This window comes from Nelumbo lutea, chromosome 6, assembly GCF_056320005.1.
Source record: "Nelumbo lutea isolate HS-2025 chromosome 6, American lotus-T2T, whole genome shotgun sequence".
Taxonomy (NCBI): Eukaryota; Viridiplantae; Streptophyta; class Magnoliopsida; order Proteales; family Nelumbonaceae; genus Nelumbo; species Nelumbo lutea.
Genome location: NC_142689.1, coordinates 23,444,096 through 23,496,659, shown reverse-complemented (window position 1 = coordinate 23,496,659; position 52,564 = coordinate 23,444,096). Strand labels below are relative to the sequence as shown.

Genomic DNA, 52,564 nt, shown 5'->3' with positions numbered 1-52,564 from the left:
ATGGCCTTGTGCAGTCAGACTCAACCATGATTTCCTGGTAGTCGCGACCCCCTCCCCATACAATGCCATAATAGGGCGGCCGATCACGCATATCCTACGGGCAGCAGTCTCCACCTACTATTTGGCCATGAAGTTCCCTACGGACTTCGGTGTAGGGGTAGCGCGGGGCGACCGGCTCGAGTCCCGCAAGTGTTATGTTGCCGCCCTGAAGGGAAAAACCAAGGCGGCCGACGACCTCGAACTGGAGCGGCCTGCGGAGAAAGGTGAGGAACGAGCTTCGCCCATAGAGGAAATTGTCGCAATCCCGACTTCAGCTACGGACCCAGCTCGCACACTTCGCATCAGAGCTTCCATCGAGGATCCCGTACGAACCGAACTGGTGAGTTTTTTACTTCAAAATTTAGATATTTTTGCCTGGTCTGCGGCCGACATGCCCGGCATTAGCCCTGGACTGATAACTCACAAACTTAATACTTACCCTGTAGTCAGACCCATTAGACAGAAGAAACGCAACTTAGCCCTAGAACGCTGGAGTGCGGTCGACGAGGAGGTCGAGAAGCTCCTCGCAGCAAACTTCATAAGGGAACTCCATTACCCGAGCTGGGTGGCCAACCCGGTGTTGGTAAAAAAGGCAAGCGGAAAGTGGCACATGTGCATCGGCTATACCGACCTGAACCCCGTGAAGTAGCAGTCAGTGTGGCATCTCTCCTGGTGAGGCGAAGCGCGAACTGGGATGAGGAGCCCTGGATCCTTCACGTGAATGGTTCCTCGAACCGGCAAGGCAGCGGAGCTGGAATAGTCTTGTGTGGCCCGGGCGGCACAAAATTAGAATACGCACTACGCTTTGAGTTCGCGGCATCCAACAACGAGGCAGAGTACGAAGCACTGATCGCTGGGCTGGACCTAGCGCGAAAGGTAAAGGCAAAACACTTGGTCATCTGCAGCGATTCTAAGCTCGTGGTCAACCAAGTTACCGGCGAGTACGAAGCACGCGAGCTCTCCATAATCGCATATTTAGCCAAAGTAAAAGAAGCCCTGCTCAACTTCCAGACACACATCATCAGGCAAATCCCGAGGTCAGAGAACATTGAAGCCGATGCCCTGTCCCGGTTAGCCAGTACAAGTCACAACAATATGAGAACTGTGTACATAGACGACTTACCTCGGCCTAGTATTCTCGGGGGGACAGAGGAGGTCGCTCCCGTCTTGGAGGCAGAGCCGAGCTGGATCGACCCACTCGCGAGCTTCTTGATAGACGGAACCCTCCCTGCAGAACGCAATGCGGCCAAGAGGGTGCAGCGCCAGGCAGCCAAATACGTCATAATAGACGAACGGTTATACCGACGGTCGTACACGCTCCCCTACTTGCGTTGCCTGCGACCTGCCGAAGCCGAGTTCGTACTCCGCGACACTAATGAAGGCCTGTGCGGCGGACACTTGGGGGGCAGAGCACTCGCCCAAAAAGCACTTCGACAAGGATACTACTGGCCAACGATGAAGGCAGAAACTGTCGAGCTCGTCAGAAAATGCAACAGGTGTCAGAAGCACGCCAATATCCACCATCAACTTGCCTCCGACCTCAAATACCTCGCCAGCCCGTAGCCCTTTGCACAATGGGGCATCAACCTCCTGGGGCCATTCCCACCAGCAACAAGTGGAAGAAAATTCCTAGTTGTTGTAGTAGATTACTTTACGAAGTGGATAGAAGCCGAACCTCTGGCAGCTGTTACGGCTCGAAACATACAGAACTTCTTTTGGAAGAACATAGTATGTCGGTTCGGGTTACTTCGGGTACTAATCTCCGACAACGGCAAGCAGTTCGAGGATATCAAGTTCCATGAGTGGTGCCAGAACATGGGGATTCGGCAAAGCTTCACGTCAGTCGCGCACCCGTAGGCAAACGATCAGACGGAAGTAATGAACAGAGCCATCCTGCGCGGACTGAAAGCACGTCTGGATCGAGCTAAGGGATTGTGGGCCGAAGAGCTACCAAGTGTCTTATGGGCTCACCGAACTACCAAAAAAACCGCCACGGAAGAAACCCCCTTCAACCTCACCTACGGCACTGAAGCAGTGATCCCGACAGAAATCGAAATACCAACATTGCGATCAGAAACATACGACGATCGGACGAACGGAGATGAGTTACGTACCAACCTTGACCTACTGGACGAGGTAAGGGACCTCGCGCACATCCGAACAGTGGCATACCAGTAGCAAGTAGCTCGCTACTACAATAGCAGAGTAAAGCAACGAAGCTTTCGAGTCGGCGACCTAGTCCTTCGTAAGATTATGGTGCCCGAACCCAGTGTGGGCAAGCTTGGACCTAATTGGGAAGGGCCCTATAAAGTAAAAAGAGCACTCGGGGGGGGCATACGAACTCAAAACCTTGGAAGGCAAATGAGTACCTCGAGCATGGAACATCGTGAACTTAAGGCGATACTACCTATAAACCACCAGAGCCACTTCTTCGCCATCGGAAGGCACTTCAACAACACCCGAAGGCCCTACCTCTCCTTTAGAATTCGGCTCGCCATCGGCAGCATTGGCCATCTCCTAAGTTATACGCGAAGTAGATATGGCACTTACATCGAGGTCAGGGTACTTATTCCGGATCATCCACCGGCTCAACTTGAACCCCCTCCTGTATGAATCCACCATCAGATCGTCAAAACGCGGAGAGGCAATGTAGTCTTCAACTGCCTTCTTCTTGGCGTCTTCAATGCCTTGGGAAAAAATCTGTGTTCTCTCCCCGATGTCCTCTTAAAGATATTCGACTTGATGCTGCAAATCCAACTTCAAGTCCGCCATATGCTTGACAACTACCCCCATGGCCTCGGCGTCACGCTGAGACCTTGCCTGCCTGGCCATCGCGACGCGAGCAGCCTCTCCAGCAGCGTAAGCAACTGCCTCAGCAGCCCGGGTATTTGCCTCTGCAGCACGGAAAGCTTCTTCAGCAGCATGAGCGGCAGCCTCAGCAGCTCACGCCTGTCCCAAGTTGCTCTCCACTTGGGCCGCCAAGGCATGAATTGAAGAATTCACCTACCAAAAGAAACAAGTGAGCAAATAACGGCAGAAGCAACCGAATAAAAAAGGAAAACGAAATCTAACTTACCACCATGGCATGTGTTACGGCGCGGCAAGCGACCAGATTCAAGGGAAGATCGGTCCACGCTGCGACCTCCTAAGGGAAAGTAGCGTCCCTACTCTTCTGAAGAGCGTAGTTCGGCGTCAACACGCTCCTAAACTCCCCTTGAGCTCCCGAGCCTGAGGGCCCAGCCCGAGTATGAGCAGACCCAGAGTGAGCAGGAGCACTTGAGTATGTAGGAGCGCCCGTATGAGTGGTCTCAGCGTAAGGTGCCCCGGCAGTTTCGTGCACCGGTGGAGTCACTTCGGGCTCCCTGGGCAGATCCTCCGGCGTATGGTCTAGAACTTGGGGCTCCTCATCCAGGTGCAGCTCGGTACGAGCTCGCTTGGCAACCCGCTTCCTCCTCTTCATACCTTGGAACAAACGCCCCCACGAGTTCTCTCCGTGTCCATGACACCTGCAGAAACAAGTTCAACATCAGAAAAAACGAAAATAACAGAGCAAGCAAGAAAACCGCATAGCTAGAAACCTACCCGAACTCAGGCCGGCTGCAATAATCTTGGCCTCCGCTAAGTAGTGGTGGCACTTTAAACCTTGCCGTGCCCATTGCCGGAGGCCCTTCACCATCTCTTTATCAAGAGTCACGCCTAAATCGGGAGCGGCCTCACCCCACCCGGTCTGAAAGGGACATCCTAGTGCACTTCGCACGCCGAAGTAGTCCCACTTCCACGTCGGGACCTTATTAGGAAGATCATGTAGAAGCTTAAAACCCTGGCGAGGAGAAAGGTAATACGCCCGTCTCCCCCCAGGAAGAGAACCCGCCTGTCTCTTGAGCATCAAGATAGAGGAGAATATCTCTAAGTCCAAGGGGAAGTTCTGCTCGCAAAAAAGGGAAATTGTCCCCACCAGGTTCCGAATAGAGTTCGGATGAAGCTGGCCAATGGTAACATCGAAGTGGTTTATGACTTCGACGAGAAGGGGATGGAAAGGAAGTCGCAACCCCGTAGCGAGCTGCTCTCGAAAAATCACGATCTCATCAGGACCGTGTTCCCAAGGAAAGCTACCCGAAGGAATAAAATATGTGTACCCCCCAGGAAGATTGTAAGACAAAAGTATGGATTGAAGCCCCTCAGGCGTCATGGTCGAAGGACCAAACCTGTCTAGCATCCGACCTCGGCGGGAGGTAGACGCCAAACTGCCCGAAGCGACTCGGCCTACTGGTTCATAGTCCTCAAGCTCCACCTCAGGGTCACTGAGGCAGTCGGGGGACACGGCTCGGTTGGTGGAACCTACGTCGGCCCTATTCGAAGAATCGTCTGAGCTATCAAAGCTAGACATTGGGGAAAAGATGGATTCAGGAAAGTACTCACCAGAAAGTTAGAAGAACAAGCCAAAGAACCGTGAAGACTGTATAACCAGCCTTGACGCGAGCTGGAAAAGACTTGGACGCGAGCTGAAAGGTTGGACGCGAACTCAGTAGACAAACCGCAGAAGTGACAAATCGACCGGGGTCCCCCACTATTTATAGCTACAGTAACCAAGAATCGACCGTGCATACCGAAGATGATCCGACGGCCCACGTTCTTACTGACCGCACAACCCTTAAGGTCGAGACGTGATTGGCGCACGTCTTTCCGAAAAAAGTGAAACGTCAGCGCACGCCTTTTTGAAACCGACGTCGCTTCGACACGTGTCTTTCCGAAACTGACGCACCACACGTCTCCCTGACAGTCGCCCGCACACGTACAGCAGTGGCGCGCCTTTTTGAAATGACCCGCTGTCACGTCCCAGCGGCGCGAATTGGTTTGAAATTAAAAACGCGCGCTATCACAACCACCAGCGTTCTTGAGTAAGCACGTTTCCAGCCTTCTCGGAAACTGAAAGAACCCTAGCAAAAGCAACTCGCGCAGTGAAGGTTCGAAGGACGGGACAAATCCACCTGCTACCTCACGAAACTCCCCGCACCATGGCAGGACCCCCGGCACAAGGAGTGGGGGGCAATTGATGAAGGAAGATTTGGCCTGACCTCTCTATTACGTGACACGTGGCAGAAACAACAGCTCGACAAAAGGGGCCAAGCCTAGGCAGGAACAAGGGGACACGAGCGGACTGAACTCCCTACCGGGGGCCCGAACTCACCCTTTGTAACAGCTCGGGATACACTTCGCCGAACTGACCCTTTGTAACAGCTCGGGATACACTTCGCCGAACTGACCCACTTTGTAACAGCTCGGGATACACTTCACCGAACTGACCCACTTTGTAACAGCTCGGGATACACTTCACCGAACTGACCTGCCCTATAGATACTTCCGAGCTCAAGACCGCCTCGCTTAGCACTTCGCATCACCTGGCACCAAAACCAAACAAGTCGTACCATGCCTGACACTAAGGAAGTTCGTGCCCAAGGGCGCCGCGCCCGACTGACTTGGGATCTGACGTTTGGCGGCAGCACTCTAAACGGCCACCTGCCACCGCCACTGACACCACCATCTCCAGTTAGATAGACGGTTAGGCAGTGACGGTTCTGTCTCAGCAGAAAGGACGACGGCCGAATTGACAAGCACAAGGGTAATCATACCTGACCTGACAAGGGCCTCGGGACGAGTGCACGAAGTGATTATAAGAGCCCCCTGCCCCCCGACAACAGAGGTATACAAACTTTGCGCTATCTGGTATTACCTTGCTTTTGAAGGATTCTAACTTGAGCTTCGGAGCCTCTACACCGGGTTCCCCCCGGAGCTTCCCCATCTCCTCCGTTTCAGGTTCCCTGCTACCCCGTTCGGAAGCAAGGCCACGGACAGCAACCCAACTCATTCAACCTAGTGCGTTCAATCTGTCATTGACCTAATTGGTTGAACCATTCAAACCGATACTAACCATGATTTTGGGTCCAGCCCTACTAAAACCTAGAGTTTTTGTCAAAAAAAAATTGTTGATTAGGTCAAAAACTGTCTAATCCGACCAGTCGAATCATTGACCTATTCATCCTGGTGATCGGGTCATGGGTTGTACACTAAATATGTATGCAACTTCTAAAGGTCATAACTTTGTGCTTCGATGTCCAATTGGAGTGATATTTTTTTTTTTTGTTTTTTTGGATTTTGGGTAACTTTCCAGGATCTATGCATCCTAAGGAGTTATATGTGCCTTGCCTCCACTATTTTTGTGGAAAAAAACTTTTTAGCCTCAAATTGTAATTTTCAATATTTGTTCAATAAAAATTTATAAATTGGATTAAAAAATATAAATTAAATATAAAATAATGCATATATTACATGTAGATTACAATGTATGTATGTATGTATGTATGTATGTATGTATGTATGTATGTATTGTATGTATGTATACTTAAATATATAAAATGTTGTTGTGACACAGTTGACCTGTTTGACCATGATGGTTGAATTGGTGGCCCATAATCCAAAGGCAAAAACAATTTGGGCCCCTGGGTCGATTTTAAAACATTGGCTCAACCCATTAACTTTTGTGAAGGTGGCATCTTACCCATGACAAACCAAAACTAAATCAAAGTAAAACCCTTGAAATGAATTTCCAAAAGAAGATTGATCAACCATCAAAGTTAGGGTTTTCAAGATCAAGAAATAAATCAAGTGAACAAAGAAAGAGGGGAGGGAGGGAGGCAAGTATCGAACCTTGCTCAACAAAAACTTTAAGAAACCTATCAAAATGATGCATTTGAGGAAACATAAAAATTCTTTTACAATCCATTTTGTTTGTGCAACTGGAATGGGAAAATAAGAATATTCTTCAAAGATTCTTATTTTCTAGGTTTGTTTTGGGCAAAAGGGTGAGATGCAACGAGAACACACGTCTCAATTTTTGGGACACAGGGTCTCACCAAAAAATTGCAACCCCACTAAAAGGAAGCTAAGTAAGAAAATTTCATCAAGGGAGGCAACTGAGCATAATCTTCTTCTCAGACGCCATTCAATGGTTTACTCACCAGCATCATCTCCGGTTTGCATTGCTAGAAAACAACTTCCGGCTTCCGACGTTTGCCTCTTCCAGAAAATGGCTTCCGGCTTTTGGCGTCTGCCTCTTCTAGAAAATGACTTCCGACTTTTGGCGTCTACCTCTTCCAGAAAATGACTTCCGGTTTCCAGCGTCTGCCTCTTCCAGAAAATGACTTCTAGCTTTCGATGTCTGCCTCTTCTAGAAAATGGCTTCCAACTTTCAACGTCTACCTCTTCCAGAAAATGACTTTTGGTGTCTGCCTCTTCTAGAAAACAACTTCTAGCTTCCAACGTCCAACGGTTTTCATTGCCAAAAAACATCTTTTGGTGTCTGCCTCTTCCAGATCTTGCATCATTCTTCCACTGCCACTGCCGCTACCACCACAAGCACTGCTAGGTACTGGGTTGAGAAAAAATTGGTCTTTCTTCCACCACCATTCTTCCACTAATAACTTTCATTTCTTGTCCCTTGAACAAATTGGTCTCAACAACCAAACACAGGTGACAAGTTTGAGAAAAAAATTCCCTTCTCATCCCATCTCATCCTTTTTTAGCAACCAAACGGACCATTAGTGACACTTAGACATTTGGAGAAAATTTCTCTTTTAGATCGGGTGGATTTGCCAAATCCAATATTCTATCTCTCAAGGTCCTTTCTTCACCAGCACAATTGGATTCGTTGTTAAAAGAATCATTCTATTTTTGTGGCTATTTCAAATGAGTGGATTTGTTCATGCATTGATGATACCCTGCTTTGAGCATGATTAACCATTGAGGCCAACATCTTCTAATTTACAACGTCCCTATTTCTATTGGTTGCGTTTGGAAACGATGCAAATGGAGTGTAAATCACGGTTCAAGGTAAATTTGCACTCTGGTTCACTTTTATCTGTGTTTGGCAACATTGTATTTACGCATTGACAAATGATAGAAAACACATTTTCCAATGCATATTTACATCGGTAATGAGATGTTAAAATACATCAATAAAAAAAAAGTAAATTTGCATTCAAGTGAGCTTTTGATAAAAAAAGCATATGCTTTATTTGAATTCGTGTTTACATCCATTACAGCTCAAAGTCTATTTGATAAGAAGGTAAATTTGTCAGTGCAAAACTAACCCAAGTTTGCAATTTATATGGACCGTTTTACACTCTTCATATTTACATTCACACTTATTTGCATCATTTCCAAACACACCCGTTGTGTTTTTGGAAGAGAGAGGGAAAGATATAGAAAAGGAAAATGATAAAAACTAAATGTCAACAATAACATTAGTTTGCTAACATATATCCGGTGGCTAACCATGACCCAACCCTCCCAACCCTTTAAATGGACCAGCAAACAAATGGTTTCCAACCCAATAATAAATGGGTGGGTTTAAATGGAGTAGAAAATTGCCACCCCCCAGTTACCCTTAGGCTGTGTTTGGTTTGAAGGAAAAAGTAGGGAAAGGAAAGGAAATGTAAGGTAACCTTTACAAACCTTGTATGAGTTTCCTTACTTTTCGCTACCTTTTCATTCAAACCAAACACAGCTTTAATTATTTTCTATTTTTTTGCAGCCACTAGGCTCACCACTAGCCCACTATGGCCTTTGTTGCCATTGGCCACTGGCACCACCAACTCATCATCTTCTTTTTCAGCCACCTCTTACTCCTCTCTCTCATCTTATATTATGCAGGGAAAATTCCCTAGTGGCACTTTGGGCCTAGTGTCACTTTGGTTCCCAAACTTTAAAATACAACAATTTAGTAAGGCACCAATCTAGTACCTACCATTAAAAGGCCGTCAGTTATATGTATCATATGACATCATGTGCAAATGGACAAGGGGATGCCACACCTGATCTCATGAAACTAGGGCTGCAAGTTGGGTCGGGTTAAGTCGGGTTGAGGCCAATCCTAGTCCAACCCTAAGTTCTAAACCCTAACCCAACCTGACCTTCAACTCGACCAACCCAACCCTAACCCTAACCCCAACTAAAATCCTTCAACTTTAACCCTAACTAAATTCCTTCAATCCTATCCCAACCTGAAGTCAATTTCGGGTTAGGCCCAACCCAACCTTCTTCCCATCCCTTAAAACCTCATAGAATTTCTTGATTTTAGATCTTAACTCAGCTTTCACTACATATATTAATCCTATGTTTCATTAGTATTTGTTTGTTGATTTTTTTTTTTTTTTTGTTCTTTTGGTACAAAATTTAGAAAAAACAAGAGGGATTGGCTATGAATGATTTATCTTTATTGTTAAGGGAGAGATTGATTGAGAGATGAATGTGCTTGAAGAAGAGAGAAGGGTATAAGTAAGGAGGAACAACAGAGCGAAAAGAAACGTTAAATCCAGGTAGAAACATTATTTTGGAATGAGAGAACCAGAGAAAGTTTGTAAACTTAGAGCTGCTACAAAATAAGCAAAATCAGTTAACTTCACAACTTATACATGTATATCTCAAGCTTGCAACAATTACATTACACCCAGAAGAAAGTTGAGACCAGAGAACATTCTTTTTCTCTTCTTTTTTCAATATTAAAACAAAAAAAAAATGATTGAAATCCATAAGAAAAATACAGAAAATTGGATAAAGTAATTCCATTCTTTTTTTTTTTTTTATTGGGATTACAGAAGAGGAATTCTGCGTAGGGCCGTGAAATTCACAGCCACGTTGTCCTTTTAAGATCTTTCGGAAATGAGAGATACTACTTTGTTATCCGTCTTGGCAAGGAGCGCTTCTTTCCTCCCTTATCCTTAGGATGGAAAGTTTTTGCTTCCGCAATGGCGTCGAGTACTGGTTGCCATGGTATCCTGAGCAGTTGATACTGAAACATCGTTGAAAACGATATGGTACTAGCTCCACTTCACCCAGCCAACGACGGGACAAGAACTCGATTAATCGCTGATGGGAACTTATTGCCAACGTCTTTGACCTCTTCCTTGGTTAGCGGTTTGACACTTAAATCTTCCGAAGGTGGGAAGGAGGCGAACAAATCCCTGAGGCAGTGCTTAAGCAATGCCTTCTTTTCCATCTCGGGTGGACGGTGGACGATTTGCTTTTGTTTTCGAATCAGCCGGCAAATTGAACTGGGAAGTAAGAAAATTTGACGGTTGGTTTTGATTTTAAACGATAGTTCATAAAAAAAAGTAGATGATATCTAAAGGGCATTTCTGTATTTTTAAATTCCACTTAACTGTTAGGTTAATGGTAGATCGGGGTGCTTATCGAACAATGGGGCATTTTTTGAAACCCAATTGGTACTATCGGTTTTTGGAAAACCAGTAACTGGAACTGAACTGAAATCAGTTGGTTAATCGGTTGATTGGTTTGGTTCGTTGGTTTTTTTGTTTTTTAATTTTTATAATATATATTATAAAAATATATAATATTATATTTTAAATAATAAATAATATATTTATATATAATGCATATTTATTAATTTATAATATATATATATATGATATAATATACATAAATATATATAAAAAATATAGAAATATGTGTATACCGATTGGTTCTATTAACTGCTAATTTTTTATATTGGTTAACCAAAATCGAACCGATTTTAAAAACTCTGAACTGAACAATTCAATTATTCAATTTTTCTATTTAGTTTCAGTCAATTTGATTTTCGATTTTTTTTTGCTCACCCCTAATGGTAGATAGTAGATTGACATGTTTTAAAAATTCGGGTATGAAATTATCGTGTTTTAAAATTGGGGAACCAAAGTGGCACAAGGCCCAAAATGGAATATTTTCTCACGTACGCTATAAGATAACCCAATATTCCAATCAAATGGCTTTTATGCATTGTGATGGATTGACTCATTCGACTTGAACCATTGACCACCACTTATGAGTTTAAGTTGATATGACGTTTTGTACTAATTAATCTTTGTTCAGCCAATGTTATTAAAGCCACACAATACTTTTTATTTTTATTTTTATTTTTTGAATTATTACATTACACAAACACCAAAGTAATTTGGGTCAATATCATGAAGGCTACGTACCTAAAAAATAAAGAAAAGACTTCATAATCTCAAATCTCCCCCATAGTGGTTCTTGGGCTGGCAAAGCCTCTTGGCAACAAAAGATATTGTTAGAGTTGGGGCTTGTTGGGCTGTTAATATGGGTTTAGAAGTCAAAGTTTGAGTTGGCTTCCCAAGATTTCAGGCTTTTGAATATTTAGACATCATCCAGAGAATCCAAATTTGTCTTGGACCTAATGATAAATGGAAGAGAGAGTGGAATGAGGAACAAATTAGAAGATCTTGATTACCAAATAAAATTAGAAGATATTTAGTAAGGATGTTGCAGAAAACATTTTGAGAATACCACTGGCTAAAGGTTAATGGAGGGACAAAATTTACTCGACACTCACTGAAAATAGAAAGTTTAGTGTTAAGTCTTCTTATTGGGTGGCAAAGAGCCTTCTGGATTCTTTGGAGCTAAGGGAGGCTGAACCTCATACTGTAATGGACCAGGAAAGGCAAAAACCTTGGAAAGAAAATTGGAAATTAAATGTGACCCCAAAATAAAGAAAAAAATCTGGAGATGTAATCAGAATGCTATTGCAGTCAATTCAAACCTGGTTAAAAAATGAATTGCAACTTTTGATCTCTATCCTATTTGTAAAAAAGAGGAGGAAACAGTGATATGTTATCCTTTTACTGCGACCATGCCAAGGCTACCCGGTTTGGTTCAGCCGGTGGGTTGAAATGTGTCAAAACCAGTTGTCTCATAACCCAAATCGCCTCACTGTATCTATCTTCATTTTTTGGGCTATTTGGATAACTATAAATAAATTTGCTCTTGATAATATTGACCCAAATCTTAATTTGGAAATTGCCTTCTGTTTTTAGAATGATGAAGGAGAAGAGGTTGACTTCCCCTCAAGGATTGCAATTTTCTTTGCCAGCCCTTGAAATTAAAGCTCAGGCTGTTTTTTAGACCCCTTCCTCCCTAGATTGGATTAAGTTCAATGTGGACGGGAGATTTTTGGCTTCTGGAGCTGGTGGTTTTGGAATGGTGGATCGAGACTTCACCGGAAAGGTTGTAACAACTGCTTTTGTTAACCTTAAAGCCCTCTCGCCTATCCAAGCTAAAGCTAAGCTATGGTGGTGCTGAAATTTTTGGACCTAGTTCGGTCTCTCCAAACCAATGTTTTCGAACCACTGTTGATTTGGATGGTTGGACCGTTTGGCCCAGAACCGTCCAGACAATCGGTTCTATTTTACCCTAAACCTGGAATCTTATAAAAAACTGTTGAAAAAGTCAATAAACTGTTGACCTATAGACCCGTTCACCCATTCAGCGGTTTTTGACTTTTTTTATTTTTTTAATTATTTTTAATTTTGCTGTTAGAATGAACTGTCCGTTCGAATCAGACAGTCGGACCATCGACCTGAAAACCAGTGACCAAAATGATTCTATTTCCGAATCATTTTTTTTAAACGTTGCTCCAAACCTCTCATATGTCTGTGATTATGGAAAGTGACTACCTCAATCTAGTTATTACTTTGGAGTCTAGTTAATGCTGAAGGGGCTAGAGATGCTGTCTTTTGTGCTAGGACATCTTGCAGATAATTCAAGCTCAGTTTGTGCTGTTCAATTTTGTAAATAGAAAGGCAAACAGAGGTGCCCATGAGATAGCAAAAATAAAGGCTTACATGGTCTAGAACTTTTATTATGAACTGTCCTATATGGATTCAGGATTGTGCGACCAAGGATCTAGCGGATCATATCCTTAATACTATCTTTGTTTGGTTTGATCTCATCACATTATAATTAATACCTTTTTACGAGAAAAAAAAAAGGTAATTTGGGGGTGGGCACACAGTGAAAGAACCATCCACTCAGGATTTGTTGCTCGTCATCACAGTATGCACAACTAGTTATTTACCTAGGTGTGCAAGTGAGTGAGCCAATTTGAGTTAACTTTTGCTACCACAGTCCACATGCACATCTCAATGTGCACTAGGAACATCTCCCATAGTTGTCAATAGGAGATATTCGTAATATATGTTTGGAATGTATTATGGGACACATGTGAATTTAATATAATATTATCATAGCCAAGGTCTAAAATAGAAAATCATGGCGTTAGATGTACTACAATGGCCCCACCAAGGAATCACTTCATCTAATTCAAGGTGGGTCATGACAATAAATCAAAGGCTTTGATTTGGTTGTTCCAAGGCTGGGCTACGATACTATTGTAGCAAATGTGGGTTGATTGATTAATCCTATTCCTATTCACGAGCTATTCAAATTCACTAAATACTCAAATTCTAAATAATTAAGTTCAAAATTCATAATACTTGAGTCAAGTAGCTTACATTCCTCATTAAGTATATAATAAAATCTTATTTTTAATATATTTTTATTTACAATATAAGAAAATATTATTTTTTGATATTTATTTTCCATGACAAAAATATCATTTTATAATGAAAATTTCAATATATTTTTATTTACAATGTTTATAATATTAATTTATTTATAACTTAGTAGATACTCAAATATGTCATCGAACATCGACTTGAGTAAAGTTTGAATAGGAAAGCTTGAAACTCAATTGAGCTAAAATTGAATTTTAGGCTATGTTTGGTTGAAATGCAAGCACTAGTACAAATACATAGAAGTGCAAATGTAAAAAATGTAAATTTTTGTTCAATTTTGTTTTGGATTTTACTCAAGTCTGCTTCGTGTCTTGATTTACTTCATTTGTACAGCAATTAAACAAAATAAGCTAAAATTTGAAACGAAAATAGGTCAGAATTTACACTCAAATTTCATAGGCTCATGAAGAATTTGTAGTTCAATGGATTTGATCGTGCCTCTACTTGGCAGCAATACCACAAGTAGGGGTGCCCACGAGCCGAGCTCTTCAGGAGTTACTCAAGCTTGGCTCGACTTGGTTTCAACTGAGCTTCAAGCCGAGTTCGAGCCCAATTTAGAGGATCAATTAATAAACAAGTCGAGCTCGAATATATATATATATAATAAACATGTACGTGCATTTGCACGTGACAGTATCTCCAAGATAAAACTATTTACAATTCATGGGTAGTTTCCTAATTGTTATATGTGGGCAATTTTTTGAGTGAGAGTAAAGGACATATATGTCCTTTTTTTATGCCCGTTGTATGTTGCTTAGATAAGGGGTAAAAATATCCAATAAGAAGTATAGAAAATGGGGCTATTCGCTCTTTTATGAGTTTTTAAATTGAGTTGAGCTCAAGCTCAAGGTTCTAACTTGTAATACATTAGTGAACCGAGCTCAAGGCTCATACTATTCAGCTTAGCTCAAATCCACCCCTAGGTCCACAAGGGGCAAGGTGCCAACTAACTGGTTAATAAGGTCTCCTATTGATTGTAGCATAGACTTGGGAAGTTGGGTTCAAATCCTGTCTGCTCCGGGGTGGGGGATGGGCTACCCCCATTGTGTAGGCCCTTGATTATTGTGGAACCTAGTTCAACCCACCGATTTGGATGGGTCAATTTAGCTATCTTGAACCAATCAACGACTTCATTGTCAAAGATCTTTTGAATAAAAAAGGGGTAATAGCATATAAGGGCAACTTTTGGGGTTTAATATCAATAAGAGTAATATATTTAAAAAAATTCAAAAATAGGTTAACTTTTTAAAAATAATATCAATAAAGGGCAAAACATTGTTCATCATATTCTTATTGCCATTTGTTCACTAGAGCTGCCGTCCACCACCGCCTCTGCCCACCTCCACCTTCGCCTCTGACAATGTTGCCAAAGATGGGTGGAGACAGAGGTGGCGGGCAGAGGAATGACCACCAGCACCACTGCCGCCACCTCTGCCTTTGGGCACCTCCGGTAATGTTGCCAAAGGTGAGTGGTAGCAAACGACGATGGCGAGCAGTGGTGAATGACGGTTTCTGATGAACAAATGGCAAGGAGAAGAAGATGAAGGGTTTTGCCCTTCCTTGATATTATTTTTAAAAAGTTAACCTATTTTTGAAATCTTTTTTAAACATATTGATATCAAATCCCAAAAGTTGCTCTGCTATGCTAAAAACCCAATAAAAAACCCTATTGGGTCGTTTGCAACTATGTGAATCATAAATAATCCTATCTCCCTCCTTCCCGCGGAACCCAGTTCAGCCCACCGGTTTGGATGGGTCAACCTAGCTATCCCGAACCGGTCAACGACTTCATTATCAAAGATTTCTTCAGGAGATGATCAACAAAATCAGTGGATGAGATTGTGAAATAGAGGATTATCATACTACCGGTAACATGACATCGCTATCTGTCAGTGTTGCCAGTGTAAAAGCGTGTGTGAAACTTGGTGGGTTTCCTTATGAATACCGTGGTGTTTGAGACTCAAGCAAGACTTATATATAGTCGAACATCTCGGATGCGTTTATGAGGTGCTCCGGTGAAAGAAAGAAGAAGACTCTGAAACGCATTAGGGTTTCTTCCGCCCATCATCCCAAACACTTTGAATCTCGCTCACCTCGTCGGACCAAGATCAAAGTCGAGGTACATATCTTAATGAACAGGGCTCGCCGTCAAGAAACGAGGATTTTTTATCCAGGTTTGCTACTCCTCATCTCTCGGTCTGTGCAATTTCGAGTTTCTAGGGCATCTTCCGCCATTAAATAAAAGGACTTGGAGAAGCTCTCATTACTTCGCGTGATGATCGGATCTATATATTCTGCTGCCTTGCTTTATTATCTACGGGAGATGTTTGTTTTCCCCTCCTTAGAGTCCCGGAACGGCTTATCGGTCTGTCTTCCGCGAGTTTGTAGGGATTGTTCTTCGTCAACCTGTTTTTGGAGTGTAGGCGGAGAAAATATTAAGTTTTCTTTTGGATGGAAGGGGTGGAGGTTTCTGAGTTTTGATTGAAGGTCACTATCCGGAGCAATATCTAGCCGGAGTGGAGTATTTAAACTAGGTTGTTGCCTTTTATCCTGAACTAGGTTTTCTTTTTTCTTTATCTCTTTTTGCATTTGGTAGTTATGGATGTCGACTCAGCGGGAAGAGATGGAAATAAGCGAGTGTTTAATCGACTGGGAGCTGCTGCAACTGATAAATCGCAGAAAGTCTGTTACCACTGGAGGGCGGGGAGGTGTAATAGATATCCTTGCCCGTTCCTGCACAGAGAGTTGCCACCACCGAACGGTGATGGAACGCCAGCAAAGCGTTCTCAGGGTTTCGTCGATGATAGGAGTTTTTCTGGTCCTCCTTCCATTCGTAGAGCTCCTAACCATACTCAGATGTCGTCAACGTGGGGCCGGTCTCAAGGGGGATCTGGGGGAGTTAGGGTTCCTCACAAAACACAAGACAGGGTTTGTCACTATTGGATGACAGGGAAGTGCAGCTACGGTGATAAGTGCAGGTATCTGCATTCTTGGTCTTTCGGCGACTGCTTCTCGTTGTTGACGCAGCTGGAAGGACACCAGAAGGTGATTTTATTCACGATTGCTGCTTCTCATCCAGACAGTTGCATATGGGCAATTCTCTTTTGTGTTTCTCTCAGTTTGTTGGTTGGTGGAACTCATGGAACAGGTTGTTACGGGGATAGCGCTTCCTTCAGGGTCTGACAAGCTATATTCAGGGAGCAAAGACGAATCTGTACGCGTTTGGGACTGTCAGACGGGGCAGGTTGTGATCTTGTAACTTTCTGGTTTTTTATTGCTCTTTTATGGATCCATTCTTGCTTTTGTGTTTCGATACAATGTAGTATAACCCGTTTAGATCCCATGGTTTATCCTTGTTTTGTTACAGTGTGCTGGAGTTGTAAACTTAGGAGGTGAAATTGGATGCATGATTAGTGAAGGGCCATGGGTTTTTGTTGGAATTCCAAATGGTGTCAAGGTTAACTTGATTGGCTGGAGCTAACTTTCTTGTTATGTTTTATCTTTTATATTTTTGTCTATATGCATTTAGCTTGTATATATTACTAATATATTTTTTTGTTGTTGGCCTAGAGTAGTTTGTGAAGGACGCTTTACTTAACTGAGTCTAAAATGGTGATATTGCAGGCATGGAACACCCAAACTGCGACTGATTTGAGTCTCGATGGCCCTGTTGGACAAGTTTATGCTCTGGCTGTGGGTAATGAGATGCTTTTTGCTGGGATACAGGTAATTCTTTGGAATACAACTGGAATTTCATTTTCTAAATTTCAAATTAACATGCATATTCTATTCTTCAGTTCCATTCCCTAATTTTCGTATGGTGTACATGGTTGAAGATGTACATTTATCATTATCGTAATTCTGTACATTTACCATTGAAAAAGAAAAGGGAACCTGGGTTTTCCTGCAAGATTCCAGGACACAGAGACACGTAATCATGTTTTAATATGCACTCCTAAATTAACCTGTAGATTCCAATGTTCAAATTAATACATACCATTGTACCTAAGTTCCAAACTGGCGTGTGCCTTCTATTCACCACTTTCATTTCCTAATTTCCAAATTAACTTGTACCCTCTATTGTCAAATGGAAACCTTATATTTTCATATATGATATTAGGATTTGGAAACATACATACTTGACTGCACACCTGAGTTAGTATACCAAGAGGTGGTTCTTTGTCCCCATATGGATCTGAATAAGTTCCTTTTGTTTGATGATGCAGGATAGCAATATACTGGCATGGAAATTTAGTGCTGCAACCAACTCCTTCCAACCAGCTGCATCCCTTCAGGGTCACACTCTTGCTGTTGTTTCATTGGTTGTTGGAGCTAATAGGCTCTACTCTGGATCTATGGACCATACAATAAGGGTAAGTTGGTTTCATTCATTGCAACTTCCATCTATATGTGGTTATTAAGAGATTTTTTTTGTTTGGACATTCAACTTGATGATTTTAAGTGAGCATTTTTTCCTCTTATGTAATATGATGGGAAGGAAGCATCTCTTAATTTGTACCTGTTTTGTTTATTTCAAGAAAGATATCTATCAATTCGATTTCTTCCTTATTCTACCGATACTTTTCTTTTCTGATCAGGATGTATGGATCCATGGATCTATGTGTGTGCCCATGTAGATCCTATTCATGAATTAACAAAAACGTTCTCAAACTCTATTTTCCTCAGTTATCTTTTTCATTTGGAACTTAATTTGATATAGGGGCATTCTGTTAAGTTTACCTCACCTCTTATTATCTCTGGCAAATATCAAGGGTGTTCTCAAAACTTATGGGGGAACCGTAGCCCCCACTGCTTGTTTTCAAGGATATGTGATGATGATCCAGATGGTAGTAATGAAGAATATGTCAAGTTTGAGTGCACACTTTATGTGCTAATTGTGGATGCGGTCTTCATTTTCTTGTTTTTTGTTCCTACGCCTCTATACTATTATGCTTATATATTTTGTGGCAACCCTTCTTCACCAGCCTTGCACTCTTTGTATTTTAGTAAAGATTTTTTTTTTTTACATTATAAAAATGCATTACCAATGGTTTTAAGCATAGCTGTAAGTTGGGCTGATAAAATAAGCCTAGCTGAAGTTGGAGAAAACCCAGCCTGTCATCAAGCATCCTAGATTTGAGAGATTTTGTCCAAGTTATATTTGATTATTTGGCAAGGTTCAAAGTATTGATAGTATCTTGGGGTAACCTTCCCTTTTTAAGAGGAGTTGTTAGATTTAGTGTTTTTTATATGATAAAAAGTCATTTAATAAGATGGTAAGATGGCTGCCAAAAGATAAGGCAGAAATAAACAGTTATGGTCAAATACAAACTCTTGATTATTTTGTGTATCAAGAGAATCAATACTCTGAGCAATGTGGTTGAGTGATGCACTATTTGTCGTTTGCTTATAATATCATGCACATGTTGTTGCCTTCATCATATTAGTTGAGATATTTATCAATATTTCTATTTGGGAAGTTAGGAGTTTGTTCTTAGTTGATTCTGATTATCTTTATCTCATTATTTGTGTTTACTTTTTATAAACATGCTTCATATTTCTTTATCTTTTCTTTAAACTGTTTTATTTTCTTTCAGGTGTGGGACCTTGATACTTTACAGTGTCTTCAGACACTGACAGATCACACTTCAGTTGTAATGTCTGTTCTTTGCTGGGATCGGTTTTTATTGTCATGTTCTTTGGATAAGACAATAAAGGTTTGCTTATTTTCTTGTTTTCCATGATTGTGCAGATTTCTCTATGTTATACTTCACATTTTTTATTCCTATTATCCAATTCACTTATAATTTTAATTCTTTGTTGTGCAGGTGTGGGTGGCTACTGAAAGTGGTGGCTTGGAGGTGACATACACACATAATGAAGAACATGTAAGATATTTTATGAGATTTTCTTTTATCTTGCATCTATGTCATGTTTCATGGTAATAAGAAATCTTTCATTAAATAGGAAAAATGTCACAATCTGAGCTGTGCATCTTTGTCATTGCATTTCTATCATGTTAATAAGTAGGTTTTATCAGGGAAAGATGAATTGATAAAAGTTTCCTGTAGATCTTAGTACACGGGTCTCACATTATAATCTTGTCGTAATTTCATAACTTGGGATTGTTAGTACAACATACGGTCTCTGATTTGTCTTTTTAATGGTTATGGTAAGATAATTATGAGACTTTCTTTTGTGAATTGAGGCATTGCTATTTCATTGGACTTCAATTGCTTGATTAAATACACGCTCTATTAATTTTTTTTTTTGGAATTTAAGATGTAAGGACCTGGTTTCTCGTTCTATTACTATCTTCCTTTATAGAGTTGGTTTCCCATATGGTTGCTAATGTAAAACATGTGGGATAATCTAATGAGTATTTCTGTATTATGTAATGTGACATAATATCCTGATTTTTTAGACTTCTTAGATGTTCGATCTCTAATAAAATGTACTAATTTGGTCCAAAGTTTCAAAAGTATATTTTTTCTCTTTCTATACTGCATGTATGGTAATATTTAAAAGAAGGCTTAAGCTGTAATTGGTTCTCGATCAACATTTTCTTTTTGTAGTTATCAATGGAAGAATATTATATAGCTTTATTTGTCTGTTTTCAAGCTCCCATTGTGCTATTTGTTTGTTTTCAAGAGAATAATACTAGATTTCCTATGGGAACATGGGGAAGGCATCTGGTTAAATGGGAAATGGTGAGCAAAAGCAAAAGGTAGGGAGGCTTGGGAATAGGTGGGGTGTAGAACTGTAGGCTCGTAAGCATGCCTGGGCAGTTGGATAATGGATGGGATGCTGATCTTATCTACTAGAGCTACTTGGACCGCACTTTGGAAGGCCATTCATTCTATCCTTCCTCTTTTCCTTCCTTGCATAAGGTACAATGTATATTTTGGTAATAATATCAAGTCTTGGGAGCATAAGTGGATAGGGCGATTCCCCCTTAGATGACCAATTTTCTTCTTATGCTCTTTCTATATTTAGAAAGGAAAATGTGGTTAAATTTTATTCCCTCTCTCCTGCTAGTAATTGGTTTTACTGGGATTTAGGATTCAGAAGAGAGGCTTGAGAGACCCTGTATTTTCTTGTGCTTCCAAAATTTACTTCAAATCCTTGAAGATGCGTATTTTGGATCCTTTCAAGTTTTATAGTCAGATTTGGCATCCCTCCCCCTCAGGCTCTTTTACTTGTACCTCTTTCTTACAAATTACTTCAAATCCAACCTTTCTCTTACTTTGCAACCATTAAATTTTAAAGAGGTATGGTGTTGGCTAGACCTGTTCATGGGTCGGGTAGCCTGACGGCCCGGCCTGGCCTGGCCGGGCTTGGTCATATAATTAGGCCCGCGAGCCTGACCTTGGGCCTAACACAGTAAGCCCGATTGTGTTTCGGGCCGGGCTTGGGATTTTGTCAAAAAAGTCCGGTCCGATTCGGTATAAATTAATACATGTGATTTGCTACAAAAAAGAAGGAACAATTACTACTTATCTCCTCATTGGATTAGCTTTTGCAATGCTCATGGTGAACATTGTCCTTACGTGCTAATCCTTTGTCCATTTGTGATAGGCATTTGGAATTGGTTTTTCTCTTTTTGGGTGCAGGTGGACTTTTTTTTATAGGAAACAGTAACTTCCGTTAAAGATTAAAAGAGTACATCTGTCACCACCCGATGGATGGTGAGAGTTTAAGATGCATGATTTTTCATTTAATCAACTCCTGGATGCTTACTGCCAAAATGGTTATGGGCTTGAACTTTGGAGATCTTCAAAGAAACTGGCTGGAAATTCTGCTCACCTCTACTGCTTTCGCCCTCCTTTGTAGACAGGAGAGAGCAGTTTCTTCCTATAGTTTGATGGCATCTTTAGAAACTCATTAGATACCCCTTTTGCTGCAAGAATCAGTAGCATCCTAAGGAACTTGAATGTTGATACTTAATGGGTTTATGGTGGCCCAACCAATGCAGCAGATGCATTGGGAGCAGAGACTCTTTTTGAGGGTCTAAGAATTGCCAACAGACTCCTTGTAAGTTCCTTAGCAGTTGGAAGCTGACTTGGGCCTAAGGCAGGTGGAAAGTCCTTAGAAACTTGCTCATCTTCTGTTTGAAGTTCATGAACTAGCCTCTTTGCTGATCTGATCCTTCAGATGGATTCCATGCGATCTCTATCATACTGCTGATGGATTAGCTAAACTAGATTTGGAAGGGATTTTTTGTATGGTGCTGACGCTATGCTCTCTTAATTGCAGGGGCCTTGTCTTTTTGTTTTAGTAGGCCCTCTTGTGCATCTATTATGTTAAGCCCTTTCCCCCCTTTCAATGCAAGTTATCTTTTCTCAGAAATAGATACCTTGGGGCATACTTCATTTTTTAATCAGTACCTAGGGAGTTTGGCATACTCATGACATGTGAATCATGCCTATGGTTCACATGAGGTCAAACTATTGTTTAAACCATTTTCCACCGTACCTTCGAAAAATAAGACTTGGTTTTCAGCCAAAAGCTAATTGGAAATTGATGTTTGTTTAAGATTCTATTCTCACCGCTTCATTATATTAATTGAGGGGGCTAGTACCTTTATTTTATAAAATACCATTTGTTTTTTTCCTCCTTGGTAAACTTCTATGCTTTTAATTTCCCATCCTGCAACTTTCTTTCTTGAAGAGGATAATGAAAAATACAAAATAATGGCGGCTGATAAGTGGTCTCCTTTTAAGCAGTTAAGTGAAAACCAACAGTTGTATATTGAGAGGCCTTTCTCGGAGGAGATCAAATCTGCTATTTCTTTGATGGCGGTTGATAAGTCGCCTGGTCTGGATGGCCTTACAAATTTGTTCTACATCAAATGCTGGGATACTGTTAAGCAAGACATTATGAAGGTCTTTCAGGCTTTTCACAATAATGCCTCTCTGCAAAGAAGTTTGAATGCTACTTTCATCACGCTAATCCCAAAAATTGATGGGGCAGTGAATGTCAAAGATTTCAGTCTTATTAGCCTTCTCCACAGTTTTTAAAAGATTCTGTCCAAAGTTCTTGTTGAGAGAATGAAAGGAGTGTTAGGAAATGCCATCTCTAACAATCAAAGTGCTTTTGTCCTTGGGAAGTAGATGCTTGATTTGGTTCTCATTGCTAATGATTTAATCCACTCAAGATGAAGAGAGGGTGTTCCAGGTTTAATTTGCAAATTAGACATTGAGAAAGCTTACGATCATGTTAATTGGAGGTGCATTGATTTAGTTCTACATCATTTGAACTTTGGGTAGAAATGGAGAAAATTGGGTTAAAGTTTGCACATCCTCTCCCAAGTTCTCAGTTTTGATTAATGGCCAATCAGCAGGTTTCTTCGAAAGCTCTAGGGGGTTGAGGCAGGGGGATCCTTTGTCTCCTTTGTTGTTTACCTGTGTAATGGAAATTCTCACCCTTTTTTGTAAGAGGGCAGCTGAAGATGGCAGTTGGGAAGGCTTTGCATTTGTCAGGGGGGGAGAAAAAGTCAATCTTCTTCAATTTGCTGATGATACCTTGTGCTTTACGGATGCTTCCCCATCCTAGTTGGATCTCATGCTTCGTATTCTAATTTGGTTTGAAGTGGTCTCAGGGCTTAAGGTGAACTTGAACAAAAGATCTATCATTCCAGTGGGGCATGTCTGTACTTTAGTGGAGTGTGCTGATGTTTTGGCCTGTAAGATTGATTTCCTTCCTGTGAAGTATTTGGGTCTCCCTTTGGGGGCTAATTTGCTCTCTCCCTCGATTTGGGATCCGTCATTGAGAGAATGGAGAGAAAACTTTCCTCTTGGAAGGCGAAACACCTCTCTTTTGGAGGGAGGGTAACCTTGATCAAAAGTACTCCCTCAAATCTGCCAACCTATTTCTTATCCGATGCAGGTGGTCTTGGAATAAGGAAAATGAAGAGTTTCAATACTGCTCTCTTGTGCAAGTGGATTTGGAGATTCTTGACTGAGAGAAATGCTTGGTGGAGATCTCTTATTGCTGAAAAGTATGGGACCAAATGGGGAGATTGGAGAACTAGAGACCCCCCTCCAAATTGGACTAATTCCTTGTGGAAAGGTATTATGAGGTGTTTTCCTATTTTCGGGGAAGGGATTTCTGTGACTGCCGGTAAAGGTGATAGAACAAAATTCTGGAAAGAAAATTGGTTTTTAGAAGGCTCCTTAGCTGGATCTTTCCCTCACATTTTCAGATGTGCAGTCAATCATGAGGCTACTGTGGCTGAGTACTCCTTGAGGGAGAATTCAGTTTCTTGGCTCCCTCTCCTAAGGAGAAATTTGGTTGATTGGGAGCTGGAAGATCTCTTGGAGCTGTTGACGATTCTTTGTAATCAGAAGATTGGTGTTCTTGAGGAGGATAAATGGTGCTGGAAATGGAAGAACGATGGAGTTTTTTCTGTGAAGTCCATGGCTGATAGATTATGTAGTGCTGGGCATTCTGATTTCCCAGTTGCTTAGATCTGGAATCCTATGAGCCCCTCAAAGTCCAACTTCCTGGTGCGGATGATGGCCCTTGACAAATATCTCTCAAGAGCAAATCTATTGAGAAGAGGCATTCCAATTTTGGATCCAAATTGTGTTCTTTGTGGGACTGCCACAGAAACTACAGAGCAGTTATGTCTTCATTGTCCGTTCTCCTTTCAGATATGGATGTGTTTTCTTCAAGCTTTGGGTGCTAAGTGGGTCATGCTGAGATCAGTTAAGGAGCACCTCTGTAGCTGGAAGTTGAAGGGTATGAATAAGAGAGGAAAGATCATGTGGAAGACAATCTCAGCTGCTGTTTATGGTCCATTTGGACTGAGAGGAATAATAGAATTTTCTGTAATAGGTCTAAGGGTCTTGATGTTGTAATTCAGAGGGCTGTGGGTAAGCTGATCTCTTGGATTTCCATATCTGGGGAATTCAAGGATCTTAGCCTACCAGTATTGTTTCAGCCTTGTTTTTGGTGGAATCTGTAATCCCAGACACTTTTCAGACTGCCTTATTGGGTCTGAATTGCTGTTTGGTTTTGTTTTGTGTTTGAATAAATTTTACTTTACCCCTTCCAAAAAAAAAATGAAAAAATACATAATAATCACAGAGTAGGAAGTAAGGCAACCCTCACACCATGTAAATTGAGATGCCATTGATGGCAACTGAAATCATCTACAAGAAGAGACTGCTTACTTCTCAGAACTTCCTCAATTGGTTGATTTTACCAGGAAAAATTCAACTCCGTTTTCTCATCAGATAGTCTTGCATAATTTCCAAGTGGGAGATTTCATAATAAAGGCCTCTGTTTACTCAAGTCTTTCAGCAATTGAAATGTTCTTTAATGGAATTTGAGAAGCACCAGGAAACTCCAAGAGTTCTTTTGACCGGGTTTGAGCAGCAAAGCTGCAATGAAGTGATAATCCAATGACATTCCTATTTCTAATTGGGCCTTCCATGGCGAGGCATGTTTCCTTGGTAGAAGTTGAAGCAAAAAGGAGACTTTAGAGGGGTCTGCAGATTTCCAGATGCCCTTTGTCAATAAAATTGATAACTGGATTTTGGTTCAGGTGAAGGAGTTAGCTGCGAAGGTGCTATATTGATCCTTCTATTTTGTTGTGAAGAAAGTCAAAAATTTTTGCAAGCAAGAGCATGATCAGTTATCATGGTGCATTGTGATGCTGCTTGTTTTCCCAAATATGTTGGAGGGCTAGGTTTAACTGGGGGATGTGGCTTTGCTGTGGAAATGGTTCTGGAGGTTCTAGTGGAAAGAGAGGGGATTAGTGATCCTTAATTTCCATGTAGTTTGGTCACAGGGTTGGTGGTTAATCCCAGTTTTGCTCCCTTGCCTTCTGGTTGCTCGCTCTGGAAGGGTGTTGGAAGCTGCTTTGAATCTTTTTCTTCTGGTCCTGGATTCAAGCTTGAGGATGGTAGTAAACTCAGGGTTTGGTCTGATGCCTGTTGATCCGTTGTCTCTTCAAACCGTGGTTAATGTAGTTGGGCTCCTATATTCAAGGAATGTGCAGGATTGGGAGTTGGAGGAGGTGGAGAGAGTATTACCTCTGCTCGGGGAGTATACCCACATAGTCTGGGTCACCAGATGGCAGATTTTGGAAATTGGATAAGTTGGTTGTATTCTCTGTGAGATCATGCACTCATCAGCTGGTTGCTGGTGAAGTTCCAAATTTCCCATTTAGTTTTTCTATTGGTTCGTGGTGTCCCGTCTAAAGTGGCCTTTCATCATCAGACTGTGGTTCTTAACAAATTTTTTACAAAGGAGTTATTAAGAGATGGGTGAGTATTATATCATAAGTGAGGCCTGTGTCTTCTGTATCCGGTTTTTGCAGTCTGTTAATCCTCTTGCACTGGTGAACCATCTAGACCATCTTGTCCTTCTTTCTGAATTATTTTAACTAGGTGTTGGGTCTGTCTGACCTGATGGCTAGTCTTCTTCAAGCTGGCATATTGGGAGCTTAAGCAGAGGAGGGAGGAAGATCTGGAGTAAATTTGCAGTATTTATTTTGTGGAAGGTATCAAAGGAAAGAAATAGGAGAATTTTTGAAGAAAAAACTGCTGCTGATAAGATGGTATCTTGAGAAGTATTGGCTCTCCATGTTCAGATGGCTATTTACTAACAAGTCTTTCTGCAACATTGCTTTTTATGATCTATTCTCAGTTTAGTTGTTCTTTAGTTGGGGTCAGGATGGACTTGAGAGATTGGTTTTTGGGAGGTTTTCTCCCTATGATATTTTGGTGTTTTGTATAGTTAGTGCTGACTGCTGAGTTTATCCCTTTGTAAACCTGTATATATATATATATTTTTTTTTTCTTCTCTCTCTCTTCTAGAAAAAGAGTTAGGTTATTGGTTGTTTTTTTTTAATCTTTTCTCTTTTGAAGCTCATTTTATGCCATACTTGAGCAAGGTGGATGGGGCATTTTCACTTGAGAGTTCAGATGTTCCTTTCATATCCAGGTTAATCCAAACTTCACCAAGTTGATTGGTGGTGCAATGATTCTCAAGGATTTTGTAGGGTTTACGGAGTTCTACAAACTTCAGAAGATAGTGGAGCATCTGATTGGGTGAATTAAAGGTCATTACCCAATTTGGGCCCCAACTATCTAGGATCTTGGGAGGGGTAGACTGGAGACAGATTTAAGAAATGGTCCCTCTTTTTCCACCGAAAAAAAAGTCGTTATTTTTTTTGCGCATAGTAGCTGTGCGACTTGAAACCTGCGTTTGCATGCTTGTCAGCCAAAAAATTTCCTTTACATCCATCAATGGTCCCTTCGTAGAAGTGTGCATTGAAATTGTAAGCAGTGGCCAAGTTTTCACCCCCAAAAGTAAATGCAACTAAGCTTTTTGGAAGGGTATTATCATTGTAAGAGAGCTTTTGGGGATGTAATCCATCGTTATTTTGGATATATAGCTGACGCCTTTAAAATTCACATATTGTTTTATAGTTTCTTCCTGTTTTTTCTTAAAATTTGGTTCATTGGACTACCCCTTTAGCCCAATGAACCAAATGTGAAGAGTAAGTATGGTTATTATATTATAGGTATGCTGTTAGATTGTGAAATATCATTTACTTACAAGAGTGAAACGAAGAATGATCTCTTTTATTGAGCCATTTGCCTATTACTTTTGGTGGTTATTTTTGGTCTTTGTACAGTCTACACGTGATGACCACTACTTCTGGATCCAGTAATGGTGCTTGCATTTGTTTTTCATTTTTTTACTGCTTGAAGGTTTATATGTTTATAAAAATATGATTATTGATTATGTGTTTCGTTCCTCATAGGGCGTACTTGCTCTCTGTGGTATTCATGATGCACAAGCCAAACCTGTGTTGTTGTGTTCATGCAACGACAACACTGTCCACCTCTATGACCTGCCATCGTAAGTTTTTACTCGTCTCTTTTATTTTATTTTCTTTCTTGTGTTTGAATGCACTTAGACAGGAGAGAAGGGGATACGGGTATCTACATCTCATTTAATCAAGGGACTGTTTATTATATGGTATAGGTTCAGTGAGAGGGGGAAGATATTTTCCAAGGAGGAGGTACGTGCAATTCAAATAGGTCCTGGCGGGTTATTTTTCACTGGTGACGGAACTGGTGAACTCAGAGTGTGGAAATGGTCGACAGAAGCAGCATCAACAACCCCTTGATTTCAATGGATAACAACATTTTTTTTTTGGTTTTTTGTACAACAATCCTCCGTAGGGCGTAATGTTTGCCAAAAGTTTTTTTCGTTGGCCCTTTTGCCTTATTATTGTTCCATCTCAATAATGTATAAGTTAAACGACAATTTGAGGAGAGCGTTAAATTTTTGGGTAATATCAAGTACCCTTGGCCTTGGAATTTTATTGTATGAATACGAAAACTTGAACCAGAAGTCGACAATCTCAATCCCATAGCGTTAAAATTTTGCTAATATAGTTATTCTATTGGAAAATCTATGATGCGGAAAAGATATGGTATGGGAAGAGTTTTTGATCAGTAAAACTTGATTGGTTACCACGTTTAAGATTCCAGTTGACTGGTCAGAAATTTTTTAGATATCATATATTTTCCATATCATAGTCGAACCCTTCTTTGTTTTATTCCTATGAATTAATGTAATTTTTAAAAAGCAACTTGATATTAAATTCATGGGGAGATTTGAGTGTTTGCATATAGGGGTTGCAGCGAGCTGAGCTTTTCACGAGTTGTTTGAGCTCAATTTGGCTTGACTTCAGTCGAGTTCGAGTCTAATTCAATGGCTCAATTATTGAATGAGTCGAGTTCGAGCACTACTAGAGCTTCGCTTGTGAGGCTTAGATAGATAGTGTGTTATATAATAAAAATATTATAACTATTAGTTTTTTAAATATAAAATATTTTTTTATATATAATTTTTATTTTTATAAAATATAAAACGAGCCAAGCTGAGCCGAGCTTGAGCTTATGAATTTTTTACTCGAGTCTGGTATTATTTGGCTTGGCTCAAATCCACCCCTATTTGCATTTAGTAAATCTAGACTCAAAACTGATGATTGATTTTTGTTTCCTTTTACGGTCTCACAAGTGACTTATGGTCAAACAAAGTTTATTGGTATGTTTAAAAATGGATAAGTATGATCTATGATGCACTTTTAGTATATATGAATATACTAGAAAGATATACATACTATATAGATGTACTATGGAAATTTAGAAGAAATCTAACAAATGTTGTAATATCCGAGAGATTTTACAAATTACTACATGCATAACACCAACAATATGCTATTATTTACTTTAATTAAATTACTAGCAGGAACCCTTGTGATGCATGTGATTTGTTAAATGGTAAACAATAGAAACATGAAATAGTATATAATTATTTTATATAATAATTAATAATCATTTATATTTTATATATTGTTTTTAATATTTTTTTTACATTACAAAAATAACAATAATTAATTTTTGATAGGGTTGTTTATCAAATTTAGGATGACAAATTTTCTCCATTTCCTAATCCCCGTGGGGATTTGCGCAGGATGGGGATGATCCCCCCCCCTGGGAACAAATTTGGGGAAATTTTCATCCCATTGGCAAGGATGGGGAGAGCACTCCTTGCCCTATGGGAACCCTGATCCCTGCCCCATGGGATCCTCGCTAATATATATGCATATATATGCATATGTTTATGTATATATGTACACATACATCTATATATTAATATTTTTAAAAATATGATTGAATATGTTTGAAACTTTTCTAATAGGATTGTAAATTTTAATTATGTTATTTTTTAAAATAAAAAATAAAAACACAATGGTTGACATTATAAAGAATCACGAAGAGTGGGGATCCTTGTGAAGACAGGGATGGGAATAACTTTGTCCTTGTTAGCGGGATGTGGATAGGGATTTTCGTGGGGATGGGGATGGGGAGAGACTCCTTGTCCTTGCCCCACCCCGTTGTCATTCCTAGTCAAACTAATGAAAATGACCAACTCAATTTCTAGTATTTCCACTTGACTTTGGTTCAACAATTTCTCAACCCAACTAGGTTGGATCAGTTTCGCTTTGGCCATTTACAAACTGATTAAAATCGAACGACCTGGTCATAAATATATTTTAATATTTTATATTTTAAATACATTTTTTAATATGAGAAAATAAAAAAATTCCAATATTTTGTAGGCTAAAATATTTTATATCATAAGTTTAAATTTTAAATTTATTTTTTTATTAATTCCATTGTATTTTTTTAAAATTTAAACTTAATTTTTTAAGTTTAAATCTTTTGGACCGATCGACCAAACCGAAAATTAACCCAAACTGATATAACATGAGTGACTGACTCCCTAACCTGACCAGGCCGATTTGGTTGGCCAAACAACCTACAACTGAACTGAACTAACATGTGAATAATAGTTTAATCTCCAATAATTATTAAAAATTTATAGAAAAAATACATAATAAATTAAAATAAAAATCTAAATGATAGTAGTTTAAACTCCAATAATTATTGAAAATTTTCTATTAAATAACAAAACAAAAATAGATCTATACATAATTATTGAAAATAAATTTAGCACAAAAATAAAAAATAATTACTAAAATACATCAAATATTAATTTTAGTATATATAGATTAAGTTTTTAAAGTTACTATTCGTAAACAATAACTTTTTTGAAAGTTATTTTCTAGAACTATTAATTGGTATAAATGAAATTACTTGTTGAATTTAATTATCATTGTTTAAATTTTAAAATATTAATTACTTGTTGAATTTAATAATCCATAAAATTATAGTACTATTAATACATAATTTTTTTTATTTTAACTATTTAAAATCTAGTTATGTTAAATATTTCATTATTTAAAATATTTAGTGATTTAACTAAATACTTAAAATCTTAATCTATTTATTATAATTGAAGGTTATTCAATAACTATTTAAAATATATTATTATATGACTTAAACTATTAATTTTAATATTTTGTTATTTAAGAAATTTAGTTATTGAAATATTTAAATAATATTTCATTTTTAATGTTAGATTTTTATTATTTGAATAACATTTAGATTGAATAATCAAGAAACTCATAATTTATATTTTTTGTAAATAATTTCGTGATGAATTTTGTAAAAAAATATATAATTATTAATAATATGAATATTATTAAATAGGTTATAATTATTTTTGTCTTTTCAGTAAATATTTTAAAGTTATTATATATATTTTTAAAATATTTGAATAATTCTTAAATTTTTTTAATTCAACTTTCTTTAGATAAATGTAGATAAAAGTGGGGGAGAAGATAAATAAGAATTATAAATAATTTAGGAGAAAATCTCTATAATAAGGCAATGTTTGGAAAAATGAATTTAAAGGATGGTGACTCATTTCAAAACACGCTACACTCAAACTTGCATTCATTTGAGGTATAGCGAGTTTTCGAACACAATATACTGTGGACTGAAATGGCCTATCTTTCAAAATATCATCAACAGATTTATCTGGTGATTCCTTGGACACCATGGTGTGGAATGGTGTGAAGTTAAATTTTATAATAAAAGAATGATTATGTGTTTCATCATAATCATAACCTATGTAACTTCTATTTGACTTTTCTCTCTCATTTCTTTCTTTGCATCGAATGCTATTTATATTTTACTAATTTTCATAATTTTAAAAATATTTTAAAACTAAAATTTAATTTCAAAAGTACTATTTTTATTAATCTTTAATATCATTAAAAGTTATATTACTTTCTTAATGATATTTTTTAATTTTATCAATGTTAGTTATATTTGTGTAGTTTAATTTTTTATTCATTTTTATTAGCTATTGTTAGACAGATTTGTTTTATCTTTAACTATTTTTTGTTAATCTATCTATAAAACTAGGACTTTTAATAATTTTTATATTTATTAATAAATTTGTGTTAATGTTTTATTTTAATTTATTTTTATTGATAAATATGTATTGATGTATTGTCCCTTATTATTAATTTGTATTATTTTACTATTTGTCTTATTTATAAAACATAATAATTTTTTTATACTTGATCAATGATATAAATCATTTTATATATTGTATGTGGTATACATAGAATCAAAACACAAGGTGTGGATTCAATTGAACCACACCTTGGAGAATACCTCTATTGGTGTGGTGTGGTTCAATCCACATAGTTCATCCATGCTATAGAACAACTCGAGCATGTGGTGTGGTGTGGTGTGGATTCATCCATGGCACAGTGGTGTGGTGTAGATGAATTCACACCACATAATATCTTGTCTATATTACAGTGCACCCCCTAAATTAGAGATAACTTAGGAGAAAGCTGGAGAGGTTGTTTAGGAGAAATTTTAGGATATTAGATTGTTTAGGTAATTGGAACGGAGAGAGAGAGATAGAGAAAATGATTAAGAAGATTTTTTTTAGAGTTTCTAATTGGCAGTTTAAAAAATGACATGGATTACAAAAATTAAAAAATTCAAAAAAAAAAGAAAATTTCTATATTTCATTGTTTTAATTTCTCTCTCTCTCTCTCTATATATATATATGGAGAGAGAGAGAGATTATTAATATTTATAAAACTATAAAGTAAACCAAAAATATATATTAGATTCAAGAGCATATGTAAGATCTAAGACAGCAAATCATATGATACTGAAAATTTTGTCACTAATCAATTGGTATTGACGTCTTGTATAAGTGGAGTTTTGTACTTCCAAACTAAGCCTTAGCCTCTTAGAGATGGGCGGATGACCTAGTAATTTGAATGGTCACTGAGTGAACGGGGTCAAACCCATTTATTCGTAGGCTCTCGGTCATGTTATTAGACCTTACATGTACCCTGCTCTGTCCCCACCTGCGGATATGGGTGAGTGTTAGACAAGAGACACAGCCCTGGCGCATGCGAAGTGGATGGGTTCGAGACAAAATCATGCATACGAAGTTGGACAATCTATCACAAGTGAATACATGAATACATGGGATTCACACTTCATGCATACGAAACACTAGGGTGTTCATTCGTAAGAACCTAAGATCTCCATGTGCATATTAATGAATCAAACGATGAAAAGAGAAAAAAAAAAACAAGAAAGTAAATTGAAAAGAAAAAAAAAAATCAACATATATAGTTGCAATTAACCTTACAGCCACTGGTCAAAGCTTCAAATTAAAATTAGTATTCAGATCAGACGCCATATGGTTAATCGCCTTTAAAAAACCATCTAATTACTACTGATTGTGTTGATGTTTTAAATACACAATACTGTGTAGTCTTAACCCCCTACGGGGTGTTCTTTTTTTTGGATTTTGAGATGAGGGAAAGTTGGTCAATGGGATTTTGGTTTTCATTGACCAAGAATCCCATATTCTTTTTTCAGTTTTATGTGGGGATCAAGAAAATTTTATTTTCTTGAATAAGTAATTTTTCTAGCTATGGGGAAAGTTGCTAACACTTGAATGGGACAAAAATGTCCTATTTAATAATGAATTTTTATGGCTAAAATGATCATTACCTTATTTGCCTAGAAAATAAAAAGAACATGGGTAAATGCACTTACCCGAATAAATGTTTCCCAGAAAAAACTTACCCAGATAATTGCATTTGCCCGAACAAAGAACTTATCGAAAAGAGGCCTTAATCTTACCACAGTAACTAGTAATGAAGTAAAATTAGGATAAAGTTATTTAACATGGGATAAATGGTTGCTTTCTTTCTTTCTTTGGAATTCTCTCTTGCCTCTGGTAACCCATTAATTGGCTCAGTGGTTGAAATTTTCCGATGAGTCATTTCCCGGTGCATATATATAATAGTATTTGGATGGACCCATGTTTGGATTGATGGAGAATATGTTCCCCATCACTGTCCCTAAGATTAGAAAATGAAAGGAATATGTTCTTTCTGAATTCTGATAAGGTGGGTTGGAAATTAAGCCAATACTACTATTAACTTATTATATAACCAATATTGTGACAGCAGTACCCATTTGTGCTCTGCATTTTTTGTTGCTTGTTTATTAAGCAAAGGAAAGGAGTTAAGTGATGAGTTGCTACAAGATTTATTGAGAACAGTTTGAAGGGTCTTGATTGAATTTGAATGTATTAGTGTCATGGCATTACATGATTACATGATGATCTATACTCCCAACCATCTGAAGATATCTTTCTAAAGAAACATCAAGAGCCCAAAGCTAAAGAAGAGAATATAAATAAAAGGTTGAGCGGTGTTTATCTGTTGATGTTACTAGAAGGATGTAACATGTTGAATAAGAAATGAAAGAAGAAGGAGAAAACAAAAAACAATAGGGTGTCAACTTCACTGCTATTGCTAGTCCAAACTCCAACTGAAGAGAAACAATTTGCATTCTGAAGTTTGAACTTAATTTGAAGCACTAGAGCCCATTTCAACATGTAAAGAGATAGCCTGGTTTTTCCATATATGATTGAAGATATTAATTTAAATAATAGAATTATTTATTATGAAACAAATTAAAAATATTCAAGAAATCACAATGGTAAATGCAAATTAATACAGAGATGTAATTGAGCAAGAATGAGGCGAAATAAGTGACTACAGCAATTGTGTAAATTTATAGTCAAGATGGAAAAAAATACCCTTATTGGTTTGTAGATTAAGGCAATATAATCTCTTACCGCTAGTCCAAGAAAAATACCATCCCTCATATAAGCTTTAGGAATATGAATTTCCTAAACAATGTCGGGTCCATTAATTGATCGGTGGCTCAATCGATAAATTCTCAGTTTGCAAGAAATACAAATACAAATATATATAATACAAATACATACAAAATACAAGCTTTTCCGCTCCCGGGACCAACGCTGGAAACCGTTTTGAACTGTCAAATGCATTAAATTTTGAGGAAACACTTGGATTGGTTACAACGTAGAAGCAGTTTGCACCATCGTCATTCATTCATTCTTTCTTTCTTTCTTTCCGTCTTCCATTTCGAGGCTTCACAGTCGTGCATCATTTCGAGGCTTTGAAGCTTCCTATATAACTACTATATAACTACGTAGTTTCCACGCTCCACTCTGCATTCTTCAAAGAGTGAAGGGAGAGAAATGGGTGAAGGGGGGATGTCTGATCATGGTGGTCGAGAGGGAGAGGGAGAAGAGAACATGGCCGCTTGGCTTATTGGTGTCAACAACCTCAAGATTCAACCTTTCATACTTCCTCCTCTTGGTAGGTTCTGTTTTCTACATTATATATATATATATATATATATACCAAACTTTCTGGATAAAGATCATTGAGACTCAGATTATGCTTCTGCTCACCAGTGATTCGTGGGGTTGGTGATTTTTAGCTTGGAAAAATCTCTGTTCTTAATTTCTTATGTTTATTGAGATTCACCTCTTGGACTTCTTTCTTTGGCTTACATTTTTCTTTTTATTCTTTGGTTTATTTGATAATTTTGTTGCTTGATTAATGTTTCCTGAAAAAAATCTCAGGTCCCCATGATGTTAGGGTTCGCATGAAAGCTGTCGGTATCTGTGGAAGTGATGTTCACTACCTCAAGGTCAAATTCTGATCACTTTTCATCTCTCTTTTAATTCTTTGAATTACTTTACTGAGTAACCTCGAACTCTGTATATGTTTTGTTCTACTACAATTTTCTTCTTTCAATAAATACTGTTAGATTCCCTGCTGTTTCTGTTGCTGAGTAATTGCTCTGTTCTTTTTTTCAGACCATGAGCTGTGCTCATTTTGTTGTTAAAGAGCCTATGGTGATTGGGCACGAGTGTGCTGGGGTCATAGAAGAAGTTGGGAGTGAAGTTAAATCTTTGGTTGTGGGTGACCGTGTAGCTCTAGAGCCAGGGATCAACTGTTGGCGTTGTGATTTCTGCAAAAGTGGCCGCTACAATTTGTGTCCTGATATGAAGTTCTTTGCAACACCTCCAGTCCATGGATCTCTTGCCAACCAGGTTCTTGAATCTCAAACCAATTCCCATATTATTTGAAGCAATTTATTGCTTTCAACCAAAACATCATAGTAAGTTGTATGATTCATACTGTCAATATTCTACCAATATTAGAAATGTTACTTTGCTTAGTATAGTTTTAGGGGCTGAGAAAATTTACTTTAAATAACTAATTTAGTACTAAAAAAGCCATTATCCAATCTTGGTCCCAGCTATCTGTGGTCTTGAGAGAGGTGGACTCGATAGAGACTTAACCTTTGGCATTTTTCTTTTCACAAAGTATCTGCTCTCAGACTTGAATCTGCATTCTCATGTTTATCAGCCTATGACTTGAAAATCAGGGTGGGATGCTCCCATTTCGACCAAATCTTTGACCTTTCGAAATCTTGAATTGTGTCCTAGCTGTTCATATTGACATCTTAGGCATGCAGAATGAAGCCTTAGTTACCTTAATTGAAATAGATCATAGTATCAGTTTCCTTGTAGTTAGCTATAACATTGGCAATGATATAATTTATAAAGGCGTTCCTTTGTAACTGAACCCATATAGTTGGGACAAGGCTTAGATGATGGTGATGACGATGATGATGTTTCCTTTGTTGTAACAGGTGGTCCATCCTGCAGATCTATGTTTCAAGCTCCCTGACAATGTGAGCTTGGAGGAGGGGGCCATGTGTGAGCCCCTTAGTGTCGGTGTTCATGCTTGCCGTCGTGCTGAAGTTGGCCCTGAGACAAAGGTATTGATCATGGGAGCAGGTCCCATAGGCCTGGTTACAATGTTAGCAGCTCGAGCTTTTGGAGCCCCCAAAATTGTTATTGTGGATGTGGACGATCATCGCTTATCTGTTGCAAAGAATCTTGGTGCTGATGACATAGTAAAAGTTTCCACAAATATTCAGGTTTTTACATCTCTCCTTTTTGTTGTTCCTATTAGCTTTGATAATGTGATCCTCTTGCATTCTATCTTGGTAATGCTGTGATAAAACAAAGGTCCTATTCTTCTACTGTTTGTTCCCAAATTGTTCATTAGATTTGAGATTAGGGTTGGCCATCAAACCATGGAATTACCTTTTAGAGAAGCTTAGATTGTCAATTGAAGCCACAATATTCCAAACCTTCCAAAGAAATATAGATTCTTTGCCCCCCTGTATCAGGTTACTTCCTGATATTTCTAGTTAAGGCCTCCATCTATACCATGTAAACTTTACTGGATACTCTTTTGAAGGCCTCAACTGTCCTGAACAATTTCAAATTTCAGCGTGCACATAACTAAAGCATAAATGATAGATCATCCTAAAACAGTATTCACTTTATTATATAATTCATAAACTTGTCATCCTAAAATGGTATCTGAAGTATGTCTTACTTATAACTTCCACTTCCTATGATTAGATTTGTTTCTAGATATAGCTTACCCAGCACCTTGATTTGGGAAGGTTTCTTTTATCTGCATTCATTAAACTTGTTATTGTTTCTCAAAATAATGTGTGAATTTGGATGTGTACTACTATCGAAAATGCTTCCTGGTGTAGTGGAAGTACTGTAGTGCTACTCCACAGTGGCAGATACAAGTCACTGGAACAAAATATGGTTCTAGTTTCCATTGCTTTTCTAGTAGCAGGGTATGACTGTAAAGGCAATCCAGAACTGTCCAGCGTTGTCATGGTTGATTGCTATCTCCTATTAAAGAAAGAAAGGAAAAAATGGTCACACTTTTTTGGTTTACAAACTAGTTAGGTTAGGCAACCTTTTACCATATTTTGAGATGAACTTTCCAATTATTCTTTTCAGTTGAGACCATAGATCAATTGTTTGATGAACATACTATAGCAGCACAGCCATGAGATAAATTTTTCAGTAATTAACCATGAGGTCACATGTTCTGTCTTCCAAGTTGATTTTTCTTTAATTCTTGAAAGTTAAATTATGTGGGTGTGTACAACCTGATTTCTCTATAAATGGCTTATCCTGTGGTTTATTGTATATCTAGTTTTAAATTAGCTATTTTACAGGATATCACTGAAGAAGTGATTCAAATACACAAGGCTATGGGAAGTGAAGTGGATGCGACTTTTGACTGTGCAGGCTTTAACAAAACCATGTCAACAGCTCTTAATGCTACTCGTTCAGGTGGTAAGGTTTGCCTTGTGGGAATGGGCCATAATGAGATGACTGTCCCTCTCACTCCAGCTGCTGCTAGGTATTATCTATTGCTCCACTTTCTTTTTGTTTAATTCTTCTCTTGATATATCAAATCTCTGAGAAGCATCCTTAGGGTATTAGGAACCCTATGGCTGGAATCCAATATTGTGGATGTTTCTGTTTGCTTTTGATGATTTCAGTACTTAGTCTAGTCCTTTCTTTCATGTCAGAGAGGTTGACATCATTGGCATCTTCCGTTATAAGAACACCTGGCCTCTTTGCCTTGAGTTTCTGAGAAGTGGAAAAATTGATGTGAAGCCCCTTATAACCCACAGGTTTGGTTTCTCCCAGAAGGAGGTAGAAGAGGCCTTTGAAACCAGCGCCCGTGGAGGTAATGCCATTAAAGTGATGTTTAACCTATAAATGCAGCATCATGTCAAATGGTATTCTTGTGTTAGTCTAATTGTATCTGTTGCGTGTTGGAAGCTCTTTTATGTCAATAAAAAGCAGGAAACAACCAAAAAATAAATTAATAAATGAGAAGCAGGGATCCATAGTTTACCTATAATCTTTGCAAGATATTTTCTTTTGCACATAACTTTCTCAGACATATTAACTGGTTTGCATGTCCATATATATATGTGATTTGTCTGCAATTCTCAGTCCTGGCAGTATGTATTGCCTCTACAATGCATTTTGCTAGAAGAGAAATGCCATCCATACAGGTTTATGGGTCATACATGCCACCATCACCGCCCATAAAGAATGTACCGGTCACATTGTTCCATGTGGATGTTGATGGTTGCGCCTTGAATGGCAAATGAAGATTCTAATTTCTAAAGCTTGTCATGGAGATGCATACCGCCTGAAATATTGCATTCACTCCCTCTCCATAGATCACAATATGCAGAGTTTAGTTTTCTTTTATCTGGAATATGAGTTTCCATTGCCACCCCAGTGTTCCAATTGTACCAAGTGTTATTGGGCAACTACAAGGGTGTTCTCCAATGTGAATTGTTTTTATTGTTGCCAAATCCATAAACAAAACAGAACCAGCTGGTTTGAAAACAACTTGGTTCTTAAAACAAAAAAACACAGAAAACATGTTGGTGGTTTTATCACTTTTATGTGTGTTTTTTGTTTCCACAGCTGAAGCAAAATACGTGTTCTTGAATTTCTGGTTGAAGAACATGTTTTCATCTGGTTATTAAATATCAATGTTCCATAAATCTTATAATTTCTACATTACAAAATTTGTTTTTTGTTTTAAAAAACATTATTTTGATTTTTGATGGTTACAATACATGTATTGTTTTTTGAAACAAACAATTGTTCTTTCGCTGATGTGGAAATTCCCAATAAACATGAAAACAAAAACTCAAAAAGCATTCAAGTTGGAAAACACCCCCTACATCTATAATATTGTTAATTACAAATATAAAGGCAAGAAAATCTATATTGTCCACCAGACCACCACACAGTGATGATGCACCATGAGTCCATGACCAACTCGACCTATACATGTAAATGTGCCAAAATGAGGTTCGTCAAAAGCTCCGACTGGTGTGTGCATTGGTGCAGTCATAAAAGTAAAATTTGATTGTAATTTACATCTTTACTTTTTATTTGCACCCTTTAACTCAGTCAGGTTTCACTTTAGCCCTAAACCATTATTTTCCAAAAAGCCGTTGAATTGGTTAGCAATCCACTGGTTAATGGACAATGATATTTTGAGTTAATTTTTTATTTTAATTAATTTTTAATTTTTTAAAACATCATAGGCTGATCCATTTGAACCAAACGATTGAACCAAAGAATCAGAAAGTGGTGAAAGCAATTTCAGTTCTAGATCGATTTTTAAAACATTAAAGTCAATTGTTTCTATTATCGTTAATTATCCCTACGAACCTTTTATTAGAAGAGCTCACTGGCATTGACACTAACCAAAGACCGTAAAAATCATCCAACACAGGTCTATCCATGTATCTAAATGCTTTTCATTCCCTTTTAATTTATCGATAGAAACATCTGATGCAATATATTAATGCATAACATATGATATGTAACGGTTTTTGAACCCATAGAAACGTCAAATATTGAAACTCTAAAAATTAGGCGGCTGTTTGGCATTGTTGCCGTTTTCTGGAGCAATGGTGCCACATCAGTACCACGTAAGAAAAAATGATGCTCCAGGAAACAACCGTTTATTTGAAACTGTTTTTTTTTTTATATAGAAAATAGTGCTCCAGGCCACGCATTGGAAATCGGGAAGGCATGGCTTGGAGCAACGTCAAATTTGGCATTTTCCGGAGTTACAATTCGTTGCCGCCAACAAGGCAGTGATGTGGCATTGGATAATGGGTAGAAGTGCAGAAAACGGTTCTGGAGCATTAGTACCAAACAGAAAAAGTTGTTGCTCCAGGAAACGTCCCACCTAGCAGCAACGATTCCAAACAAAAAAAAAATGTAACATTTTCTGAGAAAATGGTGCTTCCAACTCATACATCAGCAACATAGAAAACAGTGCTGCAACTGCAGCATCGATGCCAAACATATACTATGTTTGTTTAATGGGTTTAAGCATTAATATCCATCTTGATTTATGTATTTGTGAATTCCAAAGTTTTTAAAACCGACATGGAGGTCAAACTGTTTTTGCCTCTGGGTTGTGGGTCACCAGTTCGAACAGTTCACACTGTGCCACGTTAGTACACACAGATATATATATATATATATATATATATATATATATATATATATATATATATATATATATATATATATATATATATTGTATGTATGTGTGTGTGTCTGTGTTTATAAATATATGTTTTAGCAATAAATAATGTATAAGTATGTTTTAGATATGTTATATGTATTATTTTATATTTAATTTATTTTTTTAAATTTTTTATATATAAAAATATTAGAAATTTCAATTTGATGCCAAAAGGGTTTTTTTTTCGCAAAAATAGCGGGACAAGGCACCTTTGGACGCATAGATCTCAAAAAATTACCCAAAAACAACAAAAAAATCATGCCAATTGAACATCGGAGTGCAAAGTTATGGCCTCTGAAAGTTTTACATGCATTGAGTGTGCAACCAACGACCCAGTCTTCGGGTCAAATGGGTCAATGGTTGAACCGGATAGGTCAAACGATTCTTGATCAAGTCAACGGTTTTTGACCATTTGATGGGTCTTGACTAAACCGGACCCATAATCCTGGCCCGGTGACAGTTCAACCGGCCAGGTCAATGATGGGTTGAAAACATTGGTGAATTCTGCAACGATAGAGGCCCGTTTGGGGAGGGACATATCAAATATCAACAGCGGAGAATGTCTGCAACGATATTTTCCAAAGCCATTTAATACATCTATACTATATTTTATAGCGTGGATACGATTATATGGCTATCCATATGATTTTTAAGAATTTCTCAAAACAAATTTGTAAAATATACTTCACCGGTGATATTAAGTCATTGCTTGGTATAATGGTAAAATATCAAACTAACAAGCATGACAATATGAGTTCATTGAGAAAAGAAAAGCGAAGGTTAGGTCGAAATCCAATTCCAGTTGATTCCTAAGACCACAAATAATTGAAACCAACAATATATAGCATTAAAGAAAATGGAATGGTGAAACGGGATTCATGTAACCAATCCCATAAAGCTGGGATAAGGCTGATGATGATTTGAATGTGGTCCAATTTGAATCTATTTGATAAGATTGGGATGTTACTGCTCAAATATCGACCTAGGTGTATATCCCATTGGTTGCACTACAAATCTGATTAGATACAAATTTTGCTCCCAATTCAATTTTGCATTTAGAGATGTCAATGGGTCAGGTTAAATGGTAAATCTGGCTTGATCCGATCTTATAGGGTCAGGCATATTTGGCTTTAGGATTGGGTTTAGGATTTAGTTGACCCGGCTTGCCAGGTTATGATTAGGGGAAAGGTGACACCTTAAAATCTATAAAACAATTTCGTAACTTATATTAATGTTAATGGATTTGTCTTCAAAATGTGTTTAAAAAGTCAAATTGAAATGCTACGGGTTGGGTTGGGTTGGTAGCCTATAGGGTCAGGTCGGGTTCAGAAATTATTCCTTTTAAAGCTAGGTCGGGTCAGGTTTGGATTGGCAACTAGAGGGTCGGGTTAGAGTTGAGGTAAACCCGTGCACTTGTGAATATGATTTGCAGTCCTACCTGATACAAAATTTATACTTTTTGTCTCATTTACACACTTGCATTGTAAAATTTGCATCTCAAAAACTAATACAAAATTTGCACCACCTTCCCACTTCAATCCTCTCTCGTATAAAGTGAGAACCACATCATCGTACTCCCTACCTCCATTCTCTTGCATATGAGTGGGGCTACACCATTTACTACCTATTTTACTTTTACAAACAAAATCAAACAAGACAAAGTTTAAGTCAAATCTTCCTACACAAAAAAAAAAGTTTAAGTCAAGTCTAAAACAAAAGTAAACCAGAATTTAACTCAGCATATTTGCACTCATTTACACCAGTGCAAATTCCATTTGTACATCAACCAAACGCAGCCATTCATATTGATCCCATATCCCATCTATTTGCAGCCCAGAAAGTCCGCACATGATGGAAATTGAAAACCCAAGCAGGTTGCAATTTTTCAAAGCAGGCTGAGTCCACTTTGGGGCAGGCATTAAAGCCCATCAAATCAGACCAGGCCGTCTGCGACCCAGATTATATGATCTAAAAAGTCTGGGTCCGAGCTCGAAGGTCGGCCAGTGGAACGATAATGTGGATCGGTAAATTACAACAACACTTGGAAGCCCCACTACAGCGTAGTCTCGTGTCTGCTGCTGCTGCTTTTCTCATAGGGTTGGCCGGTGGGGACTTAACATGCTCGTCGACGTCCTCAGAATTTGGATGAGCATACAATTGGGCCTGGGCTTTTGTCATTAGAGAGCACGTGTTTCCCCTTTTTAGTGATTTGGGCCCTTACATGACGGTGGGCCCAATAACGTGAGTGATAGTGGGGGTGGGGGTGGGGGTTGAGAGTTGAGACTAACCGGAAGGGAATTGAACAGAAACCAACCTCGTGATAAGTAAAGTGAAGATTTAATAGGCCCTATATTTGGGCTTGGACCCATTAAAGACGTGGCCCACCACCACGAATGAGTCGGGTGGGATAGGTCATTAGGGGAGCATTAACCCATTAAAACATGATATTTATTGCTTTTGTAAAGGTGAAAGCGTCACTGCATCGCATAGGAAGAGAATTTAAAGTAAGAAGCTGACTTGCCAAATTTGACATTATCCATCAAGTATAAACAGTTTGTCTCCACGCACTAACATGTCTTCCATTGATAATGGTCAGGTTCAGCGCACTTGAGGATGGATGGATGTGGATCACATGATGCAACGTGTCCACGGCTTCCACAAACTTCTGCAGCTTGACTATTCAGAACATTGGACGATTGAAAATTGGTTCAATCAATTCACAGTATGTTGGACCAAATGAATGGTCAATCTTGATCGTGCATGCGAATTCTGGATTGGGATGAGTCGCAATGCAAAAGCGTAAAAGCAATTTTTTCTTTTATTTTATGGAAAAAGCAACTCTTAAATGCCGGGGGGGGGGGTGATTATGAGAAATAACCATCTGGCAGGGATGTCAATAGGATCGGAATCCGATTTGGTCCAATATGAATTCATTATAGATAGATCAGGTCCAATTCAATCTGATGGACGCTTTTGACCGATTCTGGTTCAATGTTTAGACCATCCAATATGTTCAATTTTGTTTTTATTTAAATTAATTAATTAACACCTGTATTCTTATCTTCTATCAATGAAGGATCGAATATCGGTTTAATCCAACCCAATTCAATATAAATCCAGTATAGATTAGGTCCAATCTAATATGTCTTATTGATCCATCCAATCCAACTAATTCGATTTTAATTTAGACAGCATAGAACCTAAAATCAGTTCATTGAGACCCTAGCTTCTATAGGTATGAGGATTAGCTCGCGAGAGGGCTTTTTTCATGGGGGAGGATGTGATAGGAGAGGTAGATGGAGCTGAAGTCCCCTCATGAAAGACCTGTCTTTGCAATAGTGTTCTTCTGTTTGCCCCAGTTGGAGGATTGGATCTCATCAGAGAATTTTCCAAAGGCTTCTGTTTATTAAAGACCTGTCTTTGCAATAGTGTTCTTCTGTTTGCCCCAGTTATGCCACATTGCCACATCAGCACAATTTGACTAGTTGTTTAACCAATTGGTTATATGTGGCAAACAGTTTTTGCATGATACCGACAGGCTTTGACCAATCAAAGTATCAAATCCACCCCTCTCCCATGAATTTTGATAAAAACTCATGATTCGTTACCATTTTCATGGTTCTGGTTGATTGGTTATAAGTTTTCAGTAGAATTCGTTATCGGGAAGACATGATATCAGAAAAAACTTGCATCTAATCAAGTGGTATCATAAAAGAGATGATCAATTAGATGATGTTCATCACAATTCATAAAGGTGTTTTGATTGGGCAAAGCTCTCCCCGTACCATATCTCTCTAATATCATAGATTTTCCCTTTATAAAGCTTTCATGGCATCATGGTCTAACTCAAAAACAAAAAAAATATATATATATAAGTAGACTGCACCCTATCTCAAAAATCTGAAATTATAACCTCTCATAATCTATTAGTAGTTCCCCCTCCCTTATAAACCACATTCTACCCATAAATTTAGTATTGATCCATGTTCAGAATTCATTTTACGTGTATGGTGGGGCTATGAATTGTTGGAATAGACTGAACAATAAAAAGCCCAAAAAAAATCATTCTAATTGAATTATTTTAGATTTAAATAAAAAAATCTACCATACCGAAAAAACATTATATTCACGTTCAATCTTAAACCATGAATTTTGATAAAAACCGCCTCATTGATTACCACCATGACGATGGTATTTGATTCGTTATAAGTTTTTCCGGTATAATGCCATTCGGGCATCATAAATTTGGGAAGTTGAGCGGAGCCTTATCATTTATTATTTGATGTTTATGGCCGTTCAAAAAGGAAAACGGATGAAACAGTTTTAGAAACAATGGATATGGGCTTCCATGTTCGAACCCGGGCCCACAGTCCCCGTACGAGCACCGGCGAACGCCCAAGGTGATTGAATTAACGACGAGACCGGATCTACTGCTCCAAACACTTTGCGTCACACTAGCGCCTCATGCATATCCTATTATGTATTAAGAACATCTATGGTCGTTAATGAATATTCACAGAAAATGTTCCAAATGCATGCCTGTGAGGCGCCCATTCGTGAGGAGCAGATTCCATCACGTTGACGACCACATGACATGGCATGACACTTCTCCTGTTTGATTCGCACTTTCGGTTAATTGGGTTTTGACGGTTTCTGGGTTCATCAATAACTCCTCTCACTTTCGAGTTTCGAGTTTCAACTTTCCAAGTCTGAGACGCACCACCACCATCAAACCATACCATACGCCTAGGCAATTCGCATCCCAACTTAACGACTACTGTATAATCCCAAATTCCCAACCTCAGAACTTGTTTATTAAATCAAAATCACTAAGATATACCTAACTATTTACGTTGTTTAATGGACCGACAACGATTAATACACCTTCTCAAATCGACATCATGAGTCGGGTTCTACTTATTAAAATACGGGAATTGGTCAAAAATCATTCAATCAATGACTGGGTCACTGGTTGTAAAATTTTAAAGTTAAAAATTAAATAAAAATAATGCATATATTATATATAGAGTATAATTACATTATTTATTAATAGAGAAAATTTTTGAATAGTACCTTGTACATTGGGTCTAGTGCTACTTGGTCCCCAAATTTTAAAATGCGATAATTCAGTATTTGGACTTTTAAAATGTGATAATTCAGTATTTATCGTTAATTATTCGTTAACCAACATTTAAGTGGCATTTGAAAAAGACACAAAAGCCTTTCAAGTGTCATCTAGTTTTCTTTATCAATTATCCAAACATTGACAAAAAATTAACAGTCCCAAATCATTGTCTATTCTATTCAATAAAGTTGGGGTCACCAGAATGCCCACACAAACGTGACCCCAACTTTTTTGAATGGAACAGGCAAGGATTTGAGACTGTTAAATTTTTGTCAATGTTTAGATGGTTGATAAAGAAAACTAGATGACACTTGAAAGGCATTTTTATCTTTTTCAAATGTCACTTAACGGCAGATTAACATTTAATTGACGGTAGGTACTAAATGGTCACATTTTAAAAGTTTGAGTACTGAATTATCGCATTTTAAAATTTGAAGACCAAAACAATACTAGACCCAAAGTACAGGGTACTAATCAGAAATTTTCCCTTATTAATAAAATACATATTTAAACCTATGTGTGCATATGTGTCATATTTTTTGATGTATCACAGTCTAACCCTTGACTGGCAATTGATTTTAAAACATCGCTTAAAAGCCTTTCACTCTTAGCCTCTCAAAGTGATTCCCAAGTCCCAAATTAATCAAGATTAATAAGCTTTCCATGTTTGCTGAAAAACCTAGAAAGCCAAGATATGAGCTGAGATATTGACTTTCCATTGAAGTTACTTTTGATAGTTTCTTGGAAGTGGCTTGTCAATCAAGCTCAATCAAGAAAGAAACCCTCTCAATGAATGCCCTCTAAGCTACAAATTTGCCGTGATGCATAAGCCAAATTATCACATTAATTGGTAGGGGTGTTTACGGTTTGGTTAATCAAATCTTGGGCATATTTTGCAAATCGAACTGATGGTATCAGTATGCCGGTTTCAATTTTTTACTGGTTCTTCAGTTTTTCAGTTTTTTATATTTATAATATATATTATATAAATATATGTACAATATTATGTTATAAATAATAAATGATATATAATATATTATAAATGTTTTAAAATTTATAATATAAGTATATATATATATATATATATATATATATATATATATATAATGAATATATATTAAAGTATAATATATAGAAAATATGTGACATTAAAAATATATATAAAATATACATATAAATATATATACCAGTCGGTTCGGTTAACCGTCTGTTTTTTATAGGTTAATCGAAAACTGGACCGGTCCTTTGGCTTTTCAAAAAATCCAAACCAAAACAAACCGATTGGTTCGGTTTTTTGGTTTTTCATGGACACCCCAATTGGGGGGTTTGTAACTTGGTCAATCACAACTTAGCCATGTGGAGTGTGGATTCTCTTAGAGCACGTCTAATTCATGAATCACGAGAATAAGGGTCTCGAATTAGAATAGGAATGGGCATTCTGATTCTAACTTTTTGATTGAGTGGAATTAGAATCTCATTTTCTCTTACTAGAATTGCTTTCCCCCATTTGAGGGAATGGCCATTCCCTCTCCTCCCTTGTGAAGAAATCCCATTCCAGCTTAATCCAATTCTGATTTTAATTCCCGTCTGAAACAAAACAGATTATAGGAATAAACCATTCCAATTCCAATTTCAAGAGATTTTGATTCTGATTCCATTTACAATCCAAATGGACCCTTAATTTGGCTATAACATGGCCAAGCTCTAAAACAACAGTAAGGAAAAGGGTTGAACTACCTTCAGTCTCTTATGAAGCTTACTCTTGTACCTCAAACACCCATAATGCATCAGATAGAAGAGCTGGTTGATTTCATCATCTTGGAAAGAGAATATATGGACCTCAGCCATATTCACCATTGCTGCTTCTCTCATGGGATCAAATTCGGACCTTCCAAACAAAATTGGTAGCTCTTTAGAGCTAAAATAGATAAGAATTCAGTTTTTGGAATTCCAAAGGATTTGAGGAGGTAGTATCACTAATTAAGTCTCCATTTTGGAAAGTGAAGAAAAAAAAAAAAAGGAATTGAGGGAGAAATGAAAATGTTTTAGGGTTTGACTTATACTTTGTCTTAATTTTATTTTCTTTTTTAACTTGCTTTGTTATTTGGTGTACTTGTAAAATTTTGGGCTGATAAGTATATGACCCGTGACATATACATCTATGACCAAGTATATGTTATTATGGACTCCAAAAGTTTGCATATACATCTATTATAACCCGTGACACTATGACCAGGTATAATATATGATGATGGCGGATTTGGCCCTCTAATGATATTGTGACACATGGCACCTCGGAACAAATAGGTGACACCCGGAATCACTTAGGCAACAACTTGTCTTAGCCAAGTTGATGGTGTCCAACCTGGCGGCTTGGCACGGGCACCAACCTAGCGGCCTGGCCCAAGTGCTGACCTGGCAACCTGCGAGACATACTCGTCGAAAAATTCGGCATGCATATCCCAATACTCCTACAATCCTTGGAAGTTGGCCCACATACCAAACGATCTGGAGGGTAGTCAACGTGCATGGCAGTTGCCTCAGGGAATCTCGGACCACTTAGACGACTTCTCGGAAATCTCAGATGCAGTGCGTGAAGCTCACGCCAAACTATGCCTATATAAAGACACCAACCTCAATGGCATAGGGGGGCAAGTAAGCATATTCTAGCTCTCATACATTGTGATTTTTAGCTCATAGTCTACTATGAGAGTACTGACTTAAGCATTAGAGCGACCTCGCCGGGTTAGCCACCCCGGGTCCTCTAACATTGATTCCTTGCAGGTCTCTAAAAAACTAAGAAACTCAACAATCAATCCAGCTCACCACTAGGCAGCTTGGCCCTCTGGTCAGCTCGGCAACTAATAGGTAGCTAGGTCCTCTAGTAAGCTCGGCAACTAATAGGCAGCTCGACACTCTGGTCAGATTGACAACTAATATGCAACTCGGCCCTCTGGTCAGCTCGACAACTAATAGGCAACTCGGCCCTCTGGTCAGCTAGGCACACTGGTCAACTCGTCACCTAACCTGCCTAGCTCGGCTAAGTTAGTTGGTCACCTAACCTACCTAGCTCAGCCCAATCAGTTTGACACCTAACCTACCCAACTTGGCCCAGTTAATTCGGCACCTAATCTGCCCCCAGCTCAGCCTGGTCAGCTCGACATATAGGTCCTCATCCAGCAAAAGTTCACTTTGGCCTTTGAATCATCGGCTACTTGGAAGAAGACCAAATGACGAGGTACTTAACACAAAAAATTGATACATCACCAAAAATTGATCCATCAATATATATTTGTATACAATATATAGATAATATTATACATTATAAATAGATAATATAAATAATATATATTCTGGCCAGTTTGCTTAACGACATTTTTTTTTGTTCCATTTCTCGATTTTGGTTGGCATTTTTCAGTTTTTCATGAACATTTTTTACTTTATCAAACCATAACCCTATTTGGTTGGGCTCATTTAAATACAATAGTGTGTACTCTTTTTTTACCTTGGTTATGTGAAAGTCTTTAAAAAAAAACAAACACCATTTGGACGTTTCATGTTTAAGGGAGGCATTTTGTCATATGTAACATTTGGTGGTGCTTAAGTGTATAAAACAATAATAAACAATTGTAATATTAAACTTTGCCCGTTTGTGCTCAAATTATTTTTTTTCTTAGGCTGTGTTTGGTTGCAGTGCAAATTTATTTGCACTAGTATAAATGGATGGGAGTGCAAATATAAAAAATGCAAATTCTTGTTTAATTTTGTTTTGAATTTTGCTTTATTCTGTTTCATTTGTACTACAACCAAACAAAGTAAGCTAGAATTAGAAATAAAAATAGGTCAGAATTTACACTCAAATCATTTGCACTACCATAGTTTTGCATTAATGCAACCATATATTTTGAAAAGAGTAAGATTCTGTTTGGAGAAAAGTACAAATACAAATATATACAATATAAATGCATGTAAAATAATATAAAATATAAGGTTTTACACTTATATATTTGCCTTTGTGCTCCTTCCAAACTGAGCCTTTTAACATAATGCCTTCACAACACCACCCAAGTTCATTTTCCCTCTACCCCTCCTGATGCCCCATATGCTGAATGATCTAAATCATCAAATCAAGCTAAAAAGAAAAGCATTTGAGATTTCTACTACATCAATCAAGATCAGTAAGTCATATTGTGATAGAATTTACACCTGGTAGATAGCCTATCCTACTATGCTCCTACCGTGTCAGCTGCCTAGTTGATCTAATCAGCCATCCAAGGACCCCGGCTATTTGGTATTATATTTTTATAGAAATTGACCCTATGGCTCTTATAAATAAAAAGCTTAACAGTATTTATTAGGAAACAATTCATGTTGGTCAGGGGCGGAGCTAGTAAATTGTTATAAGGGGGCCAAAACATAGATGGAGTATGGATGGGCCCACAAGGAGGGCCAATTATTGAGAGAGTGGGGGAGGGGAAAATTTATATGAAAAGCTGTATTATATGGAGATTTTCTGAACCATAGGGGGGCCATGGCTCCCCTAGCCCCTCTGGCTCCACCCCTGTATTATAGTGGAGACATGGAGTTGATTTATCAATTCCACTTTATCATCTTGCCACATCAGTTGATCCAACAAGTCACTTTGAGAAAATTGCATTTTTGTAACATAATTCCTTAGTTGTGTTCGATTTGAAGAAAAAAGGTAGGGAAAGGAAGGGAAAAGTAGGAAAACCTAGGTTAGGTTAATTTGAAGAAAAAGGAACATAACCTTTCCCTTTGGCTGTGTTTGGTTTGAAGGAAAAAAGTAGGGAAAGGAAGGAAAATGTAGGGGAACCTTTACAAACCTTATATAGGTTTCCCTATGTTTCTCTTCCTTTCCCTACCTTTTTCTTCAAACCAAACATAGCCTTACTTTCCCTACTTAGGTGGTGTTCAGCGGTAGTATGTATATATCATAGCAGGACCACGATAAGATATGGTGTTTTGCTATGTGTAGATGGTCCTCATCCACAAAATAGTGTGGACAAGGACGAGTCACACTCTAATTTATCGTTCACAGTATTTTCTTGTGGATGGTCCAAACTATGGTGTAAACAATTTGTGGGAAGGTTTCGATGTAACACACATGTGTTACATTGGTCCAATCACTCTCATTTTATTTAATCTTTTAATATTTTTAAAATTTTAAATTTTTAATGTTTTATTAATAAAATAATAATTTTAATGTTAATTCTAGCACAAGTCCGATGATTCTCCTTCTCAACTCTTTTTACATTATTTAAATATTATTTTTTAATAACTTTATCAATAAAATAATATTTAAAATATTAATTCTTTATTTTTTAATATTTAAAATGATATTTTTAATTATTTAAAAAATCAATTGCTTTCTACATATTGATGCTTTTTTTTCAAATTATTAACTATAAAATGCAAAAATTTGACATTTATGATTGACTATGTAGATCTCCCTAAAAATATATATGAGATACATGGAATCAGAAAGTATGTTGTGGACCTATCCACACCACATCTATAGAACACTATTGTGGGTGTGGACTGGTCCGGTCCACACAATCTATCCATGGTTCATAAGAGTTGTGGACTATGGTGTGTTGTGGATTGGTCCATGCCACATGGTGTGGTATGGACCAATTCACACCCACCAATTTCTCATCCACACTACAGAACACCCCCTTAATTATTGTATTTAAGACAACTCTCCAAGCCGAGCTTTGGTTTCCAAAATGATTTATGACATGACAATTACATATCCATGTCAATAATACACAAACACCTATACACCTACACAAATACATCATGTTAGTGAACAAGATTGGATTGGATTCAAATTAGGGTATGTCCAAATTTGATTTGACATTGTTAATTGCTGATTCAATCTGATTGGATCTATTAGACATGGATATGAATTCGAATCTGATCGGGAAGGCAGATATTCAGAATTGATTTGATCCGATTTGTTTTCTTTAAAAAATAATAAATTATTAAAAGAAAGTCAAATATATCAATTTAAATAAAGAAAAACAAAAAATACAAGTATTTTTTAATCATTTTCATCATATGTGCATATTTTTTATAAAAAATAAATAATATAACAAATTTATAAATATACAATATAAATAATATATTTATAAATAAATAATATATATTACATATTGATATAAATAAATATATAGCATATATATCAGATAAGATCTTTTCAGATCAGATAAGGGTGATTCAAATTTGATATGATTTATGATCGGATCATATTATCTGATCCAAAGATCCAAACTAGGGTCATCCGAGATTCACTTGCACACCTATCCATCCCCCTTAGGCAATTACTACAATTCTAATCTAACTTGATCTAGGTCATGTTTGGAATCAATGTTGTTTCATGAGAGATGTTCTTTGAGAAAATGGTGAAGCATTGGTATGTTGTTTTCTTAGAAAACATTTCTTTTCTTTTTGGTTTGGGACCATTGCTGGTTAGTGCTATATAAGAATTTTTCAATGCCACATCAGCATATTGTTGCTAACAACAGTAAAAGAAAAAACAAGAAAACACCAAAAAAAGACATTCTCTCAGACCAAACCTTTTTCGATTTCCAAGGTATGATCTAAGAAAGTTTTTTTTGGAAAAATGCATAACCAAACAATAGGCATGGTCTTAAAAAAAAGACTTCAAACGTGGCGTTTTTTAACACTAGCCTAATAAAAACTTTCTTCCTCGAACATGTGCCTATCAAACTATCACTCTCATAAAAAAATGAGTTAGTTAACTTCATTCTTATAAAAAAAGTGCTAACTTTAAACAAATGGCTACCTATAAAAATTATAGAAAAGTACAGCTTTGCCCAATGCAGATTTCTTATTTACACTACAGGGCTATAAACATTCAAATGGACCGATACCCATATTCTATGCACCCACGCCCACCCGTAAATTGGCATCAATTCTGAGCTGGCACCTACCCAGACCGTACATTGAACCTACAAATTCTAACACTAGGGTACCGGTCATTCTCCCTAAAAATTATCCACTCCAAAGAATATGGTATTCATATTAATCTTTGTAATTCAATTTCTTAATTCAAATAGAAGAGTCGGTGTAATGACTTTTAAT

The 52,564-nt window shown here is 37.9% G+C and overlaps 2 protein-coding genes across 6 annotated transcripts; both read left to right on the top strand.

The window, feature by feature from the left end:
* The first annotated feature begins 15,381 nt into the window (after window positions 1–15,381).
* Window positions 15,382–27,856, top strand: LOC148847946 (zinc finger CCCH domain-containing protein 48-like). Of its 4 annotated transcripts, XM_088949279.1 has the most exons (9): window positions 15,382–16,511; window positions 16,615–16,710; window positions 16,834–16,923; window positions 17,091–17,192; window positions 17,693–17,839; window positions 19,064–19,183; window positions 19,295–19,354; window positions 27,247–27,344; window positions 27,471–27,856. In XM_088949279.1, the coding sequence occupies exons 1-9, from the start codon at window positions 16,065–16,067 to the stop codon at window positions 27,613–27,615; spliced, it is 1,305 nt and encodes a 434-aa protein (XP_088805405.1). In that variant the 5' UTR covers window positions 15,382–16,064; the 3' UTR covers window positions 27,616–27,856. The 4 variants fall into 4 exon arrangements, with proteins under 4 accessions (XP_088805405.1, XP_088805407.1, XP_088805404.1 ...); XM_088949281.1 differs by lacking the exon at window positions 16,834–16,923 and having other exon boundaries at window positions 15,404–16,511; XM_088949278.1 differs by lacking the exons at window positions 27,247–27,344; window positions 27,471–27,856 and adding an exon at window positions 22,193–24,649 and having other exon boundaries at window positions 15,407–16,511.
* A 5,827-nt stretch (window positions 27,857–33,683) lies between these two features.
* Window positions 33,684–38,653, top strand: LOC148847945 (sorbitol dehydrogenase). Of its 2 annotated transcripts, XM_088949522.1 has the most exons (7): window positions 33,684–34,650; window positions 34,920–34,987; window positions 35,157–35,393; window positions 35,999–36,289; window positions 37,403–37,590; window positions 37,763–37,923; window positions 38,196–38,653. In XM_088949522.1, the coding sequence occupies exons 1-7, from the start codon at window positions 34,530–34,532 to the stop codon at window positions 38,354–38,356; spliced, it is 1,227 nt and encodes a 408-aa protein (XP_088805648.1). In that variant the 5' UTR covers window positions 33,684–34,529; the 3' UTR covers window positions 38,357–38,653. The 2 variants fall into 2 exon arrangements, with proteins under 2 accessions (XP_088805648.1, XP_088805649.1); XM_088949523.1 differs by lacking the exon at window positions 38,196–38,653 and having other exon boundaries at window positions 37,763–38,100.
* The last annotated feature ends 13,911 nt before the right edge of the window (window positions 38,654–52,564 follow it).

What these genes read in the sequence shown, in the direction of transcription:
- LOC148847946 (XM_088949278.1), top strand. Translation starts at nt 16,065, where the DNA reads ATGGATGTCGACTCAGCGGGAAGAGATGGAAATAAGCGAGTGTTTAAT. An exon ending in AGCTGGAAGGACACCAGAAG is followed by an intron (nt 16,512 to 16,614) that starts GTGATTTTATTC and finishes CTCATGGAACAG; the next exon opens with GTTGTTACGGGGATAGCGCT. An exon ending in GAATTCCAAATGGTGTCAAG is followed by an intron (nt 16,924 to 17,090) that starts GTTAACTTGATT and finishes GTGATATTGCAG; the next exon opens with GCATGGAACACCCAAACTGC.
- LOC148847945 (XM_088949522.1), top strand. Translation starts at nt 34,530, where the DNA reads ATGGGTGAAGGGGGGATGTCTGATCATGGTGGTCGAGAGGGAGAGGGA. An exon ending in ATGGATCTCTTGCCAACCAG is followed by an intron (nt 35,394 to 35,998) that starts GTTCTTGAATCT and finishes TTGTTGTAACAG; the next exon opens with GTGGTCCATCCTGCAGATCT. An exon ending in TGAAACCAGCGCCCGTGGAG is followed by an intron (nt 37,924 to 38,195) that starts GTAATGCCATTA and finishes TGCAATTCTCAG; the next exon opens with TCCTGGCAGTATGTATTGCC.